Genomic DNA, 72089 nt, shown 5'->3' with positions numbered 1-72089 from the left:
TAAAATTTCTTTTCAGTCTAACTCTACTTTATCTGTGTCTGATGAATAAGTCCAAGGAGGACCATAAAATGCTTGTGGTGACTGGTGAGAAGTGTACCTGTCTTTCATGAAGGAAAATCTATTATCTCCATTTAAGGTTCAGTGAGAAGTAAAATTAACACTCAGTGGACCCCCAAAGGAGTGAGACCTTGAGCTTTCAATTTGTAAGGGAAAGAGTAATGTTAATTTCTAGAAGTTATAAAGGCTGTTGACCAAGGTATTCAGACCAAACCTAAAAGTCTATCAAAACAAGTATACTGTAGTTCACTATATTAAACAGTGGAAAGCAAAATAATTACTTATTACAGTTAGCAAACTGTGTAGTCAATAGAAAGCATTTTGTATATCAAAATATGCCTTACCTTTCCTGATGAATGTCATGGTATCCTGAGCGACCTATGCTAGAGCAAAAGACACCAAACACAATTAAGGGACTGGTGTTCTGCCACTTTACCCTGCAAAATCAAACTATGAATTCACTGCCCTCTAAAGACCCACAAAAATATCTTATTTTAGCTAAATCAGACTCCTTTGTGGTTGGGAAGCAATCTAATGGAGTGTTTACTGTATGGGGAAAATGGCTGACAGGACGAGCAACAAGAAATATTGACATCTGAATCATCTTAATATTATTCCAAGCTTTGCAAATGGAAACAGGGCTCTGCAGCTCAAATTGCATTTCTTCTGAGAAGAGGAAAGCCCCTTTGTCTGTATGTGTGTGTGTGTGTGTGTGTGTGTGTCTGTCTGTCTGTCTGTCTGTCTGTCTGTGTGTACAAGCTTTGTCAATATAAGCCATAGCCTCAAGTATGGCAAGTGGTGAGGGTGGTAGAGGTAGTTTTTATATCACCTTAAACCTGGTTCACACACAACTATAATCACCCACTCAGGATCAATTTTGGTCCATTTAGGTAGCGATTTTAGGTCTCTCAAGCAATATTGCTAATTTCTGGTGCTGTGAAAGACACTGAAATTGGACCATAAAATTAAGAAAGCACTTTTAGTAAATCTATGTTCCATGCATCATACTACTATCAACTCAATCTCTCTCTCTCACTCACTCTCTCTTTTTCTTTCTTCCTCTCTCTCCTGTTTCACTTGTCCACTCCTCTTTTCTTCCCTCTCTTTGTATTTTTCAGAAATTGCTGTCTATTGCTGGGAGATTTCTATCAGAACAGGTTTTGAACTGAGTGGGCACACAGCGTGTGTGTGGAATGACAATGAGGCCATGGCTTCAGCTCTAATATTAACTTATTGAAAGAGTCCCCAGGAATTGTCGTGCCATGCTTTCTTCTGAGCATCAGCACAGCTATTGTTCTCTTGATGGTTCTGCTATTAATAAAGGCCATCTAGAAAGGTTACTCCATCAGGGAAGGAGGAATGAATAGAATTCAAGAAGCTCTGATGTTTAAATTCTGTGGTGAATTTAAACATAATTTCCCTTCAGTTCTGTTTATTTTGCTGTCTTAAATATTCCATATGAGCATTCAGTTTGGTCATTTTGTAGTAGCCACTCTGACTTGGGACTTATGAACTTCATGAAAATACATGATTTAGTAGACAGACCATGAAGCAGACATTTTCCAAATGTCAAATCAACAAAGAAGAAAATGAGAAACATGGTCAATTTAAACGAAGGAGCCAAAAAACTCCCAGGCAAGGGTAGAGGGAGTGATAACTCAGGAACTGGTGTGTACCAAAAGGCACCTGGGCGGCTCTTTAGATGCACCATTCTCATTTTGCATAGACTTTTTCCCCCCAGTTGCAGAAATAAACCAGAATTGAAATAAACCCCGTGTTGCATAACATCAGACAAATAACTTGTGTGCTTTCTCTCTCCCTCTGCTTCCCTTTTGCCTCACACAACCCATTTGTTGTTCATGATGTTCTGTTAGTTTAGCAATTCATTTCCTTAACCAGGACGCAGGTGCCCTTACCGAGATTCAATTTTATTTCACTGATGAAAAGAATCCCTCAACAACAAGCAACCACAAGGATTAAATAGAATATTACTGTCCTTAGGGATATTTTTATTGAAGTAATGTAGTACAATCCATTAATAAATGTCAGTGTAGGTATTGTACACAGCACAGAGACTCTGCACTGTTCCACACCTGTCTCAGTCACAGATTACAGAGAAGAGATTTTAGCTCTTGACAACCTTTGCTGAAGATAATTGTATGGTTCATAAGGCAAACGTAGACCAAAGATGCATTTATGCAAACATTGAGTGATAGAACAGAAAAATCAGGATGGGTTGTGCTCATTAAATGTCATATAAAGTTTGTCCCCATTTGGCAAAATATGTTCATATTTATTCTGCATTGATGCCAAAGACTGTAAAGGGCTGGTAATGACTCGTTGATCTTGAGGGTGTCTCCTGCTGCTTTGAATGCCGTTCACTTTAGGACCTCTTCAGCGACCAACGGTGGAACGTAGAGGAAGAGTCTAAAAATGACCGTAATGAATGAGATGAAAGGTTTGTGACATTCCAGGTAGTGACAGAGTTTGCCAAGTATAGTAGCTGCCCGAGGCACACGGTAGCAGCAGGATATGGAACTGGGGAACATGACGTCAATGTGTGATCCCAATGGGAGCTTTTCTCTCTGGCTCTATTTTAATGACTTTTTGGATAACGAGAGAAAGAAATGCAGACGGACGGCTGGACGGACGGCCGGATGGACGAGTAGATGAGTAATGTAAGCGGTAATACTTGGAGACCTGCATATGGTCGCTTTGCTGTGGACCTCACTAGACCCCGTAATTGAGATTGGCGCTGCCCTGTTGTAAGCATCTTGTGATGGTTTATTCTAGTTCATTTCTGTTAGTGCGTGGTGAAACTGACAGGAGAAAAGGATTTGATTCCTTGCGCCAAGAAGGACTCCCTGCACCTGTCTCTTGTGCTCCACGACTTTTCTCTTGGACAATCCCCAGAGAGAGCAGGACAAGCATGTGGCTTGTCCTACATGTTACACTTTGCCAGGTTTGTCTTGTGTATGTCAATCAGACTAAATAAAAAAGGCCCAGGGAAGCCATTACCCTTATATTGTTTGAAAGGACGTAAAGAAATGGCTACATGAGACCTCCTGGAGGGACTGAGTTCTTCCAGCTCTGTATAAATTTACCGGTTGACAAAGCAGATGATGCACAGACATTGATATACTCTGTCTGGGGTTAGTCTTTAATCACATTACTACATATTAGCTTAAAAGTTACGATAAACCTTTGTTTTTTAGGGCTCTTTGAGATATTGTTCCACAAACATAATGTACTAGACATAGGTCTAAATATATAGTGCATATAGATATAGATAGATACTGTATATACTGGACGTAGAGGTTGTCAAAATTGCAGTGAAGTACACAAGGTTTCCAGAGAAACAGGATGTTTCAAATAGAGGTCCTTCATCAGCTGTGCAAGCAAAGTGCACTATCCAAAACGTCCTGTTTCTCTGGAACCTTCTGTACTCTGCAATTTTGACTTTTTGTGTTTTGTCTCTACATCTTTCACAACAACACGTTGCAGTTACTCAGCTGTAATCATCTTTAGTTTTATATATCTGAAACAGATTTAAATGTATAGATATAGATATATGCTTCTCTGGATTTTATTCAAGCATGGATTTTCTAATGGGTGCCAGGTAAAATTAGTGGAATCAGCACAATCCAGCCTGAGCAGAATCTTGGTGAGCAGTTTTACTTTCTGAACCTGGAATGTCCACCTCTGTGTGTGTGTGTGTGTGTGTGTGTGTGTGTGTGTGTGTGTGTGTGTCTGTGTCTGTGTGTGTGTCTGTGTGTGTGTCTGTGCGTGCATGCGTATAGATAGATAGATAGATAGATAGATAGATAGATAGATAGATAGATAGATAGATAGATCATCTCCAAAATGACGTCTTCGACTTTGACTCAAGACCTACAAGGATTGTCACTTACATGTGTTTCTGAAGCCTAAAAAGAGACCACAAACAAAAATAAACATGTCTCCCTAAGATGAATTACAGACCAAGGTCTTTTCTCCCAGAAAGCCCCCTGAGACATCTGTTGTTGACAGTATAAAAGAAAGGTTTGGCTGCTTATTCTCATCGTTATGTCTATTTCATGAGAAGTTTTTTTTGTTACTTTTACCTACAAAATTGCAAGTGTGATGTAAAACATTCACAGCAGTTTTCTACTGGTTCCCCCCACTTCGATACCTGTGGTGGAGATTAAACATGTACCCATAAAGCTTTGAGGTTCAAAGTAGTTCCAACACCATTTGGTTAGTGTGAAAAAAGATCACCATTTCCCACTGGCCAAATGCAACGTCTTGCATGATGTAAGCATGACATTCTGCTCATTAGTCACTGTTATTCTGACTGTTAATAATTTGACTGTTTGGGTCTTGTGAAAATGTCATTTGTTTTACTTGAGGTTTATCCAAGCCGGCTGCAGCAAATATATTTGCCTTTCCTGACAAATAGTCAATGATCTGTCTACACAAAAGTTGACGTTCTATAAGAATAATGTTTACTCTTACATTTAAATCCTCACATCTATGAAAGAGCAGCGAATCTTCCATCAAAGCATTCGAAAATTATTGTGAACCATGGCTGATTCTGATTGGTTATCCACACAGACAATTGTGTTGACTCATAATTGATATGTTATTATTGACACAAGTGACATATTGATATGTTATTATATTATTGACCTGGTTCTCTCATAGTATTGAGGACCCTTGTGAATTTCTTCCGTGTGGTTCGACCTGCCGTAGCATGCCTGCTGTTTTCAACGGCCGAGTGTCTTTCTCTACTGGAAGATGAGATAAGGACACTATGACATTCTCTGTACATGCTCAGGAGGAATTTAAATCACCTCTGCACACTCAGCAAGTGCTGAATTATGAAAAGAGGAAGGGTGGGAACAAAGGAGATATTAAAACACAGGGGTCGACAAATCACTCTAATTAATCAGACACCGGTGACCCTCCCTGGGTTGTGTGATGCAGGGTCACTCACCCACTCTCTTACTACCCTTCCTACTCTGGACTGCTGAGGTTAGCTGAATGCAAACTGCTTTCAGATTTAGCCTTGCTTCCATCCCCCAGGCGTGTGGCATTTTCCCGTTTCAGATAACACATTTAATGCAATTTGTACCAGCTTAGAGGGAGAAGATCAAAAGGTGCTGTGGCAACTGGAAGAATGCATAAGTAAGGAGATAATTAAGAAAGCAAGCAGACTGCATTTGACATAATGACACAAGCTTCTGAGATAACCCTCCACAAAGCTGAGCATTCTGATGTCACAAACTGGGGGAAGTAGCTGTCTTGCAAAAAAAACGAAAAAAAAAAAATCACAGTGCTCTTTCTCTGTCTATATATAAATGGAGAGGAGAACACATAACAAAATGAGGACACTCACTAAAGCAGTTTAAGAGCAGATAGGATATAAGGAAACGCCTTGATGAATAAATGAATAGTGACTCTTCCAGGCACAGCTGCGTGAAATCCAAGCCCCTATCTTCGAGTGGACACACCATATGGTGTATCAGAGTGATGATGCCATGCTGCATCAGAGCGCGGGTCTTGCCATGCGGATTTAACCTTCCCCTCGTGATGCTCTTTCCCCTCAGGCACTGGAAGAGGAAGAGAAAGCGCGGCACTGACATGCGAAACCGTATCCGTGTCACGAAGCCTCTAGCCCTGCTCGGTTAGGATTTTGGACGGGCAGCGGAAGTGACTTCAGGGCGATTCTGGTCTTCATTGAAATTGCTCGTGCCTGACCCGCCCTGACTGAAATTAAAAGGAAGAGAATGGTGAGGAGGTATTGAAGCTGTCTGTGTTTGTTTGTTTTTTTAGGTTCACTTGCGGGAATGAATCAAAGTCAGGCGTTAGATGAAGGAACGCTAAACTGGCTTTGACAAGTAGCAGACATGCGAGGCAAATGCACTCGCCTCGAGATTCAACAATGTGCATGATACTATTGATGTCTCTGCCTCTCTGCATGAAGGGAAATTCAGTCAGATCTTCTAATAGTGGATCAAGTCATACACAGCACAGCATTTTGCGTGTATTCCACGAATATTCAACTTAAGTGTTATTATTCTACCATGTATGACTCAAATTTAACTGACACAGGGCTGTGAAATGAAAGTCTACATGGAAATTCTATATCTGTCGCCTAGAGTATTTGTGCATCATCCAAGGTATGTTTTGTAAATATGTATGGAACTTTTAGAATATTTTAGAATACACTTGAATTTATGATTGTATATGATATTGGTATAGGCATTTCCATTTTTCTACCATAAATCTAATATTTCATTCATCTATCCATCCATTTACATCTGCTTATCCGGGTCCAGGTTGCAGGGGCAGTAGCCTAAGCAAGAGGCCCAGGTTTCGCTCTCCCCTGCCTTCTCTTCCAGCTGTTCTGGGGGAATACCGAGGCGGTCCCTGGACAGTCGATAGATATAATCTCTCCTGTGTGTCCTGGGTCTTCCCCAGGGTCTCACTGCACCCTTGTGGAGTGTACCATGGTCTCCCTTTCAGGTGCATACAGACTTTGCAGCTCAAATATTTTCACAGCTTTCATACCTCATAAATGATTAAAGAATGGCTCTTCAAGTGGTTCTTCTTCATCCCCAAGCAAGCAGACCGACATCTCCAGCACAGCATTTGTTAAGTCCAACATGATCTACAGAACTACAGAAGCTACAGACTACAGAAGGCAAGAAACAACAGTATCCCATCAGCCCTGTATGTCTTGTGTACAGAAAGCATATGTGAGAGTTAGCAGAAACATATGTCCTGACAGAATTTGGACAGCTTCATTAGAGTGAAACAACTTTTCACTGCTACACCCCTCCAACAGTTTCCAACTGACACTTACTGCCCACTTTAATAGGAACCCTATACCTATAGTAAGTGTATATACAGTATATATATATATATATATATATATATATATATATATATATATATATATGACTTTTTAGACCCATTAACTGCCAAAGAGTTTCATTACACTCTTTGTTTTTATAATTTGTTTGTTTGCTTGTTGTTCTACTCAGATGAGCTGTGGCATTTAAATGAATGCTCAGTTAGCATTAATCTGTGTCCCCATCATTAAACCATGACCACTGACCTGAAATGTTGACAGTAAGGCAGGTTGAGTCAATTTAAGCTCTCTGCACCAAATTATGAATCTACCATCTGCATGTAGCAGCATAAATGAAGATTCCTCAGTCCAGACAACATTTGTGTGATCTTCAGCTGACCAGTTTCAGTAAACCTGTTCCCACTGTAGCCTATCAAGATTCTTGGCTGACAGAAGTGGAACCCAATGTGTTATCCTGTTTCCCTCAAGGATCGGCATATTGTGTGTTCTCTGATGTTTTTCTGTTCAGCGAAGTTGTAAAAGAGTAGTTACTGGAGTTAGCCTAGCATTCCTGTCAGTTCAAATCTTCTCTGACCTCTCAATCAACAAGGCATATTTGCCCATAGAACTGCTGCTACTCACTGGATGTTTGTTTCTTTTTCACATCTTCCTGTGTAAAACTCGAAACTGGTGTGCATGAAAACCTCAGATGAACGTCCGTTTCTGAAGTTCCAGCCCTTCAAACAAGATTGCCACAGTTAATGTTGATCAGGTCACATCTTTCCCCATTCTGATGTTCAATGTGAACCTGAAGCATTTGACCCGTGACTGCATTGCACAACTGCTCTATGACTTGCTGACAAGCTGCATGACTGAATGGGTGTACAGGTGTTGCTATTAGCTTGGCTGAGGAGTGCATATTCACAGTGCTCATCTTCCAAAAACTGAATTTGGTCAAGGGCCTTTTCAATGAAATCAACATTAAATTAAGTACCTAATTGAATTACCCTGTGGCAAAGTATTAGACTTAAAATATGTTAAATTACAAATACATAGTATGTCTATTTGTGCTTTTAATTTGGTCTCTCTTATTTTATTAACCATTAGTAATAAGTTGCTGACCAATGCTATTGTGTTTAAACTGAATTAGAGTGTCAGTGATAGTAAATGCACGTTGGCTGCACTTCATAATTTACAGGGCATTCTTGATATCCCAAATGGTGGGCTATTGCCTCCCCATAATGACTTAGGAGGGAATCTTGTGGAAGTGTTTTGACAACCACGCCCAAATGGAAAATTATGTCTGGTTTTACATTTAACTGTATTGACAAACTGTTCAGTCTGTTATGTTGTTCAGCTAAGTAAAAGCATCCTGACAGGCCAAATGGTGGCATAATGCATATCCATGTTAACCCTGAACAACACACACTATTTTCAGCCAAATCTTAATGGAAGCATTTGTTCAGACAAATGATGTGACAGAAAATAACTTTACTGCTGCATTGACTCAAGCAATTGAAAGCCAACACAAAAGCCACTGTAGGTGCCCTTAATTTCAGTGAACAAGTATCAAACAAAAAACCCATTTACATGCCTGTCTCCACTCACAGACCCCCTACTAACTCACTTTGCCATCAAAAGTTAGGTTAGCAGGACTGAACATTCTGTATTAATAGAAGGGAAGTTAAATGAATAATATCTTAAACCCCAGGGACAATGAGGATTCAACCCAAGATAAAACAAAGACATTTTTTAATTGAACAAATTCCCTACCTAGCATATGACCCAGGTTACATTTAAGTGACCGAGTGACTGATGGGGATGAATCATTCTCCTCACTTACACACCCATGATTCATCTGGGTGTAGTCTCAGGAATGACTGTGCTAGGGACACACCTGTCAGAAAGAAAACAAAGTCAGAAAAACAGTACGACATGACCTCGGATTGGCTTTGTCACAATCTCGTGGATTTAGTTTAATAAGTTCAGGGACCAGATTATCGTTTTGTAATATCAGGGTCATGAACGCATGGGGAAGAAAAGCATCAAGATATTCCAAATGTGAAGATCTGTGTGAGGACATTTTTAAGGGAAGGGTCAGCCAGCCATTACAGAGGCAGCGCATGGCAGCAACGCAATTAAGAAATCTTAATCAGTGGGGATGATGTCATCAAAATGCTCCCAGCAGGGGAATGTCACTCTCATTATTCATCATGGTAAAAGCATGTCACTCACAGACATACATCAAAGCATTAGTGAGACCTTATTATGCTCTCCACCGGCCCTCTCTTTTAATTACCAATTAATGAGAGAAATGCATTGTCAGATCTACTCAGGATCAAATTATGGTAAGGGTCACAGTGCATGGGTGACCATCCCAGACTGAATGATACCTGTTTAGCCTAATGTAGGCAGGCGGTGCTCCTTTCTGCCCTCCTGCCTGGCTCCCTGAGTGAATTAGCCAGCAGACAAGAACCCAGAATTAGCCCTCTGCATCACTCTATCAGCCTGGAATGAATTCATTACCATCATTGAAACGCTGAAGAATTAAGAAGCAAAAGACAACGATGCTTAAATGAGCAAATGTCACCCAAGGGAGTTATGTTGATAATATAATTAGATTGGGTGAAGGAATGAAAAAGGTGTGAGGGTTTGTGGATGGATGGATGGATGGATGGATGGATGGATGGAGGAATGGATGGATGCATAGATGGATGGATGGATGATAAATATCTCTGAATTACTATTTTAAAATTGAAAATGCCCCAGTAATTACAACCCGGCATGCCTTAGGCTATTATTTACCATAACCGTTGCATTGAAAAATTGCTATTGTCACAGAAACAGCAGCTTTCTCCTGTATCTGAGCTTTCCCAAAGAGGCAGACAGCTTAATCTGCATAGCCAGCCTGGAGACCAGGGGCATCACTGTGATGTCGATTCCTTGACAGCAGCCACAACCCATTACTGTTCATTTCACCGGGCCTTTATCCTTGCAGGAAGCCCTTCTTTAATCTGTCTATCTCCGTGCTCTATCAATGCCTGGACGACTGAGGAGGGGCCAGAGGGACGGGGGCAAAGCGAACTCTTTTGAGACTGTGCGATTTGCTAGAGATCCTGCAGAACAGCTGTAGGATCTGATACCGAGATTCACCCCCAGACTGCGGCAGCCCGCGCTTGCGACTTCAGGCTGCCTCGTAACACAATTGTCGTCGAAAAGACAAAAGGCGCTTGTCACGGCGCTGAGATGCGGCCGCAGTGTAATTCAGTCACAGAGGAACAACAGGCTTCCCAGTCAGACCTGAAGCGGCTCTGCCTTTCTCTTCACACCGGTGCCCTTGAAGATAACATGTCTTCTAGCTCTCTGCCTCCCTTCCCTCTGTCTCCTTCTCCCATCTTTCTCTTCCTCCCCTCTCTCTCTCTCTTGCCTCCCTTTCTCTCCCCCCTGTTTTTTTTACCCTCCTGTTCTCCTTCATTCTCTATGGAGTCAGTGTTCCTTTTCCTTCCAGTTCTCATTTGGCTCAGTAATAGCTGAATTTGCTAATCTGACTTACAGGTGATACCAACCCTTTTACATTTTTCCATTATATAAACTAGGACAAAAGAAAAGAATCAAGATGTAATATCACAAAGTGAAAGCATCTTTAATGAAGTAGGCCAGTACTGAATCGCAGGCATTAAGCCAAAGCGGGTCACGTGACATGACATAATACTCCTCCACCTTGCTTTTTTTCATGTGGATAGATATATTAATATGTAAAAATTAATTAAGCAAACAGCCTGCAAATAGTAAAAAAGGTCTCGGAAAGGCTTTTAGCAATTCTGCATATCCACAAATTCATTCTTCACCAGAGACCCTGTAGGAGCTATTTAGGATGCACTTTCTCCCTTTTTGTGCCATGTACAATACGCCAACCGCACTCATCGTCAGCAACTCATCTGTCACAGATGAACTGGGCCTGTGCGACACTGACAGAAATTTCATTTTCTCCATTTGTATCTTGACTCGAGTGCCCAGCGAGGGCTACTTTGGTCACTGATTTAGAGTGTGCGCCGATCGTTTCCGTTATGGGAGCACAGAGGCAGGCTCGCAGTTATTGGGACATATGTAAGGCTGTAAGGCAGACGGCTATTTGACCGGGACTCGCGAACTGGAATAGCTCGTCAAATAGTATGGAAGGATTAGGGCTTACTCTGGCACAGTCTAAATGGCATGCTATAGCAAACGGTCTTTAAATCAAAGCAGGGCCTATTTTGTGCCAGCTTAATTACATTTCAATTAAATATTATGTGTGTTGAAGTTTAAAGCACATTTCGTGTGTTGGCTTGAGCAATTAATATTAAATTTTGCTTTAGCATAATTTTTTATCATTATGTAATATAGTTAAGTCCATAGGTAGACAAACTTTGAAAATGATTTTTTTAATTATATCAATGTATTTGGGTTAAAGATCACACTGTCATGTTCCCATGCACTTAATGCAATAAGCATGAACTCGCCATGTTGATTTATTCAGATGTCATAGGCCTGTGACCGAATCTCTCCTTCAGAAAAAGCTCGTATTTATCCATTATTCAGTGATTTGTGGCCTGCTCTTTGATGCTCTGCTTGTCAAACTAAAGGTCTTAAATATCTTATATGATCTGGTCTTTGAGCCATTTGTCAGCCAAAATATGAAACAGTGGTATTTAAAGACACTCACAGTATTAAGGCTATGGTGTTTGTCTTGATAAGTAGTTAGATAACTGCCAGACTCCATGGCGATTTTTTTAAACCCACAAATCAGTTCAGGCTGTATACAGTTCTAGCCTATAGATCAGATACATAAGTACATGTTAGCTAAGTGCTATGTTGACACAGCTACACCACAGCCTCATGCATATTCTGAAACTTGTTCTGTCATTTTTTTTATACTATCAATGTACTTTATATGGTGAATACTGCCTAAGCAGAGAATATATTATACATAATACATATATTGCTTGTGTACTGTATATTGTGGATCTGTGTATTATAATGTAGACTGAAACTGGGGAATATCCTTAACAGTATATATGTATCAGGAAAGTCTACATGCAGATAATGTACGTCTCTAATCTACACCGTCTGTAGAACAGTGTGATAGGTGGAGCAGTTATGGAGTATATGAATGGCTATAGTGTGCCTTCATATTGTATGAATTGATTTTTTTTTCTGCAAATGGGAATACCTTTTAATACTATTGTATTTGGAGTTTGTACTTGAGCCATGTGGCAAATGAACCATGAAACCCTGACTTAAGTTCAGGATGAATAGCTTCCCTGAGGCTTGGTGGTTATTATTCTGGTTTTAACTGAATCTTTTAAGTGCATTGCCTCATGAGCGAAACTTTTCTCATTTCTTATCTTATATATAAGCATGCGCTCCACAGCTGTATTCCTGCACATGTTTATTAAGTGCATAAGCTAAATTGAGTGTTGATAGAGGAAATAAAATGGCCATGTCCATAATACCACGCAGAGGATTCCTGAGTTTCTGTCTGAACTGACTGAACCCATTTGCTACACAGAACTGGTAATGGGAAATGAGTTGAGATGGAACAAATATATTGCATATTGCTTATGAGCCACGCATTGTGCAGAATATGGTTTCTGTGGGGGCAATTCACGGAAATCGTGAGATTTATTTTTTTCTCCCACTCCTTTTACCAAGATGGTTTTATAGAGCAGGCGTCTCCTCAGTTCTCAGCAGCCACAGGAGGAGAGAGTAGGACAGTTGGTCCCCACTCAGTAGGGCTTATTCAGAGCAGGGTCCTCCCAAGCTCCCTGCCCTGACACGCCGCCCGCCGTGAAACACACATCTCCCTTACTAAGGTGGCATCAAGGTCACAACCACACTCGTGTTCATGGAGGCCACGGTTGAGGAGAGCGGTTTCCTGCCTCCCCCCCAACAGCCATGAAACCCAGTTCAGGCAGTGGCCCATCTCAGTCCTCCCTGCCACCCTGAGGGAGGTCGCCACATGCCTGCCAGAACCTGTTCTTTTGACAGGTTAAAAGAGGCTAAGTAGAGGTTCCAGTGCTAAACAGAAGCACCAGAGCCTGCCCTTAAAAAGGGACGTCCGTCTGTTTTCATGCTTGTCTCGCACTTGTATGACAAGAGAAGGTGAGCTTTTCGGGTAAAGGGGGTCATATTTGTTTTCTTTTTTTTTTCCCAAATAATCCGAAGAGATGCTGCCTTTAGCTTTTAACCGTATAGGAAGCTTACGGGAGCGTGCGAGTGCTGTTAGAACCCGAGCCATGTCTCCCACGTCTCCCCCAGTGGCACGTGCGCTCACGTCCCACCCCGCTGCTACTGGCAAGCCCTCACAAAAGACATAACCACATTCATGTTTTCATGCACTTATCATCTTGGCTCCTCACGCCTTGGCTAACATCTGTGAGCAGCATGGAGGCGGGCTGTCGGAGCAGGCAGGCGGGCGAGGAGGGAGGGCCCTGCCTCAGCATGACTCCGCCATTCCTAAAGGCTGCCTGTCACTCACCTGCCATGCTGTCTCAGGGGGCTGGGGAAGGGCATGTTACCCCCTCCCCCCAAAACCCACAGACGTGCACGCTCTCTCTCTCTCTCTCTCTCTAGCCCTTACTAAAAACAAAGCACCTGAAAAATGCGTTTTACGTTTAATGGTATGCAGTTCACAGACACTGGCAACAGAAGTGGTATAATGGAGGACTTGAATGGAATCTTAAACACTCTTAACTGGTGAATAATTTTTTTTTCTGACTGCTTTAGATTCTTCGGCTTTGTTGGAAATAAGTCTTGAGATTTGGGAATAGATGAAATCACACTGCAGGGATATTTGATAATACCCGTAAACTGTTGTTCCACCCAGGTAACAAAACACAATTATGTGACAATATTCAGAATGGGCCCTGGTAGCTGGCATTTTCTACTGACCTACCTTTGACTTTCCTTAACAAACTCATCCGGTATAATTCACCGGGATTCAAAGGTTGGGGGTAAGATCATGACAAATTTGTTTTGGCCCAGTGTCTGCATATTTAAGAAGAGGCATGAGTAAAAGCTTTGTTGAAAATGTTCCAGCATTTCAAACAGTAATGGAAAAGTTTTTATAAATCTAGTCTTAATACAGATTCGTTTCGATCACAACAGTAACTTCTTACCGAGGCTGATCTGAATCAAATGCAGCGTTTGAGTGTGTGTCCAGGAGAAGACACACAGTGGACCAGCTTTTAGCTTCAGCTCAGAGGCCTGTCATCTGACCTGGTTTAGTTGTGTTGGGTCTGAGCACCTCTGTCATCTCACTGCTGCCATATGATGGCCATATGTTGCATGCTTTCAACTGCAAATCCAACAACCCTAGAGGATCCCTCACATTCCAGGGCAGAGGAGATAATATTTGTTCTTTTCCCTGGCCTTATTCTCACTCTTTAAATGCATTAAGGAATGTGATTGATTCGGGAATTAACGCTTTTCCTCTGAGATTCATCAGGATCTTGATTCACTGTTGCGTGTCTAATTTATGCTTCAGAACATTTGGTGCTGCTCATCACATGACAAGACACTTGGTTGGGAAATAAAGTGGGATCCATCTGTACGTGACGTTTGTGTCTTAAAATGACACACTGGTATGTGTGGCTGTTTGTGTGTGTGCATGAGCGACTCAACATTCAGGATCATAGCTGTTGTTAATGATGACATATCACAAAAAATTCTTCTCGCGGGGGAAAGAAAGAGGGTAAACTTGAGCAGTATAAAACAACAACTTGCTTCAGTGCAGCGTCAGGCCATCCTGCAGAAATCAGTATCTTTTCTGAGGGATTGTGCTTTTCCTTACGACAAGGAAATCTTACTGCTGAGAAGTTCAGGGTCTGTTATTTGCCTGTCTATATTTGCTCTTTGTTGAATGTGCGACATTGTCAGATGTATTGCAGTCTTCCAGTGAATCTCCATTGTGAGAAATGAACACGCTCCGGGCGTTTCTCCGTCTCTCTCAGCCGACGGATGGAAGAGATGCAATGACAGATAGCTACGGCTCACAGCAGACAAGACGCTAAATGGATTTATAGAAGTCCACAGATGTCAGGTTAGGGTGGATTGCTGAATGGTATGATTGTGCCATTTTTGTTGGTAATTTAATTGCTCACACTGTGATTTAATGGCCGATACAGACCGTTGTTGTTTCCAATAAACAGCTAAAGCCAGTCTTGAGCGCTGGCTTTAGCGGAAGCTAATTTGCCAAAGTTTGAAGTCATTAGACTTTTTTTCATGTTATCTGTGATAACAACGGCATTGCTTAGGTACATGTTCAAGGGTACAAAACTGCACACTTACAGTAAGGAACAACAAACAACATAAGTACGCAGCGCCCTAAAAATGTGTCTGAATCACTCTCAGCATTTTGGCCAAGAACATTAATTCAGCTGTTCGCTGGTGAGCAGTCCTGTGATTCTTCTGCTTCCGATTCTATGGCCACCTCATGCTAAATATGAAATCCAATTTCCATAATGGCAGCCACTTGTGATGTGTAGGAAGGTGACCGTGATGCTTTGTGACACCTTCCTCATTGTGGAGAATGCGCAGGAGAGTGAGCTGAGAAGCATTCATCCCTTATAGTCACTGTTTCAGCCTGGAGATCTCACCTCCTGCTGGGCTTTCTGCTGTGTTTGTGAATTAGCAGAGTGAGGTGTTTCTACTCCGAGGACGCTAGCGATGCCTCTGAGCTACACAAAGCTCACGGAGTCTACCACAAAAAGCCAAATGAAAAACCACAGGGGATACTATAAGATAATGTGTTTGTTTGTGTGCGTGCGTGTGTGTGTGTGTGTGTGTTATTCAATACTGCATAGACGCCCTTTATACATACACACATCATTGGCTCACACTATTTGACTTTGTGTAAATACATAATTAGGATGTGTATAATAGTTAAATGCTGTCCTTTTCTGCAGAAACGTATAACCCCAAGTATCATCATTAAACGGTAGAGCAAGTATCTCACTGAACACGCTCTCATTTCGGATGATCTCAACACTAATGTTTATGGGAAATGGGCCTCTGGTTCGTCCACTCCACATTACTTGAAAACACTGAAAGCAAATTTCACAGTACAAGAAGGATGCCACAGCTTGGGACGCAACCTACCAAATATCAAAGAGAACGCCAAGGACAGTAGCACGCTGGGATTGGACGGAGTGCAAGAGGCACTGGAACGGTACTTGTGGAGGGTTTGTAATGAGGAGCCAGAGACTAGCTCGACTAAATGGGACCATGAATTTCCTACAGCTCATTTTGCAAGCCCTTTTCCTTTAGCCTGTATCTTGAGGTGCCCACTTAGTATAATAAAATAATATAGCTCCTTTGTGTATTTTTGAATTACTGCCTCATTTTCTCAGTACTTGCAACCATAATGTTCCCTGAGCTGCACTTAATCAACTCATGGGAAACACTTCCTAGCTTTTCTGGTGCAGTGTCAAATTACATTTTATGGGTCACAGGTCTGTACAGGTGTAAAGAAAGTGATACAACACAGACAGTCTGTGAAGACAGAATCTCTCTTGAACACAATTTATGCTTTGAGCTGTATCCTCCAGTATTGTTTAATTATTACAAAAGCTCACTTAAGTTGGTTTTCTTCTCTTCATGATCCCCAACAATTTATCAAAATGATCATTGTGCTTAAAATTATTTCTTCGCCATTTCATACCCATCCCAAGGAATCTTGTTTGATTAAATCTACAAATTGCACTTGGACAACTTATGTCATTCCATTTTAAATTTACAATGCTGACGCAATAGAAATTGATCTAATTGATGAAGGTGTCCTCTCTCCCTGTATCTCCGTGGGTTGTCCTTCCCTGTCCAGACTGAGAGGAAGTGGAAGAGGACGCCTGTGTCTTGATTTAGGCATGACGTTGGTGGGAGGACCTGACTCTGGCTCAGAGCTCTTGAGGAGGCCATGGAAGAGACCATCCATCATGCAACTCGGAGCCCAGCCAGGGAACCGCTCCCCGGTCTCTCCTTCTTGTGATGGATGACCATATCACATGGGCTTCTTATTATTTCAAAAGAGGCCAAAGGAAAGTGGTGAGGGAGTTCAAACACTGGACAGTCACTCTTGCTGGTAGAGCCCATGTTCTTCTATCAGAACCTAATCCATTTTAAAGAGTGGCTGGATAGCGGCAGCACAGCAGCGGTTGAACGGCAGTATTTTGCTTCGATGGGGTGTTCTCTGGAGATGGAACCAGCCACACGCAAGAGCTATAGCTCTCTCAGCATTGGAGCCTTGCTAGGAATTCAAAGCATGCCATAACCTCCTAGAGCAAAACGTGCGATCATTTCTAGCAGCAAAACATTTTACAGAAATATTGAAAACGTTTATGAAAATTACATCCGAGCGAATCGAGGGAATAAGCAAGATTAATTTGAAATTTAAAAATTTTACTGCACGTGCACAACATTGTTGGATGTAATATTAGACAGACTGTTCCAGTCTGAATAATATTATGGATAATAAACGTAAGCTTCAGAATATAACACCTGGAACCCATAAAATGTTCCAGTTTAAGAAGGATATGCTCGCTCTTGGTTCGATCACATAATTCTTAGTATTCACTGCAGAGGCTTGTCTTAGAAGCTGAAAGCATTAGTTGTCTTTGAGAGATACGGACCGTGGAGTCGATTTGTAGTCTAGACTGGTCTCCTCACGTGTGCCAAAGAGAGAGGGAGTGAGAGGGAGAGAAGGAGCAGGGGGTGGGCGGTGGAGGAGAGAGAGGGGAAAGGATGCGGGACAGAACGGAATCTAATGCAGCGCGGTGTCATTTATCGGAGAGGCGAGTGCCACACGCAGACAGCTATGATGTTTCCTAGTGGTGTATTCCTCGAATTCATCAAGCAAAAGAGGGGAGCACGCCACACTTCAAACAGCAGGTCACATGCAGGGAATATAGCTCACTCTACCTTCCTTCTCACCTCTTATTCTCCTTAAGCCCAAACTGGGAATATCTGAGGACAAGTGTGTGTCTCGGTGACAGGAGTTCTTGTTAGCTCCAGTTGCAAAGCTGAGTCACCAGAGGACTGCTTATGGGGGTGAAGCATTGTTTGATTCTGGCCGCCATCTGGTATGCCTTCATTGCCTGGGGATATGACTGATAAAAGACAGGCCGTCGTGGAAGAAAGCTTCATGGGCTGCTGTGTCTGGATTGTTGTGAAAAAGGAGAAAGAGAGAAGTGTCTGGAGAAGTAAGGATTTCAATGATTTATTGCACTCATTTTTAGTTGATTGGGCAGGCCTGATGAATTTCCATTCAGATTTTGTTGTTGTTGATGTTATATCGTTGCTTTTCCCCAGTGTTGAAATATGAAATTATTGTAACAAGTGAAGGAACTATGCACAGAAATGTTCTAAAAATTAATTTATATAGACATGAGATGTCCACAGAGATGTCCATAGAGATGTCCATATTGGATGATATATGCTCTTGGTCCTGCATGTTACCATTAATCATAGTTTAACCAATTTAAAGAGATGCAGATATTATCAGAAAATACAGATCATTTAGGTGCTTGAAATAACTGCTAATTGCAAATTAATGAAATGGTTCTTCTGGTTGACGTAATGAAATCTGTCTAAGGCCCTGAAAATCCAATCTTCATGGGCATTCACCTTCATCAGAATGACTCAATAGGGAATGAATGCCATAATCAAGCTAATCAACTCATCTACTCCACAATTCTGAGATGGTTGGTAATTTCAAGTGGACCACTAACAGGACCAGTACTTGGAGACCTAACATCAGGGGGACCAAAAATCATGCTGAGGTCTAAGAGACTGATTGCATCATGTGAAATACATTTACGTGGTGCTAAGACCAAGATAGGATATGACTGTATAGTTTATTCCTACAAGCTGTATCTCAGCTTCCCAGAGGCCTTTGGAAGGCTTCAGAGAGGCCTTTGTTTAAATGTAATGCAAGCTTACTGCTTGAACTGGTAAGATAATTTGTCAATGTTGTATTTTCCATCCCTAAACCGACAGACTGAGACCTCTCTTCCAAAGTAGGGGGTTCATCTTCACTCTCTATTATTTTAAACTCACTTTTTCGTTTACGAAGGTAAACCAGAAATGTGCAGCACAAGAAAAAGAAAATACAGCAATAGTGTTTGAAGCGAGCGGGCACAAAGTACATTCCATCTACTTCTGTGGGTTCCTTTTGATTTCATTTGGCTTCCTTCGCCCCTCGTCCCCACGCTACATGAGAGAGGTCACCGGGTCGTTCTGCTGTAATGAAGGCTGACAGATCAGACAAGCCTGGGAGAGGTCTCAAAGCCCAGCTGAGGGAAGGCGTCTCGGGAAGTGTCAGGCATGATTGAGACCTGCCGTGGCACAAAACCAACAGCGGGCCCATGGTTTGCCCTTCAGTTGTCTCTTTACCATCACATGTCTCTGCTTTGTTCAGTGAACCTGTAAAAAAAAAAATCTGAATCTATAATGCATTATACACACTGACTTCGTCCTGGTTTAGAGGTGCAAAGCTAAGGAAGCCAACTGACCATGAACGTCAGGATTCATCACTATTCATGACTATTGTCTGTGTTCTGTTTTACCCATTGTTATTTGATAGTTGGTGTGAAAAACCAAAAAAATGGCCTGTTTGTGAGAGTTCTTATGCAAGGGAAGCTGGTGTTGCCAATATGGATTATTACTACAAAATTATCCATTTGGTTTTCACTAGACAGTGGAATGAATCAACCCTGGTCTTGAGTTTATACACACATTAATGAGATATTCACCAGGCAAGACCTTCTGATCGGTATGTAACATTGAACAACTAAGCACACATGTAGGAATCTGGACTTTCTTTATATGTGTCTCTACTGTTTATCTTGCTGTGAGTTATGGATGTCCACATACCCAGTTTGTAAACTGCAATCTTACTTATTCTCTGATATTAGTGAAGTGATATATCCATGTCACATTTAATCATTAATCAAATTTAATTACCCATCACATCATCCAAATCAGCCACAGCACTGTAAACGTAGAGCCAGTGCTGTGTTTTGCAGGACATAAAACCCTTTTTTCTCATTTTAACTCAAAGAAAATATATTTTGTTTTATTTTAATCATAATGAAATAAAATTTTTAAAAGAACGTTTAAAAAAAATTGAATTATATCTAACTTGAGTACATTTCATAGATTATGGGAGTCATGCACCAAACATGCACAACTTTAAAGACATCCGTTCAGCAAATTGAACTTCTTACACAGCGAGGCCCTCCGGGGCCAACTCTCTGTTTCATCCACTATACCACAAGGACTTGTTTAGAGGAAGCTGCTCTGTACTTAAAATTCCAAACTGGCTTCACTTTGAAAGTTCTTTTGGTTTTAATCAGGCTGTTAAATATTTGCAGTGATATGAGAGATCCTTGGTACATGCTTCCCCCCCCCCCCCCCTTCCCCTCTAGCATTGAAGTTTATCCTGAAGTTCTTGAGGATGATCTGTTCTGCCTTCAAATGCATTATGGATGAGTTGTTTGGCTCCACCACTTTGCCCTGCCCCTCAGTGTTAATCTGCTCCATGTAGACAGTGTTTTAATTTCTTTCAGTGTGCCGTTTCCTGCTCTCTTAAACCTGGACAACATATCAAAAGGAGAAAATGGGTAGTTCCCTTTGCTTCTTCCATGAGTCCGTTATCTGTGGTCTTGGACTTGTACTTGGAATAAAATGGCACTGATACCACAAAATAATGATCTGTAAACAAGTTTTCTATACATGTACTGAACTTGATGAGCTATTGTTGTAAAATAACACCCATGCTTTAAAACCTTTTGGTAATTGCATCGGCTTTCCAAACAAGGGTAAAAGAAAATCTAGATAGAGGGGTATTTCTTTGTTAATGCATGCCCTGTTCTTAATATTTATGTAATGCATATGAAAGAATTTGGCAAAGCAAATGAGTGAATCTGTGACTACATTTAAGTGAGTGGAGTTGGAGTGAAAAGCCCACATGGTGAGAAAACGGTCTTAAGCATGAAAGGCGTGAAGTAGGAGAGGAAAGACCACTTTCCACTTCGCTAGAAAACCTTCGAGCTCTTCAGAGTGAATGTACTTCCTGCTAAACATTTCTACAATTTAAAATAATTAGCTACAGGGAGACAAAACAATCCTTCAGCTAAAACGCTCAGCTTTGTTCTAAGTGTAAATGAAAGAAAAAGATCATTCCTAATCTGATTATATTATGTGATAATCATTTTCTTTCAAAAATAGCCTATATTAAATCAAAGTGAAATACACTAATGATCTTACTAAGAAAAATGGTTATAACAGAAATCAGTACCCTGGTTCATACACTAGAACTTACACTTGAGCATTCTTCACTTATCTTTACTGACTTTCCCTCTGGGATTAATAAAGTTCAATCTAATCTAATCTTATCTTGACTACATTTGTGCTATGTAACACAAAATATAACCCATATTAAAACAATGTACTCTGCAGTGCACTACCCTAGACATGGGCAAGATACACGAGACACACAATATGTGCTTCGTTCCTGGTGCTTGCTCTAGAAGACCCCTCCTCAGTGGGACCTGTAAAGATCACCATTCACCCGTCAGTCCACCAACTCACATTCAAATCGTGGGACGCCAGCTTCCTTAGTCGGTTTGTTGCTAATGAACATGTTTTCCAAGCAAGTGGGCACATCTGCTCTGTACAGTGTGTGTTTGCTTTGACTATTTCTGCTGATAGTACTCCTGTTCAATGGTAGAAGTATTTACAGAAACAACAGAGTAACCCTGTTATGTCACAACAAATCATTTCTCCCCCCACTTTTTTTTTCAATATAAAAACAGTGCTCACCTCTAACAGACTCACCTCTAAAAAGATCTCTCCATGTTCCTGCTCTTCTACAAATACTGCTACACTGCTAGATAGCTTATACATTCGAGTAGCCATACACTGTCACTCATAACACATGATATCCTTCCATTACTGACACTGATGTCAGCTGATGATACTAATTAAAAACGCTCGTGGATTCTTCTCTGTGTATGTGACCACAAACCCAGACTCAAGGAGTGACTGTGCCCCCCATGCTGTTTTCTCCCTGGTGGTGAATGTATTACATAAATGATTTTTTATGTTGCCTCTGTTGCCCAATCAATATCTTTGATTTTCAGAACACATTATTGTCTGCATCTAGTGTGGCATCATGCTGGCACTGACCCAGCCCTCTTGAAGTAAATGCATTGTTTAATCTCTAGGTGAACTCACATGTTCTGTGGGATTCACCAATTACATATTAATGAGGATTTCGATGAATAAACAGTTAGCCTGCAGTTGATCCAGGTATATCTATCTAATGTAAAACACCCTGAATGAAGACTAGACATTCAGGATTAATGTAAAGGGGAGATTACTTGAAACAAAAAAATGGCTCTCATACACAAGGAACTTATCAGTAGATGACAGAATTGTCTATGAAACTCAAAAACAAATTATTCAATTTTCATCTTCATATATTTTGGAAAGGATTCTGCATAACAAAATCAGAATTAAGGTAAAAAAATTTTTTTTACTTAAAGTTAGTCAGCAAAAAAAAAAAAAAAACTGGATGGCACCTAAAAAGCAGACGTGCTGGCTGGCTAGACGACTGGCTTGATGGGTGTGTGGATGAACGATACTTAAGCTAGTCATCCATCCCTGGACTCTCCAGAGGCCCTGACTGAGCTGCATGTGATGTGGCTTCCTGTGTGATGGTCCTTGACGGTCCCAGTCTCGGCCGGCGCCTGCCTGGCACCACACTGGCCCGCGTGAGCACCGCACTGGCCTGCGTGAGCACTGCTTCGGCCATTCACTACACGTTTCACCCACTCTGCAGGTCTGAAGCCCCTGGCTTGCCTAGAAAAACCTGACAACTTTTTAGGGGCAAACTTTAAGAGTTGAAAAGAAAAGCAGTAGCTGACAGTTTCTAAAACTGCTAGGACTGTCTTTCAATTATTAACACAGCTGTCCCACTGGTCTTGTTTTTTCCCCTGTATGCTTAAATATTAAATGGCTCCCCCAAAAGAAAAAAAAATCCATAAGATCAGGCCCACGCTGAGAGCAAAGACTGAGCTGCATGTGTGAACTCAACAAGACCTATCCCACAGAGAACACAATGCCTTTCAACACAACTCCAACTCGTGTGAGGAAACACTCCTCCTGCAACCAGTCTACATTCTGAAGCACAGAAATGTTCCAGAAGCTTTTCCTCAGTATTCTTTAACTATGTAGGCCATGCGTTACGCTTAATCAGCCAAAGTATGATCCAAGAAATGTCCTCTGCCTGATTATGAAACTTTTTTTGCTGTTTCATTCCTACCACATATTCCTTTAAGCATGTGAAGAATGTTCCCTTAGTAAATAATGGAGAAAGCACGGTCAGCGTTTTGTTTTCCACTGGAAATAAAGTGTTCACTATATCCAGTGAACAAAGTGCCCTACTTTTGCTGAATGAACTGGTGCACGTTCAGTCTAATAGGGTCGTCACACAAAATATTTTTGTTCACTGGTGTAAACAAGCTGACATGAGCTGTTTAATTTTCATTGCCATCTGTATGCTGATATTTCCTTGAGATTTTCAAAAAAGATCAGTGCCTCTTTGCCTATGCTGTTGCAGTGTTACCATCACACTATACATTACCCTGTGGAGGCTTTGAGGCTAAACAAGTTACCAAAAACATTTTTCCTTTACACATGTAAATCAGTAAAGTAAGTAAGGTGATGTACAGTGCTTCTGTTCTGCACCCAAAGACATCTGTGATTGTAATTCTGTTTAAGCAGATTGTAGAATAACGGTGGCAATGCCGGTAGGTGGCAATCCTACATCATTGTGTCCATCTTATTAAGTGTAAAAAAAGAGGAAAGATGCCCATTAGCGCGCGCGCGCGCACACACACACACACACACACACACGCGCGCGCGCGCGCAGCAATTAATAAAGTTAGCTTAAATGTATACATTTCACCTATGCAAGACCTTTCGTCTTGACAGGAAAGGTCAGCAGGAAAGGTTTGCAGAACTTATTTCGCCTGATTTCACAGAACCCGTGCCAAACAAATGTGCAGTATGTGGTCTGATTTTTGAGCCAGAATGTAGCCTACCAAACCGGGAGCAGAAATACCGCTTGTGGCTTCAAGAAATACCGCAGATGTTAAGACCTAAACTATAGCCTGTCTCCGACTGTCTGCGCTGGGTTCTTCTCCGTTTCAACGTGCGGCTGCATTGCGATTTCACCGTCGTCTTCATTTATCTTTAGTGGTATTTTTAAGCTACAGCTAGCCGACGTGTTCTGCGCAGGCTAGTAGAAGTAGGTAGTCTTTGGTGTGGGTGGGAGAAGCTCCAGCGCCAAATGATCTCAGTTTGAATGTAGCCACTGATGTTTGGAGATGAGTCGGTGCGGTTCTGGATCAGCACCGGCGAAGTTGGAGTCGTGAGCGTCGCGTTATTTCGCCTACGCTGCTTCTTCAGCTCAAGGAAACGTGCGTAATTATCGGGATTTTTACATTTTCTATTCAGTGAAAGCAAATAATCTGCGAATAATCTGCAGTCAACATTTTTTTAAGAAATGGCTCATAGTCTTCATAGCCTGCAGTGTTGAAGGAGCGAGTTACGGCATGATAAAAAGTCTTTACTGGAGCTGCGAGGCGACGCTGTAAGACACTGAACATCGACGAGATCACCACCTTATATTTCATTTATGGATTGCCGTCACGGTTGAGAAACGGTGCATCGGTTTTTAAAGCTTCTATTTTCCCGATTTTCTGATACAATGGGACCTTTCAAATAACTGCTGGATGTTTTTTTCCATCGGAATAACGGCACAGCGAGGCTGTTGAGAACACCGGTGGTGTCTTTGGATGTGGCTGCCAGGCTGCGTTACGTTTTCAGCAAGACGGTGACAGATTTATTCAACATTTATTATTGGGATTTCTTTACACCTGCTTGCTTATCAAAGGCTGTCCGACTGTTGTAAAAAAGCGGCTGCCCCGACATCTCGGTAAATCGTGCATGGATTTTACATTAACTTCAGGTTGACGAGGCTGCAGCGGATCATCCATGTATAGCGCCGTCGTTTGCAGCTCTCATTAAAAATGTGTAAGTAGCTGTTTTCGAACCGTCGTACATTAGTCTCACCGTTATCCCACCGATGTTGTATATATATTTTTTGTTAATTCTGAGTTTCATTCAAATGCATCCGTGCTTCATCCGTCCGTCCGTCATCCATCCATCCATCCATCCATCCATCCATCCATCTATCTATCTATCTATCTATCTATCTATCTATCTATCTATCTATCTATCTATCTATCTATCTATCTATCTAAATCAGTGTAAACACGAAGACATGGAGGTTGATTGACATTCGTAGTGCGACAGTGTGCTTGTAGAATTTGGACCCCACCACCTCCACCCTCCTCCTCTGTTGCTCCACTTAGCGTTACTTTTGCTAGAATATGGCGTTGGGTCATTCATATTCTGCTCACATGTGTAGGCTTTTGCGAAGACGCAGGAGGAAAAGAGGCACTGTGTGTGTGTGTTGTACTCTTGACACCTCATCCTTACCGCATGCAAACAGTAAATGATATAAAAGGCATGCGGAGTGCAGCCTGTGCTGAGTTTGTTACTCATACAGCCGCACCGTGGATCACATCCCTGGGCACGTTATCCCATCTCCTCTACATTTGTGACTCTGAAAAAAAACCCAGCAATGGGTGGCAGCTCACACGGCGCTGTGCAGTGTTTCTTCATCGTTTAACCCTCTGAGGCCCCCGGAACTATCTGGAGTGTAGCCAGGTGACAGGGTGAGCTCTGTGTATTATTTGCATTCCTGACACACAACGCGAAAGTCTAGGCTGCACACTGGCACTTGAGGAAGATTGTGTAATTTGAGGGGATGATTCATGGTAGTGGGTTGTTGCTTTCCTAATACTGTTTGGGCATGAACAGTTTGACAGGAGCTGTCTTTCCTGAAAAGGTACTGAAAACACTGGCTTCCGCATGTTAGACCATTAGACAAGATGGACATCACAAGACAGTTAGATCCACATTAAGCCTAGAGATTGACTAAATAAATGGGGATTCTTCCTTTAAAATCCATGTAAGTCATGATTAGGGTTTAATACGTGTCTGGAAAACACCGTTTATTTCATTGCCTGCTTGTAGGGATATCAAGCGAATAGAGTCAGCTGAGATAATTGCATTTAATTGGTACTGTTCTTGTCTATTCCAGGTTCTGAAATGATGTGCTAAATATATACATCATCTCTCCCAGAACAGATCTGTTACTATCATAATGTAAAAAGATCTGTTACTGTCACAATACACAAAGATCTGTTACTAGCACAATCTGAAATGCTACAATGCATTCACCTGCATTTAAACACTGTGATATAGATGGTTCTGCCTTAATTCAAGCGCTATAATTTCTGAATTGTAAACATTTTCTGTATTTACATATTCAAAGCGTATAATAGGGCCAACATGTTGTTTTAATTATAATTTTACACTTGTCCATATGATTCTAGAGACAACCAAGCAAGTGCATTTATGGAAGGATCCAAAGCCCATGGCTTAGTCTGTCCTAAATGTGATTATCTAAGCATGATTCTACATACCCCTTAATATGAGGTGTAGAATGATTAAGTGCTAAAATCATAGTTTTTACAGACAGAAAGACTATCTCTTATTATCTTATTAATGCCAGAGCCATTGTGCTTTTCACAGAAATTGCTTGACAGCTGCTCTGTTTAGTTCTTTGCATTCTGGTCCATAATCATCTTATCCAGCTTAAATGAATGGGGCAAATATCAGAATTTGGATAAGAGAAAAGCAATACACAAAAAATTTAAAGCGTAATCACATTTAGACAATACATTCACTCACATGGATCAGCTTTGCTGCATAGCTATGGGGTGTGGAGGTTTAAATTACACTCCAGTATGACACAGTAAATGGTAAATTGGGGTGTGGGATGATAATTTCCTGTATTGTGTTTGCCTTTGGGTCATGATTGCTATGGTACAGATGTGGTACTACACAATTCAGTTCATATTAATTGTCCTTGTAGCCATAGCCTTTGCTTATAGAATTTAAACCATGCATTGTGGTTGATATAACACTTTCATTATCATCTTCACCACTGTTAAATCACATCACCAATAAAGATGGTTCTGTCCTACCTAGACCAGAGCAAAATCACCCTGTCCTAATTCTTCACCGACAGTCCTTTTCAGGACTGCAGCTGTAATCTGTGTTAGCAAAACTGTTGCTAAAATAATAACACTGAGCAATTTATGGAGGTTTGGTTAATATTGATAGTCAAAAACATTTCAGAGGAACACGCTCCATTTTCTTTCAGTCAGATGATCACCTGAGTTCAGTCCTCAACTATTGGCAGTGAACTACAAACCTTTACCACAGTACGTTTTTGATTGACAGCATTCCCTCCGAAACCACTCCGAAGAATGAGGTTTAGCAGAGGTCCACGGCAACGATGGGCCCTAATGTGCTAAATTAAGTTCCCCCAAAGCAAGGAGGGTGTGTCTCTGAACATTTAGCCAATATTGCACCCATTAACCTAAGTAATGCCTGCCATTTAAATGAAAGTGGAGCAGTGAAACGGTCCTACTTGACCTGATGCTACATGAAGTCCTTTTCTAATGTGGGTCAGGTATGGAGTTCTCACACTGCATGGACACATTACAGTTGTACAGAAACAGACCTTGTGGTTATTGTGTACAAAGACTTAATAGAAATGCAAAAATGTGAGTACGAATGGGGTTGTTTCATTTTACAAATTCACTGCTGCAATTTCCTGCGGTGCAGAATATATGTAAATATTTACAACCTCCAGGTAGCTTATTCTTCAGCTCAGCAAGGGTAATGCCATAGACGGAGAGAAAGTAAACCCGGCAGTGGATTCAAGAGTCTGCCGATCGACCAGCCTAGCTCTCTGTTCATTGCATTAAAAAAAAGTGATGGTCCTTTATTAATCTTGTAGTTTCCATATCCCCCACTCCCCACCGGAATATAAAGCAACAGCAGCATGCCAGAGGAATTTTAAGTGGCAGAAAAAGCCTGTGTTCCTCTCCAGGTAAAATACTTGACTTGTGAACCATGAGTGCCGAATCCACAACGCCTCGTCCTTGCTGGATGCAGCCATGCTTGTGTCAGCTGTTGTGAAGCATAATGAAACATTGAATTCTGGTCTCTTGCGCTTGTTGGCCATTTTGGGATTCTTTCGTTTTGGTCGAGGTGATGTGAAATCACTACAGCCATCACCATTGATGGCGATGCACAGCTATTGTGTGTCTCTGGCTATTGAAGACAAATTGTTTGTCCTGAGCAACATATGAACAGTATTATGTGTGATAAGAAGACACTTAACAATAAGCTATAGCTTAAGCACAACAGCATTAAAAAACCAAAATAGCTTATTCAGAAAAGAAAGCTTGTCTAAATGTATAGACGGCATCAAGAAACTCTTATTGTAAGAGCTAATTCAAAACTGATAACTGGACTGAGGAAAAATTAGAACTCTGGATAAGAAAAAAACGTGACAAAAAAACAGAACTAAAAAAAAAAAACCTGAACTAACGCTTGTGAACAGTCGGCACATAAAAGGGTCTGATTTTAGCCAAAATGGGTGATGCAAATTGCTGATATTTGTCACGAGGTTTTTATCAAGGGAGTGCAGTAGAGTCCCACGTGAGGGTGTTGCTGCTTTTGGCTTTTGCTTTTGGTAATCAGCCATTCTTACCTCTGATCTACTGCCCAGGATGATTTAATCGCAGGTACCACAGGGCCTCCACTCTGTGTCTAGGTTTGTTAGTTGTAAATACTGTTGGTAGTCTAGATACTTTCTGTGTGGTATTATTCATGGTTTTATTTCACTCATTAATGTAACAATACACCATGCTTTCCCCCCCAAATACCCTCAGTAATAATGACAAAGATTACGTCTGGATTCTGCACCAGATACCCATCTGATCGATGTGGCTCTTCATAACTCTTATGTTCTGCCTGTGGTTTTCACTTCTCTATCTCTGTAATGCTAGTCTGATTCACTACATCTTTTCCTGGATCTGGATCAATGATATTAATCTCCAAATGCGTTTTTCTTGTGTAATTTCACTGAGAAGATCACCTAATGTGCAGTACATTAGCAAATGGCGACCGGCACAGACCAAGCGGGAACTTTTGAGCATTGGGGGGATGGGATGGCGCCCAAATGATGGCAGATGAGCGAAAGTCTGAACAGGCTGCAGTAGTTGAAGTCCCAGAGCAGATGTCCGACGGCATGCGTGGATGCTCTGGAAAACCCTGTCTGAGGGGCATATGGCATGCTGGAGGATGTCCAAAGTATTTCACACACGCACAAGCATACAGGCGAAAACTGGCGAAAGTTCATCTGTTTAGAAGGCTCCCAAACTTAGACACGTGTGCCTTCTCACAGCGGCTTATTAGGCAAACGTCTCATTTTGACAACAAATGGTTATTGGCTGTGTTGCTCCACTGGGCCTTGGTGACCGTAATAAATGTATCTGCGGTTTCGGAACACGCTGCTCTCACATTTTAATCAGAGTTACGGCCCATGTCGCCTTGAAACTCTGAAGTGATACACTGTCTGTTGATTGTTAATTTAGGAAGCTTCAATCATCACCATATCCCACTAATGACCCAAACAGTGTAAATTGTAATATTTGTCAAGATTAGTCTTCAAAGACGGAGAGGGAGTTGTTCACGTCTAAGCCCGGATCGTGAATATTGATTTGCCATGATTGCGCTACGTATTTGTCATTGCAGGCACAGCGCATGCAGTATAAATCTGGGTTGCTCATTATTTTGGAACCCCTCTCCAAACCCCTCCCGTGGACATCAGTCCCTTCTCTCTCAGCATATTTCTGAGATTGGAGGGAAACTGGAGGGCAGGTGGCTTTTTCAAGCTTCTAAGATCAGTTGGCCTGAATTCTCAAACAGAAGGGTGTCAAAGCGACGCGTGCTTTAGAGGCTCTTATATCAGAGGGTGCCTGGAATACATGCTGCTGCTCAAGACAATGATGAGGGTTGTACTTAATCCACAATACCAAAGGGAGCCATCGTCATTTTTCCTACATCTGAGTAACGCAGGATGCAAACAACAAACTCCAGCCCCTAATATTCCAGTGGAGAGCCATAAAGCCATTGTCGTCCATAGACCGTCACGGAGCAGTTACTACTACATGCTCTTGTTAATTTATTTCCTGAAATACATATATATTCCCAGAAAATATGTGATTTTGTCAGTGGTGGAGGAAAAAAGGCAGTAATTTAGAATATGCAAAGTCCGTGCAAGCAGGGTGAATAAATGTGATGCACTGCCCTCCACAGAGAGCTGGTCTGAGGCCCCATACACACTGGATTTATGTGTGCTACTCTGTCAGCTGCAGAGTACTTCAATTGGCCTGGCTTCATGCAGAGTCAATACTAATGACTGAGGAGACTATATGGCCACAGCGAGATTATAGCTCTGAGGCCACAACTGCTCCTATTGTCATCGTAAGCATAGAAAAGTGATGGTTACCGCGGTCTGCCTCTTTTCGTCTCTTCGTTGAATTGTCTGTGCTATACAGTCATTAAGGCTAATGACTAGCCAGACATATTTGTTTTGAACTGTGAAAAATACCCGCAGCCCCCAGCAACACGTGGGCGTGGCGAATATCGGCGCGGAGGCGAGAAAATGAAAAAAAAAAAAAAAAAACACACACAACGGAACAGAATGAGTTTGTGCTGTTTTGCCATCGGAGCAAAACATCGGCGAGGCGAGACGGTATCAGGCTCCTTCAGCACGTCGCTGGGCGGGAGTGTAATCGCTTAGCGCTGGTAAAACAAGAGGCTTGCGTTTTAATTCGTGTTTTGCTTTGTTTCGCGTGTCGCACACGTGGCGTGAACGATCGGCCCGCGAGTGGAGCTACATCTCGGTCCTACAGATCAGCTTCCGGTCGGATAAAAGCTTAAGCCCACGCCTGGGTGGACCCGTCGGAGGGCCCGGTGTGCACCCAATACCGGGCCCTCTCCGCAGGACCGCTCGATGTACTGACAAGCTGGCGCGATAACGAGTAGCGATCACAAACGCGGTCTCCGATTAAACAGATCGTGGTGCCTGATGAGTAAAATAGCCTGTCCTGCATTAATTGCCCTTAAGGGGGTACTTGGCTGGGCTCGAAGCTGGCTGCCTCCACGCCACCGAAGCGTGTCAGTACCTTTGAACAGCGGAGAATCTCTGGGAATCTGTATGCGGGCCTGAGCGTGACGGCGCTGCGCCACGCTGGTGGTGGCTCCCTGATTTGCGCATGCGCAGGAGGGTCGGGCCATCCCTCTGTCCCACCTTTCCATTCTCCTGGTGGCGCTGGGCTCTTCATTATTGTAGACGAAACCCATACACAGCTACACAAAGTTCTCATGGCAACCCGTTGCTTGTCAGCGCTGCTTATAATGGTGTGGACATTGTGACATTTTTTTATATAGATGTCATATGTTTTTTTTTTTTTCTGTGCCTAAATCATGCTCGCCCCTGTTCAATTCCATAGGTCTTCTTTGTGAATCTAACGAGAATATGCTACAGCGGCTCAATAGTCATCTACAGAAGTAATTTCTGTTTTAGATTTTGCGCTTAATTACTATGCATAGTGACTTACCTAATGAATAATGAATGCAGCTCCACACACTCATGCGCTCTGACTTTTAATGCAGTGCTTTCAGTCTTTCAGTCCTGCCCTCTTTCCAGAGCTAACGTTACCTTGACTGAAATCTAGCAGCTTAAGTAGAACCGAGTAAATATACTTCAGTGTTTGTTTTCATGCTTTGTCAGAGACGGACCTAATGGTAAAAAAAAAAAACCTTAGACGGCACTGCTCAGTTTGACATGGAGACATTGGAGATCTGCAAAGGAATGGAAGGTCAGATGTGCTCTGTGTGTGTGTGTGTGTGTGTGTGTGTGTGTTTGTTTGTGTGCAGGCTTGCTCACATGGACACGAGGGACTTGAGTGTGTCCATGAGAAAGTGGAGCGTTGTGCGCTTTAAGCATTCTTCCCTTTGATGTATTGGAAATGGGACTGTTCGTGCAGGTTCACTATAACACCATAGTTTGGTTGCCAGAGCAACCTATGATTGCCTGGCTCAGTGTGATTAAAAAAATACATTTGGTTTTAATTTTAAAATGCGCTTAGTTGTATACTGCCGTTATTAAAACATGCTTATTTTTAATGCCGATATCATAAATGTCGTCTGTATCAATTTGCTTTTGCAAGCATTTAAATGTGGCTACAGTGGCTCTTGTGCAAAACCATGAATTATTCCTAAGCAAGCTGTCTGTATGCGCCCGCGCATGTGTGTATGTATGTGTTGGGGAGGATTGTGGTTTGGGGGGGGGGGGGGGGGGGGGGGGGTAGTAGGGGGTTAGTGCGTGTATATAGAGTACTGAGTCACCACTGCTGTGCAACAGTCTGGACACAATGTGGGGTCCATTTGCAGAATTAGAAACACAGCAACTTGAAAGGGCAAGGCCTTCTCTTTCACAGCAGCAGCCAATGGCGTGGGTTTTTACGATAACGCTTAAGCACAGCTCACTTTGCGATGTCCCTCCCCAACTCATCATGCAGGCACCAAGCAGATGCTGAAGCTATTGACGGTGCTGTCCGTATGTCTGAGCTGTTTATGGGGACCACCTTTAGGGGATTTTATTCAAGTCTCCTTGCTGCACTTGCAAATGAACCAAGCGGGTAATAAAGGATTGGGGAGCTGTGTTCACAGTGATCAATGTTCTAATCTTTGTTGGCTGCAAACGGGATCCAATTGAAAATTCAGCATTGCAATATGCCGTAGATAGCCGTGATTCGCTTCTGATAAATGTTCATTACTGCTTTGTCTCTGCGTGCTGCTGGAACCATGTGGTGAATCTGTACAGTTTTCTTCTAAGGTTTTGTGAATGAAAACACAGCGCATAATTCATAACCATTTTACAGATGCAACACTTTATCTAAAATGTAAAAGTCACATGGCATGGTGCCTTCGCACCATGTTGTCTTTGAAGTCTTTTATTTTGAATTGTGTATTTGCTGTAGACATAGAACTCTGGTGGCTCCGGGCCCGCGCCAGGCTGAATTAAGCCTGCTCCAAGCTTTAAGATGGCTGTGTCCTTTTGTGGTCTGTTAGCCTGGTCAGCACTCGGGTCAGCATCCGAAGATGGAAGTGTGCTGAAGGAAACCGAGCCAGGGAGTGATCACTCTTTACTCAGATAGTCTAGATGAAGAGCCTGTCGTGCTCTGCCACTCCTGGAGATGAGATGTGCCTTGGCTTTGTGACTATTTCCACTGGGAAGGAGGAGGGGAAACAATAAGTGTTTTAACCGCACGCGCCTGGTCTGTCGCCGTTCTGCCCCAGCGGTGATTTGTTGTGCCGGGGAATAATGTTTTCCGGCTCCTTTGTGTTGGCCGGTCCTACAAATAATGGCGGGTGTGAATGCGTTGCTAAAAATTCAACCATGGTACAAGAAGAACATGCTAGAATCCCCCGCCCAGGCCGTGTAGGACTGGAAAGGTGGGCTGTTGGCTATGCAGTCGCTGCAGCACTTCTGTCTAGTAATTGTATTCTTCCTCAACTCCTTTCCCCATTACGGTATAGATTTTCTCCCTAGGTTGTGTTAGAGGAGCAGCCCATCGTGCTGACAAACACTTCCCCATGGACAGATTATCTGCTACAATGGTGTTAAGGTCCATTGTTATGAAGATGACTAATGGCGTTATATGAGTGGCAAATCTGATGAAGTCCTTGCCTTTCCCAACACGCTGTGCTCAGAATAACTTGATGGGAATTTCAATGTGCGGCAACCGCACCAGCATTCATTTGGAGATGGGAGCTTTCAACCGCCGTGTTTACCGCTTCCATACTGCTGTACGTGCGCGTGTTTAATTTCACTCCGTTACTGCCTCTCCAGGATGCGCAGGACAGAGCAGGAGATTGAACGCTCGCTAATCCACATTTTATCCTCACCTGCCGCAGTGCTGTGGGCTGCGGTTTTGGCAGAGGTGCCGACAGTTTAAAAGTGCACCAATATTTTCGCTAACAAGGGCTTCACACAGTCCCGAAACACGGGGGCACGCCAACCCACCGCCAATAAATTACCCCAGCACTGGCATCTTTCCCCACACTTTGTCTGACTCTGAAATGAGCGTGGGGTTAACGTGGGGATACAGCAGCGTTCCCCCACACTTCCTCTTGACCGAGATGTCTGTGGGCTGGGCGTGATGGCTCAGTGACTGGTCTCAGGTCAGTCTTAGTCAGTACTGCCCCTCAGCAGGATCTGATTATTTAATGATTACGCATAAAATATTTAATGTGGGGTGGTCTAATATGGGCAGACTTGATCATATGTGTCTCATTTTGACAGTAGCAACCACTAGGTATTGTGCTCTAACAATAAATGAATGTATGAATGTTTTTGTATCATAATTGTATCATTTGGCCTTCTTGCTCGTTAGAAAGAGGTGGCTAAATTAATTAAGTAGATTCAGCCAGTGTTGTTAACATTATCGTTATTTAATCATCTTAAAGAAAGTAACAATGAATTAACCAGATGTAGGAGATCTGTATTTATGTCTTTGGATGCTGAAAGCCACTCTGCAGTGGATTGGACACAGCTGTACTAATGAAAATTAGAGACCCAATAAACGTGCAGCCAATTTTTGTTTTAGAGCTAAACTACATTAAAGTGTATTAATGCAAGTATTACTGCCTAGGTAACTGGAGATTAATAGCTGTTTCAAAATTTGATGAAGTACATTATCAAATCCACACAAAAAAATGAAGCATAAAAGGCCCCCATTTAATTTGCCACAACTCGTTTCTCTTAAAGGCAGTTTTCATGTCTCTTATACTTATCAAGTCACATGACATCATTTGAATAATTTAATATGCTATGTTGTTTTGTCCAGCTGAAGGGTGCACGTCACAGTATAAAAATGTCACATTACATTATCGATGTGGTTTGTGATGCTGCTTTTATATAATTATCAAAATGATTCTGTAACCAGATGCTGGCAAACATGAACACAACAATGCAATGAATCGGATTGACTGGCTTGATCGATTTGCGTTTCTGATGCAGTTGGCGATCCCAAATCCTTTACACAGACAGCACCTGCCATAATCAGCATCCCTTGTGTTTGAATTGTGCGTTCACCTGAGGCTCTGCCGAACTCGCACAGTTACTGCATATTGATAAGCACAGGCAGCACTTGGTTTTCAGCAGAAACATTAGGACAGGGCAACTGGCTCTCCCTGAAATCTAATCCACCCACGCCACCAGACACAGCCAAACCAGGGGGGAGTGGAGCTGCATGATTGTGCCAACTTAATTAAGTTATTTATCAGTGTCATTATGATAATGTAGGCAGCATAAGTTAGTTTAGGACAATCTGATGACTGTGCTGATTAGTTTGAGCTTCACACTCAACTAGTTTATGGGACAGTTCTACTTCCTGCACAGGAAAAGTGTTCAGTGGCTTTGGGAATTTGGATTTCTCTTGTGATTTGTACCCATTTCCCCTAACTAAACAGCCTGAAGAGTGTTTCTAAAAGACAAACTATTGACTTTTACATATATGGAATGGTAGCCCAGACATTTTGTGAGTTGCTCATCTTTGTATATGTTGTAGGCCTATGTATCAAAAAAAATATATGACATAATTTCTCATCCCAGAGCTGAGTAAGGGAAATCAGGGCCATCTCATTTGTTTGAAAGAAAACTGCAAGTCAGGCAATTCACCTTTGCCCTCTTCACAACCTGGATTTAGAATGAATTTCATGATTTGTCTGTTAATAATCATGGATCACAAACATTCTTTGGATTACAAAACATCATTTTGGTTGTATACGGATTTCCTGGAATCAAAATAAATCCTTTCACTTGGAATTGTCATTTTTTGAAACCAATGGTTGTGTTTGACACTGATATACTACTGACTACAACCATTTCTCGTAAATGAGACATTTCCACCATGAAATGGCCCTTTAAGCCCTTTGTTTAATGTTACTGTCTACTCAAGGTGAACATGCCATGGACTTATACAGCGTTTCAGCCTTTGTAAATTCTAATGAGGTCTTCCATTTGTAAAGCCTCGTCTTTGGCTGACGCACACTCCCCCCATTTAAGTAAAGACCTTGGCACACTGCCTATGAGCCAAACCTCTCTGTATGCCATTGTTTCTAGGCCCCGAGGAGCCAGCGGAACGTCTCCCGAGAACTCACTGTTGTATGTTGTTTGTCCTTTTGTAGTTCTAGGGCAGGAAAAAAAGGCAATCACACTTCAGGGCTGTGTACGTTGAGCTCGGTTTAGTCAATGTGTCTATGAAATGTTGTTCCTCTAAAGCCCTCAACGTTTAGGCTATTGCTTTGTCTGAAGAGAATCCATATCATATCAACACATTTCTATAGTCTGTTTTTGAGTCCTTATATAGAGGTTAATGTTTACATTATAAAGCCAGTTTAGTGAGGGTTTTAACCTGTTGTCTCTTGTTGCCTTCATGTGATACAACCTTACAGGACACGAGTCCGTGATATATTCATTCTAATAAAATTGTTCATTTGTTCATAGAATGTCTGATTTTGTATCTAATGATTTTTTTCAAAGATGCTTTGCAGTCAAAGTAATTTTTACCTAAATTTGGGTGGCCAGACATTGACTAGGCATTTAATGTGTCACAAAGGCTAAGGTGTAGTAAAATAGTCATGACCTTGTCTCTGGTGATCTATCTATTTGTAGCTAGATAGCCTGTGGTCCTTGCAAAGTTGTCTTCATGTCCTCCACAGAAGGGATAAAATCACCTGGGAGATTACACATTTCTTAACTGGGGGGCACACAGTGTAGCATAAAATTACTTTCAGAGATAAATGATCTGCTATTGTGGATATTTAATGCAGGATTTACCAGTGAATATTTTAACTTCCCAGAGGGAAGAAGTCCCAGTTAATCACGAGAATCATTTTTTGAGCTTGTTTTTGCTTGAACAGCTTTACGAACTAATTATACAATAACTAAATGCAACTCCTTCCAAATTATATTAGCGATCCCAGCATCAAACATAAGCAGAGTGGCAGTGTTCCTTCAGTGCAGAGGCTGCACAACTCCAGTGCATCCAGAGAGGGTTTCCACCACTGTTCTGTTGTCCTAATGGAGAGAGTAGATGTTAAGAGAACATTGCCTTGCCTTCCCATAAAAAAAATGACACATTTTCTGATGCCTGGGAGCTCATTGGAAAGAACCTGTTGGCCATCGATTGAGAAGTTAAATGTGGTGGATGATTGATATGGAGGTATGGCCATTTTATCAGAGACTCTGTCTTCCACAGCCACTCCTATGCCCGATCAATAGGGCTTTTTACTGTCAGATATTCTTAGGTAATTGGATGAATGAACCGGTCAGGTTTTGGCATCGGTACCAGGCAGCAACAGCTCTCGCACACACGCCCACCTTTATTTATATATATATATATATATATATATATATATATATATATATATATATATATATATATATATATATATATATATATATATATATATTATAGGCTGTCCCTGACACACTTGTAGTCTCATATGCTTACATATACAGCACCCACTAGCATGTCACTGCCACTGCTGTGTTGAAAATGATCCACCACCCAACTGATTATCCAGTCAGCCATGGACCAATGATCTGACCAGCAACGAATGGGGCACAGGTGGTTGACCGACTACTGTGCACTTGATGGGTTTCAGGTTGTGACAGTACACCTGTAAAATGCACCTATAACTGCAAAGTAGGTCTTTCTAATCATGTGGGTGATGAGTGTGTTTTTTTATAGAAGCCTGCTTTATTAAAAACACTCCAAGCCCTGTTTCATTTAGTTATTTTGAATAAGGGCTTTCAAAAATGCCACAAGCTCAGAGTGACATTCATCTCTCCTCTCCTAATTAAATGCGTAAGTGCTGATCGCGCAGATGGGATCCACTGTGCCTGTATCATGCGCCGACTAAGGAGTTCAAATGAACTTATGGTATATCCTAATCTCAAATTACTTTAACTTAGCTATTTAACATTTGCATCACTACCTAATTTGCGACAACATGAATAACCACTGCCGGTGTGAATAGAATTTCCGTTCTATTGGGAAACTATATATGATTAAAGCTCTACACAAATCCTTTTGTCAAAGGTTCTTTGTATTGTCATTTATATGGCAACAAAAACAATAATTTGGTTTCTGTGAAACTAGTTCACCTGTTACATAGTCTAAAACACTGCAATAATGTGCAAATGGAGTTTTATGGATACCAATGTGCCATAGCTCCTTCAGATAGCTATGAGGGTAAAGCAGCAGGAGACGTCTCACACTCTATATCAAGCGGCCGTGGGTGGACTTGGATGCTTTGAAAAGCACCATTCTGTAGTTGTGCCGTGTTTCTGTTTCCAATGCTCCTCTGATGTGTATATATTTACTGTTTACAAGAATGCATACAAGGAAAATAAACCTTACAGTAAATTAACATTCACTGCACTTATTGTTCATGCCTCTTGTTTAGCATATAGCCTCTTGTTTAGCAACTAATCATTGCGCCTAAGAATACTTCATCTTCCTCATAAATTCACTGGTTATTTTTGGTTTAAGTAAACAGGCTTCTACTAGGACGTGGCCCGATTATGTCGCCGCCTCATTAAGAGTGTGTCCCTCTGAAGACCCCTTAGCATCTTGCAGCAGAGTCAGTTATGCTGTTGCTAAGTAGCATTTCCTGCTGAATGCAGAGATTAATCATCTAAGTCTCCCTGTGACTAATTCACTTACATTTTAGAGTTCTCCTAGATTATCAGATAATGTGCAAATCGTAAGTCGGTACTTTTTCAGATGCAGTTTCTCAAAGAAATTTTGATACAACTTCAAATGAACTTTTTTGGTCAGCTAGATGTTCAAGAGTTTGTGAATGTGTGTCATAATGTGTCATAAGGCTTACGGGGAAGCAGGTTTAAAAATGATCGATTTTATATTAGTGAGGACATATTTCTTAAAAGGATGATAGTAAACACTTTCTATCACCAGTTTAAACATGATCCTAAGAATACAAAGTTGGGGGGGGGGGGGGGGGGGGGGATTCACTCCAGGCTATTATTCCACTGTAGGCCCAGTGTAGTGATACACATCAAATGTGTGGATCACACGGGACCAGGTGGAATTCTGGGGCTCATGCAACTGCCACATTGCTTTGGGCCTGCTATTCTAGGCAACAGTGTTACTGATGTTACACTGATGAGAAGCCTGTTGGGGGGGAAAAACCACTAGCACAGACTCTGTTCTTCATTTATGCCCCGAGGTCCTCAGGTTTTCTCTGTAATGGAGCAGCCATTCTGTTGATCGCATATGCATAAATGCAGCATTTGGAATGCAGTGCAAATTATACCGTTGTTTTCTGCATTTTTATTCAAACCAGTGATTAACATTATTCTCGGTTTTGTTTAGCACCATGGAGTGTGTTTGGGTCAGTCACTTATGTGCCAGATGTCCAAATGTTTTCGCCATGGTCAGCATCTCTTCCTCTCTGTACCTCTCTTTCTGTCTCTCTCTGTCTCTCACACAGATATCGGCACACTATATTTTTAGAGTGGAATAGTGACATTAGCACATTCTCATGTGACGGATAATAACCTGATCATCCATAAGGCCCCTCTTGAGAATGAAGACCTAGCTGTTCTTACATGTATATACTTTAGCACTGGTACATTTCCAGTGGGTTTGAATGGTGCTCTGCGTCTGTAGCATCTTGTGTAGTGCAAACACTGAAACCCAGTGGAAAAGATGTCGCTTATCCAGCACAGCCCTACAGGGACCTGTCTGCTACCTCGTCCACGTTTCTGGAGGCCTGTTGTGTCTGGATTTCCATATGTCTCATTTTTGCGCAGTTGAGTCAGAATTCAGTGATTTAGAATGCAGCTATTTTTGCATTTGACACCTTATTACGTATTGTCTTTGCTAAAAGACACGCTGCTCATTTTTTTAAGTTTGAAAAACTCATTTGCGCATTTCATGCCTTCACATTTCTGTCTGTACACGTGATATGTCTAGTGTAGGCCTGATTATCACATTAAAGTCCACTTCAGGGTTGTCATATAGACATTTGATTGTGTATAATATTGAAAACATACACATTCATAGATTTCAATAATGGCATATTTGGCTGAGCTAAGCTTGTGAGACTAAAATGTCATTCCAGCTACTTGTGATAGTCATTTTGGTATGTGGGAAATAATAGCTGAACTTTTGATTTTCTGTGTAACTGTCAATAATCTCAATGGCAGTCTTTCAAAGATTGTACCCAGAGACTCTGCAACATGACACTGTTGTGCTAACAGACGTGTTTTCCTCTTCTGCAGGCTGCTTCATTACAACGTTTAGCGGAGAGAGAACCAGCGCACGGTGAATTATGAATGTTGAACAAGATGACCTCTTACCATCAGCACCAGATGATGAGAGGTCCTAGGTGGACGGGGGCCTGGTTCGACCCCTTATTCATCCTGCTGTTGGCACTGCAGTTGCTTGCTGTGGCCGGACTGGTACGGGCCCAGACCTGTCCCTCCGTGTGCTCCTGTAGCAACCAGTTTAGCAAGGTGATCTGCACGCGCAGGGGACTCAGGGAAGTCCCCGACGGCATCTCCACCAACACGCGCTATCTGAACCTTCAGGACAATCTTATCCAGGTCATCAAAGTGGACAGCTTCAAGCACCTACGCCATTTGGAGATCCTGCAGCTCAGCAAGAACCACATTCGCAACATCGAGATAGGCGCCTTTAACGGGCTGACCAGCCTCAACACCCTGGAGCTCTTCGACAATCGCCTCACCACCATCCCAAATGGAGCTTTTGAATATCTCTCTAAGCTCAAGGAGCTGTGGCTTAGGAACAACCCGATTGAAAGCATACCCGCCTATGCTTTCAACCGCCTGCCTTCCTTGCGGAGGCTGGACTTGGGCGAGCTTAAGCGCCTCACCTACATCTCGGATGGGGCCTTCGAGGGCTTGAGCAACCTCCGCTACCTGAACCTGGGAATGTGTAACCTCAAGGAGGTCCCAAACATTAAGCCCTTGGTGCGTTTGGACGAGCTGGAGATGTCAGGGAACCAACTGACCGTGATCCAACCTGGTTCCTTTAAGGGTCTCACTCATCTCCAGAAGCTATGGATGATGCATGCCCAGATCCAGACTATAGAGAGGAACTCTTTTGATGACCTGCACTCATTAGGTGAGCTTAACCTGGCTCACAACAACCTCACCTATGTGCCCCATGACCTTTTCACCCCTCTGCGTCATCTGCAGAGAGTTCACCTGCACCACAATCCATGGAATTGCAACTGTGACATCCTGTGGTTAAGCTGGTGGCTCAGGGAGACTGTGCCCACTAACACCAGCTGCTGTGCCCGTTGTAACTCTCCTCCAAGCCTCAAGGGGCGCTACATCGGTGAGCTGGATCAGAGCTATTTTCAGTGTTATGCACCTGTTATTGTTGAGCCTCCCACTGACCTTAATGTGACTGAAGGAACATCAGCAGAGCTCAAATGTCGGACAAGTGCACTGACCTCAGTTAGCTGGCTAACACCAAATGGTTCTATAATGACTCATGGGGCGTCCAAGGCACACATCTCGGTGCAAAACGATGGAACATTGAACTTCACCAGTGTCTCCATGCATGACACAGGGACGTACACCTGCATGGCCAGCAACATGCTGGGGAACATTTCAGCGTCCGCTGTCCTCAATGTGACCTCCGTAGACAACAGCGGTGTCACCTACTTCACCACAGTCACTGTTGAGACTATAGAGTCCCCGGCCGACGGAGAGAGCAGGACCCCAGTGCAGCCTTCGTTCGCCTGGGTGTCCTCCTCAACCACAAGGGGAACCCCCATTTCCACGGAGAAAGCCTACACCATCCCTGTGACCGACATAGACGACGACGGGTCTCTAAACGGTCTGGAGGAGGTGATGAAGACCACCAAGATCATCATCGGCTGCTTCGTGGCCATCACGCTCATGGCTGCCGTCATGCTCATTATCTTCTACAAGATGCGCAAGCAGCATCACCAGCAGGACCACGACGGGCCAACGCGCACAATCGAGATTATCAACGTAGACGAGGAGCTGACGGGCGTCCCGGCGATGGAGAGCCACCTGACTCTTCCCCCGCTGGAGCACGACCATTACAATCACTACAACTCGTACAAGAGCGCGTACAACCACGCCACCACCTTCAGCTCCCTCCATGGTTCCGTGCATGAACCTTTACTGATCCAAGCCAGCTCGAAAGACAACGTGCAAGAGACACAAATCTGAATCGCTCGCTCTCGAACCACACGAGTTGATCTGTACTAACAATGTTGTAGGTTTTGGGTGCACACGTGTAGTGGCGGCCAAGATAGCGTGGAAGATGTGTCGACGAGAAATGGGATGTATGTATTATTTCAACAAGTGTCTTTACAAGCGAAGATTATTTATTTAAAGATATGTGTAGTGGCTGAATAAAAAAAAAAGAAGAAGAAGAAGTTCAAATCCTTTTTCCACTTGTATGTATTTTTCTTTGAATTTGGGGAATGAATGGTTTACTCAAAACAATGCGCTTATTTGTGGATTTAAGGTGAAACATGTTTTTGACTCATGTGAACAAAGTGTTACACTCATGATACTGACATATTTGTTGCATCCGTGGGCATGCTGCAACATTTCACTTCTACATGTCTTCAGAATCTAGTGAAATGCAAGCGGAAGCTGTGGTCCACTGAAGAGTAAAGACTGTAAATAGCGCAGTGCGAGTGGATGTGATAAACCAATAGGTTCAATGCAGAAGGTTCAGAGAAGAGAATCGATAGTTACAACTCCCTATAAAAGGATCTGATATTATGGTCTAGGGCCATATTCTAGATTTTCCTGCTGTGGCAGAGAATGGTACAGATTATGTTCATATTTGAAGTACCCAATATCCTAGGTATGAATATCTAATTGTAATTTTTAGACAAACACAAAAAGGTCGCTATGTTTTCAAAACTGGGAGGTGTTGCAAACTAAAATGTGACCTTCAATAGTATTCATATGGAAGAGATGTCTATTCAAACATTTATTCAAATGTTTTCTTTTTACTTTAATTACTTGATACAAATAATACTGTGAAAAGATCCTTTTTGTTTGTTTTCTAGTTGTTTCTATTTGTTTTTTGTTGGGTCTCTTTTTTGAGCTGATGCAATAGGAGAAATTTGTGGAATAACTGAAAAGCTCTACAGGTGAGTTATAGGTGAGATCTTCACATACAATCATTCAAAAGACTTTCATACATTTATAAATTGGTTTAAACACAAGTCATTAACTGACACATCAGATCTGACCGTTTTGAATATTTTCTTTTTAGTTGTGTTTATACTAAATCACTGGTCACATAACAGGATGATCAACTACATTCAAACACTCAATCTTTACTGAGTTTAGCTGCAGTTACAGCATTGGCATTCTTTGCAATCAAAAGCACAACTGCTTATATAATCTTACCTGTAGCTCCTTTGCATTTATATGGAGAATCTTTACCTTGCATATTTGCTATTGGGCTTCTGCCAAACACTGCAAAGGACACATATGTACACATACATACACATACACACACACACACACACACACACACATGCATACATACAGAAGTGTCAGTGTTGCTTGTTAGATGTGTTTGTGAGAGGGGGGAGTGCAATGTAATTATTTAGTATTTGAAAAATATAAGTTAATTATAATTAACAGTACTTTCTTGAATCTCACTAGATTTATCATAATTTTGAGATATTCTTCCTCAACATATTACTCACAGCTGACAATTAAATTGTAGGTGTTTAATTTTTCTGTTTGTTGTTGTTTGTTTGTTTTTTTTTTACTTTATTCAATTGTGAAAATGAGAATGTAATTTAATGGTAGCCTCAAAATGAGATACAAGTCTCAATAGCAAACCAATTACCAAGTACAATAACTAACCCATAAAGAATGCGAGTTGTGGTTGCCGATTTACAAAGGTGCGGACGCTCTAACCCATCAGACTCTGAACAGTGATGTTTGGAAAGTTCAGTGTGGTGTAGTGAAGACCTTGTGTTGGTCAGCAAAAATTCTGACACAAAGTCCCTGCTTAGAAAACCACAGATAGACTGATGACTGTCAATTTCCTTGATCCACCAACAAACAAAACATTTCCATAAAGAACAGAGGGGAAATCCAGGATGAGTAATGAATATACTGACAATTACTTAGAACCCACCATGTGTTGTGCGCCAGGAGGCCATCATGAGTCATCTAAACAGGCCGGAGAAGACAATAATTCTTTTTTATTTCCCCTTTGCTTTGATTTTTATTTCATTATTTTAAATAAATCTGATATTTGCCCTTGTTTAATTGACCATGCATTGCCACTCCTGTATGGAGTGTTGAACTGAGAAAAACCTTGCATGTGGTAGAAGTGTGCAGATACAGTTCCTAAGACTTGCTGCACATTCAGTGCTAGGGTTATACTTTTCACTCACAGTTCCATCAGAGATTAAATGGTTTTGGAAGCTTCATTAATGATTCATTTGTTGCACTAAAGGTAAACCATTGCTTCCCTAAAAGTATGGTAAACCATTGTGATATTGTTGTTTGTTATTTGGTTTCCTTGTGTTTTTTTTTTTTTTTTGCTTTGTTTGTTTGTTTGTTTTGTCTGATAAACATGAATGTGAGATCCTTGAGCGCAATCTTGGTATCGTACAGAATGAGTGAGGTCAATTAGAACTATAGATAAATGGTGCTGGATCATTCGGAAGACTGATGGACTGTTCGTTTCTCCACCTGCTACGAGTGTTTCCACATCCTACAGCATTTTCTACAGTTACTGCGGCTAGAGCACCAATGCACACAGAACTCCACCATGTATCTACACCATCAAACAGAAGCTTTCTTTTAATGTGGTTTATTTGTTATTGGTAACTCATTTTAGATTTCTATGATGAACTGAAGTGATGAATCCTGGTATTTTTCCCTTTTTTGAGAGAAAGAGAGAGAGAGAGAGAGAGAGAGAGAGAGAGAACATCTGCTTCTCTACAAACTGTTTAAGCATTAACAATAACATCTCTAAGTCCAATATCACAAATGCTGTTCAGTTGATGAAAATATCGAGATGTGCTTATTTGAAGGTTGACCATTAAAAAGATTTATTAATACCAGAGGATGTAGTTCATACAGTACATGCTATAAATGTAAATAAAATGTTGTTTTTTTCTAAATGGTTGGGTCATTGATTAATAATCTTAGGATACTAGTGAAATCTTAATTATTTGTGTCAATGTCCAGAGAAAATGTTCATTAAATTATGTCTGACATTTTATACCATTTAAAATAAAATTTGTGTCACTTTCATACTGAACACACATTTACCCCTACACAGGGCAGCATTGAGGCAACTTGAGGGCTGTAGCAGCTGTAGCAAAAACGTAAAATTATATCTTAGGATTGCTGGTTATTAACCTAACACCATATATTTTACCTTTATATTTCTATTTTATATTTTAACCTATATTTTAACATGTTTAATGAGATTCCCAGGAATGAGATTGCCTCATAAGGGAATTAACTGTGGTTGATTAGTGAGGAAAGTATGACAAAGATTCATGGTGATCATTGCATAAACTATATATTTTAGGCATATTGTATTTCAGATCTAACCTGCTTTAGTCTAGTACCTCACATAAAACTACTCTTAAAAAAAATGGGGAATTTTCTTTGATTCATGACTACAATTCAATTGAACCAATTAACATGTAATTAGAGTATGAGGCAGTTTAAGAGGAGACACACATTATAATCTGCTTTATGAACTGAGCAGCAACATGAATCATAATTCTTTATGCAATTCAAAGGTAATTCGGGGGAGCGATTAACCCCAAGGGTGTGAGCCGCTCAGCATCTGTTCCCTGAGCGTTTCTGTGAGCTTGTTTTAGACTGCTCGTCTCAAAGAATGGCAGGTAGAAAAAGTAAAAACCCCAGGAGACCTTGACAAGTCTAAAATGGGCTTAGGAAGGGCATCACAGTGCATCACTTCCATATAAACCCGAGTGTACTGCTATTATTATATACAGCTAATGCATTAGTAAAGAGTCGATGCAAGAACACAATGAAAAATATGATGCAGACCAGCTTTACTTCATGTGTATAATTAAGATTCGGTGTTTGGGCTTGTTTGGGGGTTCACTTCACTGTCAGTCCCTTGAATCTGTCTTTCTCTCAATGACAAGAAGTTTTTGACATGTTCTTTTCTTTTTTTTCATTTCATGTGTATGAGAGGAAAATGCTTTTGGCATATGTACAGTCATTTTGGACACCCAACTTGACTGATGTCACATGAGAGTGAACTGACCTCTAGATATGAGCGGACACATCTCAGTTAAAGATAGACTTGATTTTACGGCACCTTCTGTTGAGTTATGAGCTGCTTGACAACTAATCCATGAGGTGTAAGCTGAAGTCCCTGCAGAACCAGACACATTTGAGTAGAATTTATAGGCCTCCTGCATTGTCTCATTCCCCGTGTGATTAATTGTGTGGGAGCTCTGACAGACGGAAGTACATCAGTTAATTAATTTTGCCTGGACAATGCCATTAGCCACACCAGGCAGAGAGAAAGAGAGAGAACCCTGTACACTTGTGCCGTCAGACTGCGTGCCTATCTCAGTACTCAGACCGGCCAGTAATAATGAACCCGCTCGGTGATTCGCACAAGCTGTCACCAACATTTGTCACCTGTACAGGTAGCGCTATCTGCTGTCACTTAAATGACTGAATATGAAAGAAATCAATTAGAAAAGCATATCATTTGAAAGATGACTGATCCCAGTAAAAAAAAATCTCGGAGGTGTCAGTTATATATAGTTATTTTTCAATTAGTGTTCGGTTATAATCCGTTGTGAATAAGGAAGAGAGGAAATTACCTCCGCCAGGATGTCCACACAGTCCAGTCTTGGCTGAAGCATTTAGGACTCACATCAATCATTTACTCTTCATCCTCCCAGACTGTCAGAGGTGGAGCCAATCAAGGAGGAGTTTTACTACCGCCGCCATACCGTCGATTACCAATGTGAAATAACTGGGCGTCTCAAACTTAGGATAGATATTCATATATTCTTCTTACGTTTTCTCTAATAATTTGCAAATATCTGTGAGAGTATTCTGTATACTGTGATTGTTTTAAAAAATAATGTCTAACAACTACTCCTCCTGCACAATCTGACCTGATATTTCACTTTGGTTCAGTTTAAGTGCTTGTATATTTCATGTTAGGTAGAAATTTCAACCGCAAGACAAAAACAGCTTTCAGTGATGCAGCTCTGTTAAAATAAAGCCCTGTTTATCATGGCTTTGAGTATGGGACTGGCAAATTGCTGCAGCAATTTGATATGGATCATTTGTGCGAGTCCCTTGCTGAGCGTGTCTGGTTGGGTGTTTGTGGTTTGAAGGCAGGGGTCACCCTGAAACACCCACTGAGATTGCTCTTCAACCCAGGGGGCAGCCATCTTTGGCTAACTGATGTTTCACGCACTCTGCAGTCATAACATCCTTCTTCAAACAGCAGCCGTGATTGTAATGCATATCTTAAGTCTCTTCATCTTCGGCAAAGAGTAATTAACAGCTAGCATGAGGAGTCTGTCTGCTGCTAAACTGTAATTACAAGTCCCATTACTCCAAGGGGGTGTTCAAAGCAATTAGCATTCTTCACACCGACATCTGAAAAGTAAAATGAGAGCATTTAGTTCAGTTTTGATGCTGTAACATTTTCAAGAATGTCTAGTGAAAGAATCATCTACCAAATATTTATGCAAAGATTTCTCCTTTCAAGTTCAGTAGTTTCAATGCAAACTTAACTGCTTATAAATGCTCTATTCACACGAATGAAGAGTGATATCAAGTTGTTTTATGTATGCTTAGCAGAAGAGCAACACAGCCCTGACATAACCTTAAGCTGGTAGAGAGAGCATCACTTGGACAGTATCTCTAAGCAGTGAGATTATCTTACGGTTGTCAAGCTTTTGGGAAAGTCATCCCGCACCTCCCTCCTCTCAGCATATATTTAGCCACTTGGCTATTTGGGGACGTACTGTGTCAGGACCTGGATATGGAATGGTGCAGCATTAGCACTGATAGGGCTAGACCCACTTATGTAATATTGTTCAGACATTCATAGCTGAATAACCTCCCAGGGTCGCCCTTGTTATGCTACGCTACATCGCAAGAACCCTAAGGGATGCATATGGAAAAATCAGTACTAAAAATATGGGGACATTCAGGTAATCTCAAAGGCCGTTTAAGTCATCCAGTAGCTAATGTATTCTGTTTAGTTTTACAAAATACTGCACAGCATCCACATTCCTGTTTCCTGTGATAAGTTTTAACTTCAAAAACAGCTGCCAGTGGCTGTCGATTGTTGCTGGAAACATGAGCAACCAGCCAGGATGACCGTGCAGGGCTATAGCTGGGCCTTTTTCATTAGATGTGTTCATGCAGATCCACCGAGCGATTCTCACTCAGCCATGCTCACAAAGCTCCCTCCTTTTGAATCTCATATCCTAGCAAACAGGATCACTCGGTTTGAGCTAAGCATCCTTGTGCTGCATATGGTCATAGCTGCTTTCCCAGGAAACCAACAGAGGGCTTCTGTATATGCACCTCCTGACTGCTGTAATTCTCTCTCTCTCTCTCTCTCTCTCTCTCTCTCTCTCTCTCTCTCTCTCTCTCTCTCTCTCTCTCTCTCTCTCTCTCTGCTGATGTTTTCTGAGGCCGTTTTGCCATTTTCCAGCTGTGCATTCCACATAGATCTTTGCATCATTCTGCTACTCTAATCACATTTTAATTACTTCTTCTCTGTCACAGATGGCAAACATCAGCATAAAGCCTCAGTTCGGTTTGCACATGTAAATCTGCCCATGGATGGATGGGATATATGTGGCAGTCGGGTAGGATTGATGCATATCATTTTGCCCCACCGTCATTTTGGCACTCCAGGACTGCTAGCTGAAATGAGGAGTCTGTGGCTGCAGGACGAACCAGGGTGACGCAAGGATGTTGATGGCGCACATTTAGAAATCATTTCGAGCCCTTGATGATGCGCTGTCACCTAAATTGGTATTCTCTAAATTCCTTTTTTTTTCTGACTAGAAAAGGTTGGTGGTTGCTATCTGTGAAGGTGGAACACACCTGCTGTGCTCTTTGCATTATAGAGGAACTTTTGCATTATACCCATTTATAAATGTCAGGTATGAATACGGCATAATTTAAGTTTGCATTTTCCTTCTTGATTGCCTTGTCTTCTTTGTTAGGGAAATTACAGTGCAACCTTATCAAAGTTGTACCCACCTGTGTTTAATAGTGGGTTGTGCTGCATGTACAATCTTCCGTTCCAATAACACAATGAGTAAGTTATTTACTAAAATTGAAATTACAGTACAGGAGGTTAAAATAAGTGTTGAAATTGTGAAGATTGCAATTGTCTACTACAGAGTATACACATCCAAGGAGCAGGAAAAAAAGCAATGTGTTGTGTTGTGGAGAGATGTTTCTACTCTCCAGTTTAAGTGCAGGACAAAATGAAATTTAACCCATTGAGTAAATACACTTCACTTTACAAGATTGTGGAGTCTTTTGAACTACCTACGGATTAATGACCGTACACAAGACACCAGAACGCTTTTCACAGACCTGTCGCCAAACCAAAGGTCTCCTCTTGTCTGCTTCATGTGCTTCACCCATCTTCACGCCCAGAGAGGGTCACCAGGGCTTAAAGCTTCAATATGTAGAGTCTAACATCAGACTTCAGTGAAAGGGGAGGTAGTCTCCACCTAATGCAGAATTTTATTGAAAAGGCTTTGCTCACCACGTTCTGTGTTGGCCTGTGCATTTCTCTTGTCCTACCACTACAGTCCACCGCCCACACACTCAGGTCTTCTGTCTGACTCCAATCTGTCATCAACAGAATCTTCTGCTTTCCAATCTAGGCTCAGGACAAGTGAAGAATAGGTGTTAAAAAAAATAAAAATAAACTTTTATAAATAATTCATTCTATGCAACAAGGAGCGGTTCAGTCTCAAGAGGAAAACATTTAATTGTTTATGTTAATCTTAAATGCCAAAAAGGTTTTGCAGAAGGGGAATTGTTTCACTGTGTCTGATTGGCTTGCTAGAACTCTCTCTTGCTCACAGTTTCTCCTCATTGGCTACCAGTTGGTCAGCTAGCTCACGTAACTACAGCAGATAGGACTTGTGTATCAGGTCAGACTGACCTCAGTAATTTGAACACATTTCTCCCTTGTCAGCATTAAGGCATGTTGCTCTTAGAATGTGTACTGTGAGTTTGGTTTTAGCTTGGGCTCACTGGTTGCACTGATTTCACTGGGTCATTCTTGCATCTTAGAATATGTTTACCTCATTTCTAACGGATAGTAAATGGAGAGCACACTCAGCACACAAAGTCAGTTCCATGTTCCCTCTCAAGTCACATTGTGAAACGTTGAAATAGATTGCTATAAAAGTATGTATTATAAAAGTACAGAAGAATATATTCTGATTATTATTCCATAGCTGTAATTAAAAGTAAATGCTGATGTCAAATAGTCTAAAGTATTAACCATAACTATTAAAGTCATTTCAATCTAAATACTTTAAATGGATACATATACACAGATGTTTTGTTTTGTTTTTATTTTCATAACATTATACATGTATTACAGGTATTTTCATGAACTATTGGTATTGTTTTTAAATGTAGCATTCAGTCTAGGTTTTGTTATATTAGCATATGTGCCAGAAATGTTGTGTTGTGTATTATTTAGCCCTACAAGTACACTAATTGAAATTGGACTGAAACAACTCATGTCAGTATCTGTTAAATGTCTGGATTTCAGAATGGGTGTACCACAGGTATGCTCAGCATCAAACAAATGGACATTCCTTTTTTTTTTTAATGTATATTCGGCTGATTTAATCAGTATTATTGTACTTTTAGCATGTAGAGAACACTAGCAGGTAATTATGAAGTCATCTTTTGAACAAAACGCAACGCTAACATTTTCAAAGCTCAATAATTGCCACAACAAGGTAATAATTGTCCTTTGAATTTTAATCATTTTCTACAAAAAAAAAATGGAGTGAGTATTGTGATGGTTTGCCATGGTAATTTGTTTTCATTTATTGTCACTCATTTATGTATTCATTGCTTAAAAATGCATTTTGTGTGAGAGACTCACAATTAAGGGGCTAACATAATGTGCCTCATCAAATATGCCTCTAGCCTGTGGCCTATCATACAGCCTTTGAAGTACTGACCGTGCCGATGATCAAGAGGTCAGCTCCAGCAACGTGCACCGAAACAACGTCCATTTTAACAATAAAGTTCACCACGCAGATGGCAAGGAGAACGCCCTACACTGGCAGTCACATTATTTCAACGGCAACCTTAATACCTGACAGCCTACGTACCTAAAATAGGACAGAAGGTGGGGGGAGAAATCCAATTTGAACCCGTGGCGTGCCGGACCGGTCCGCCTCGGCATTCCGGCTCGGTTGAAAAGGAAAAGGGTCGGACACGAATACAATGGGGTCGCCGTCACGCTGGCATTTCTCCGGGTGAGAGTCCACGATGGGGGAGATGGATATGTGATATGGGCCGTGAGTAATGGGGGTCTGCGGCGGCGGCATTTGTCACCTGTGCGTGTGCGCGCAGCATACGAGCGCACAGATTGAGTAGGATATCACACACTACATGTCATTAATCTTCCTACAAACAACACCGCGCGTGTTTTCTACAGCAGCAAGACACTGCCACCTGCTCCTGGCATTTAGATATATGGTGAGTGTCGTGATGAATCACTGATAACTCTAAGCTTATGGGAATGCTTTATCCGTGACATCCTTGCATCCACTGCAGTGCAGATGCCACTTTTTTATAATTAGGCTTTTATAGCTGTTGACATGTTTTACTGAAAATTTCAAGGGTTTCTGCTGGACATGGAAAAATCAAACTCGAGACACATATGCAGCACTTTTGTTTCATGTACCTTTGGCTTCCAATCGAGCTCTCGTGGCATATAAGACTGCAAAGCCTGCCTAACAGCCAATAAAAACCCACAGTTGTAGAAAGTGCCTCTCCCATGTGTGAAAAACATCTTCAGGCTTCAGGACAAGCGCAGCAGTGATACCATCTCATTTACAGATGAGCCAACAACCCATAAGAAATGAACAGGGAAGAGGAGGCGAAAACACGGCCGCCGGCTACAGGTGGGTCATGGTCAGCGTTTCCTTCTTTAACATTTTGAAGTTATAGACAAAAGCAGTCTTAGCTTTTGGTGTAATAAATTATTCATGCACCCCCTTGTGAGTAGCTTCTTTGCACCAGCACTGAGAGCAGAGTTTTCTGTGCAGCCGCAACCACCTGTTGGGGGGGGGGGACACACCTGTTGGGAAAGGCATAATAAAACTGAGCCCTGAATCCAGTGCACCCATAATAAATCATTCCACTTTTTCCATGCCAACCCTTGCACACTCGAGCCTGATGTATAATGTGGAAAATTAGTCAACATTACTGATGATGACCAATAGCTCATTTGCATTTTTTATCTTTAACTGCATGATAACAAACCTGACCATGTACTTCTTTCCAGCCGAGTTGCTTAAGGAAAGAACCAGCAGGTTAACAAATAACAGTGCAGCTCTACAGTTAAAACAGCAGAAGTAAACTTTTCAAAGGCTTGAAAGGCTATGCCCTGTTCACAGCGCTGCAATCAATCTGTAAAGCTCACTTATCTCTTCAGTAGTGGACTACTGATGTTCAAATCCTTCTGGGGCAGGGGCTTGGGGAGCACGATTCAAAGTTTGCGGTGTGTCACATACAACAGTGGGTTAATGGGATCTGCCTTCCTCAAAGGATTCATTACTCCATTTACATAATTTCCAGGAGATATACGAGAGATTCTAATCAGTGTTGGGGCTCATACAATGCCGTGGATGCTGGAACAAATTGTCTCAGTTTTGGGGCATTTGCATGTAAATGCTGATACTCATGTTGATATCAGTAAATACATTTCAAACATGGTTTCAGGGTTGCAAACGTTTTTTTTTTAAGAATTAAAACTAAAGCAGGGGCAGAGCTAGGAACCATAGCTTCATTGGATTGAACTGAACCTGAACACAAATTCACATTATACATTCAGCGGCATGGGTGGAATATTACAGTAAAATCTTTAGAGTAGTTAGATGGCCCACTTCAGCAGGCTTTGTCAGAGCAGCATGGATGAAATCAGATGAGTTTAGTAGTGCACCATTTAACAATCTGAATTTGTGTTAAATAAGCATAATTTCATGTAAACGCTAAAAGCCTATTATCAATATCAGCTTAGCAAATCCTGCATATATACTGAACTGATAATCTTACAATAGATGCAGAAGTGCCATTGCAATTAAAGTCATTTATAATCCATATACATGAGAAACTATTTCTCATACAGCTTCTCTAACAACGCAGCTTGTCAGACAAGCCATACTGCACAACACCTGTTTCTTATTACACACATGATAAAGGCCAGATCTGCAGTAGCTTGGTTGGTCACCAACATGAACCAGCTGGTCGCTGACAACATCTAGAGTGCATGCCCTTCAAAAGCTTTCAGAATGAAGGTGACGGGCAGAAACCCTCGGCACCCTCTGTAGTCAAACAGCAATTTCCTTTGCGGGGACCCTTTCGTTGCTTTCATTTGGTCCCAGCACAGCTTCGCTGGGGCTTCTGATGTCGATGTGTGGACATCCACACAGATAGCCAAGTTACTGAGGCAGCGCTCTGCAGTCAGACCCGCTGGACTCGGGGAGAGTTCAAAAGCATCATGGGTACGGGGACTCCAGTATGTTGCAGGCTGATAAATGTACCGCATGCCACGCCTCAATATGTGGGACATGTGAGGGGACACTGCTGCTTTAATTTCATTTGAAAGAGAATGAGTGGCAGGAGCATCAAAGAGTGTTGAATATTAATGGGATGTTTACTCCAATTTCACCTAAACGTGGAGGCCTGTGAGGACTACGGGCTGCGTGTGAAAATAAATCTCTCTAAAAAAACAACAATGGTCTCAGAGAAATCAGCAGCTACTCCTCAAAGCTGAGTCAGTTTCCTATCCAATTTCCCCTCAGTGTCTATAAGAGCATTATGAGAATACATTTTTAAAGGGTTAGCAACAGGACTTTACCTTCTCCAAAAAAACAGAAGAAACGCATTTCAAAAATACAAAAGTAAATCATAGCAAGAGATGTTAAGGTCCATCATGTAGAAGAAAGCCTGCGAAGATGTTGCAGTTATTTAACAATCATGCATGTTAAAATAACATTCAAGGCCATTACACGTGTCCCCTGAATAACAGAAAGTCATTGTTTTGTGATAAAGGCAGAAACGTGCTGCTGCTTCTGATCATGGGTTCATAACAATATTACAAAATGGTATGATGGCCGACACGTTCTAGAGCGAGTCTGCCAGCCTCTTCTGAAGGCGGATCAGAAGCGGCCCTCCACGCTGGGGAAAACAACGGCCAGGAAGAAAAGCCTTTATCGAAACCTTAATCATTTCCTCCCTCCACATACTTCCAGGAGCAGGAGAGAGAATAAAGGGCCCGACCAAGCGCGCCATGTTGTCATTTGAAATGGATTCCTCGATTGTGAATTTCTGCAGTCTCATCGCTCCACGTGTGCACCAGCAGAAACGAGCGAGCGAAGATGGCGTCCTGTGGTACTTTGGCGATTCATAACCCGTTTCTGAACATTATTGCTTTCGTTTTAGATTTTACAAGACATACAGACTTCCAATTAGAAAACGTGCACTATTTTCATTTGATTGACATCTATTTCGTTAAAAGAAGCCATTATACGTTGATGTTGTAGTATTTGGTCACGGTAGTCCGAGGAGTTTTTTTTCTAGTCCGTATTTGAGGCCAGACAACTACTTGGCGTTAAAACAACAAAGGAAAAGCTTTTTGGTGTAACCGCAAGCCAATTAATTGTGAGTTGAAACTTGGTAGGAAAGAATGTTAACGTCAGCAAAAAAGATATCACCGGTGATAAGTATCGCAACAACCGTTAATGTTCAATACAAATCGTATTTTAGATAAATGAATTCTGTTCACACTTATGATTGTCAGCATACTGAGTCAAAATCCATCTTTAACAGAGCACACCAAGGTAGCCAATGGCTGTAAAAAAAAATAATAAAAATGAAATAAAAAAGCATAACTCAGTGATATTCCATTTGAGGCCTCTTTAAAATATCAACAAATGACACGAAACTCCCCAATGACATTACTGTGCGATTTAAGCTCACAGGCAAATTGAGTATTCCGCTATCTCTGCAAACATACTCTCCAACGCTTTGCACATCAAATTCAGAAGACGTGGAAGTGGAGAGGTTTCATTATGATAATACTACAAAGATGAAATCCCTAAGGGGCAAGAAATGGAGGAATATCCCCATGAGAAAATAGTATTTAAAATTGTTTATAAATGAATATATCTATGAGACTGTTACCATGTCTGTTATTCAAGATATAGTCATGCATTTTGTCATGCCAAAAGGCCTTTGAGAGAGAAAAAAATAAATTCAGGATTGTATTTGTGTGGAAGTTTACATTTAGTTTGTTTTAATTTCAAAATAGGAAAATAGTGTTCTTCACACAGACAATAGAAAACAGTCATGATAAAACAAAATTACAAAAGTACAGTTGATGTAACACAGAAGGAGTAAAAAAAACATTAGTGTGGCATTTGGGGTTTCATAGATATGAAAACTGCTTCACATTAAAAAGTCATATTAATAACCTTGAGAGTGACTATAAATTACACTGCAGTAGTGTTCATTCTTATACTCTTCACCTGAAATGTGTAACAAGGTGTTTTATGTGATTACCCAATGGTCTATTTCAGATTAAACCTTTAAGACTTCACATTTAGCAAGATAATTATACTCCTAAATGCCATTTTATACTTTTATCAGTTATCAACCAGCCTTGTAATAATTAATCACCCATTTGGCAATTGCAGTGGTTTAGTTTCCAATTGAAACTGTTTCAGGGCAGCCTGGTGGATATTAACTGGGGGATACCTATGACCTTCCAAGGCACTGTGAACTCCTTAATTTCCAACTAAAACAAAACGTCCATGTCCACGTGTCTCTGTTCATTGACCACAATAGGTAACATGCACCATATTCCTATGTGCCCTGTGCCATAGTGACCCCTGCTGGCTGGATGACACTACACTGACCACGCTCATACTTTGAAAAACAAACGAGGAAACCTTGAACAAAGGTTGTCCACAGCTATATAGCCACATACTCAAATGCTGAATCCAGCACAGCAGATATGTGGAAATTGTATATATCAGTAGCCCATCTTATTCTTCACCCATTTACCTTATCAAATGTGAAATGTCTGTGTGATCCATGAGAACCCATGTAGATTCCTTGATTATGAAGTGATAATATTAATAATGAACCACTTGACCCATCAAAGACATCACCCAGTCTTTCAGAATCAGTGATCCCCGACAGACAGGCCACAAGGTGTTAAAGACAGGCCAAACATGGCCACAAGACTCATTGCTGGATGAGCAATGTGTTTTGGTTCAGCACAGCTGACCATATTTGATTGTTCCTCCCAAAATAACGGCTTTCAGGCGAACGAAGGAGCATTACCCACTGCTAAGATGAAAGGTGCTAATTATGCTAGGAGTGAAGGACTAGCAGAGAGGAGGGAAAGAAAGGGGTTCCTACAGCCCTGACACCCTGCCATCTTCCTGAGGGTGTACCCTCCATTGTTCAGAGCTCCGTGCTCTGGGTTGACTGCTCTCCAACCTACAGCAACAAGGGCGTCCCTGTGTTCCTAATAAAAAAGAGGAAACAATGCTGGCAGCGCGAGACAAGAGCATGAAGTACAGTCACTTTGCATAGCCCCATATTTTACCCAACTCCCGAAATAATGGGCCCTTCCCATTCCCGTGGTGTTGCAGGGCGCTAATCCCTCAGCGGGCTGAAGCGAACCCGTTAACTGCTTGTGTCTTGTTCTGGAGGAGAGGCTGCTTCTTTTTCCTTGAATGAAGGAAAGTCTTTTGGAAAAATGTGACAGTTTAATAGAAACGTGTGAGGCGAGAGTCAGAAGGGACAGCAATTGGGTGGCAAGATGAGCAAAGAACACCCTGGGGTATGCGAGTCCTCCGGCCTGTTAACACTGTGATGAAACCAAGGAGCAGAAACACAGAGATATCTTGACCGGGGGTAGAAATTGGGCCCGTACTCATGTCATGGAGGCTGACATCTAATATTCACTTCATCTGGCCAAGTGCAGAACAAAACAGTGTATATGTGGCAAATACCAAATTAATTTGGAAATCTTCTTCTTATTACATGATTAAGTAAAAAAATACATATTGATATACAAGGATATACTTGTGTATGATGTGTGAACTCTTTCTTAATTATCTGTATGATCTACATTAATCAGGTTAAGTAGTAAAATGCATGAAGCCCCATGTCCCACGCCACCCCCAAAAAGTTTGTTAATCCTTTATAGTTCATTATTTTTTTTACACTCATAGACCTTTACATGAATAATTTTTAAAGCATGAATAATATCAGAGGAAGCTCTTGAGAGCTCATTATTCCCAGCTAAGCAAAGTGCACCAACTCATTTCCTATTTGTGCTTACATACAAAAGAAACAGTACTTATGCAGCTCCAGGTCCCTTTCTAATATTTTTAGAAATAGGGATGTCAAGTAGTAAAGGAAACTGTTCTTGTATTCTTTGTGTATTTATGTATTTATACTACTGACTCCTGTCTTTCACAGGGCTTTATCATGAGAGATGTAGCCTATTTGTGCTAGCAAGGAGATCTTGCATTACAGGAAAGCACTTCAGTATCATCTGCCAAATGCTGCTAATGTTTACTTTGTAGTCTAACATTGGAGACAAAAGTGGTTAAAGCTTCTGATTTAAATACAAAGAGTGTTCATCTTTGTATTCAACATGTCAGCAGAAAGCAAAGATTTAGAAATGTTGTTGTGACAATTCGACAGAGCCTGCAGTTAATGTCCGTCTAACTATCCTAAAGATTTTCCTGTAAGATCGTGCATCTTTTTTTTTTGCTTCCAACCATGTGTATAACTTTGTGTATTTACATTAAGATTTCTTTTTTCCCATGCACATATTAATTGATTGTTTTCTTTTTTTTGTATTGATCAAATCCATTTTTCTTTTTTTTTTTTCCTTGCCTTTTAATGGTGGGTCAGTGGCGTCATGTGCCGAAGGCGATGGACTTGCCTGAACTGTGGGTGTTAAATTGCCCTGTCGAGAGAAATCACAAACATTACACCCTTATGCTGAGGGGCAAGACGGGTGATTTGGAAGACTAATGCTGGTGTCAAAAGAGCTTTTCTTATTGCCTTTTCTCAGCATTGATATTGATGTACCTGGTGCGGCCTCAATTGCGCCAAGGTAAGAGGGCACCGGTAGCCAGTCTAATAGTAGCTGCCCCATACAGACACTTGTAGAGAGGTAGAGATACGTCTAAATGCAATCTGTGTGATTAAAGGCACAACATGGCATCCGTCAAACGGGACAATATTCTTAGAATAACCTTTCGGCACATTTTTTTTGGAACTCGGATAACCATGAAAACCAATGCATGTTCCTGCCTTACATCCTATACGTACGGTATAAATTCAAATTAGTTATGGAAAATTAAAGAGAATTCTACTGAGTGATTTCATAATAGTTCATGTATTATTCATAAGTGAACCTGTGTCTCTGTCATTCTCTTTTTAATACCCTAATCTCTATCCTCCTTGTATTTCTCTCTGACCTCCAAACAATTCTGCACTTGTTGCCATAGAAACATAATATTCCTCTCACTCGCAGGGCATAAAATGTAACTTCAGCGAGAGGAGGCTTAGACACTAGCATGCCCGTCACAAAGACACAGTGTATGGATCCGTAATCACTGCTGCCCTCGCGCTAGCAGATGTTAAAGGATTTACAATAAAGGCAGAGTATTTCTGAGTAATAAACAGTGACAGCTGGAAAGAAACTGAAAGAGAGAGACAAAGACGAGGATACTGTAGAGAGACAGACAGTAAAAAAAAGTGAGAGAAAGAGAGGGAGAGAGATGAGATAGAGCTGGAGCTGAGTGCCAAAGAGGAGAAGAGGAGAAGAGCCAGAGATGGAGGGCTAAAGGCAGATGGGTAGGAGGCTGAAGAGCTGGCAGCTAAAGAGTGTGTGTGTGTGTGTGTGTGTGTGTGTGTGTGTGTGTGTGTGTGTGTGTGTGTGTGTGTGTGTGTGTGTGTGTGTGTGTGTGTGTGTGTGTGCATTTGGCATATTAACAAACAGAACATTCAAATCAGATCTGCAGTCATGGCTGCGCAGTGCTACGGTGGTTATAGGCTTCACAGCCTTCTGAGAGTCTGTTTCCAGGTTGGTAGCACGGCAGGTTGATGGAGGCACATAGATACATGTAATACATTTGTACTTCATATCAAATCAGTGGTCAACAACCAGCCACTGAATAAAAAATTCAATATAGAATTTTAAAATTAATTTGCATTCATGACTCTTTTCTGCAGTTTGAGTACAAAGCACCTGTATTTGTAAATAGCAAAGCACTTAAGAGTTGGGAATATGCATTTTTTGTGTTCTACTGAATGACATCATTATATCATTTTGTGTTTATGCTAGTAAAAACAAACATCTATTAGATGCACATTGTATTTCTAAAAAATCTAAACATACATACATACAATCATCTAAATAATTAGAAGTATAATGTCCTAGGATAAACTTTTTTATTTCCAAGTGCTTTTCCAATTAGCCAAGTATTCTTCTAAAGGTTATTTTCATTTTCAGCCAAATAAGTTTCAAATTTAAATCAATAATGTTCTGGTCACAATTCAGGACTGCAACAGCATGGTGGTTGTTAGTGCGTAAAAGGATCCATCTTACTTGATCAATGTCTTCACAAGCTTGCTCTCATATTCGCTACTAAAGACATTCACAGGCAGGACTATAATTTGAGTTGATTTGATTTTCACCTTAGGGCATGACAAAGTTGATAAACAGTGAACAGCAGAGCTGTCGGGACACATTATAGGAAAGGCTAAATAAATATTCACTGAAGGTGAAATAAATCTGATGAAGTAAACAAAAATAATTAGAGATATCCTGCTGTTTTAAGGAGTCTGATATAACCTAATTAAATAATTGTCGCTGACAGTAATTTGATATATGCTCTAAAGTTACTATGACAAGCTGGTCATCCCATAACTCTATGTTAAGTGCCCATATCCATTTTGCACTAGAGTGATTGAGCTGCATTCTTGTAATATACAATTACATTTAAATTTCTCCTCCCCCCTATAATTACATATATTCTCGTCTCTAAACAGCTGAAGAGCTGCAAGTATGTTAAAGCAACTGCCATTTCGCTAGAAAACGTAGCCACTAATGATGGCCTGCTCCTCATACACAGAAATATGAGAGAATGTCATTTTATGTTCCCAGGCCATTCATTACCGAGTTACAAAGGGAATAGCAGGGTGTGAGTAACAAAAAGTGGAACAGTGTCTCGCGTTCGTTATATTGGTGACAGGAGCCTTGTCACAGCGAATGGCTTCGGAGGGACTCTCGTAGCTCTCATACCTGTAGCCACTCCCACTAACGGTAATGTTAAGGGAGAGAGGGGACGCGAGTCCGACTGGGAGCTCCGATTAGTTGTTTCCAGACAAAAGTGAACCTCTGACAGGCCATTATGATGTGGTCCATTCTCATGCATAGTAATGCTAGTGAGCTCTGTACCCTCTCCCTCACTCTCCTTATCTGACACTCTAATTATCAGGGCCAGAGAAAGGTCGTTTTGCCACTAAATTACCTGCTATGCATCTGATTATCTTGTCGTCTTAGCAGAAGAGAAGTCGTCCTTACACTTAATTTGAGAGGCAGTAGAAGCAAAGAGGCCATTGCGAAATACCAACTAATCCATGGTCCTTATCACAAATAATGTACTGTCCTCATATCTGCACAGGCGATGCTGTGGGAGATACTGAGAGTCTTAAGACCCTTTTGGGTCTCACATTCATGTGGATTTGTAATGTCAGATTATCACCTGGGTTTAAGTGTAATCCTTCACTGGAGTCTGGAAAAAAAAGGGTGCGGGTGAGGACAAAAAGTTAATCTTAACAGTTAATTTGTATTTCCATAAGTGATATTCATGCATTCTGCACTTTTGATTATACTTTTGTCAAATATAACTGTAAAAGAGGTACCTGCTAATGAGGTTCACCTTCTTCCGAGTTTAGCTGTTGGCAGTGAGTACTCTGCACCTGTTGTTCTAAATTAGATGCCTATGAAGAAAAAAAAAACATGAACAAAATTGAGGAGACATTGAGACTTTGTGCTTTAATCCCGCTCCCGGGGGGAAAGTACAGAGGAGATGAAAATGGTGGGGGTGGGTGGGTGGGGGGAGTGGAAAAAAACAACATTTTATGCCATCGGGTCATTTAAATTTTCACAAAAATAGTGAACTAATTACCTGTGTTTTGTGCTTGCTGGAGCAGTATGTTGAAGAGGCCTGGGTCAAAGGGCAGTGTAGTTCAATAGATGTATGCTGGGAACTGTCGACGTGGCACATTAGCATGCTTTGCATAAACAAGCGCATGCTCTGAATTTTTATATTGAAAGCAGCACAAACAAACAAGAGAGAGACATCCCATCAAAGCCAAAAGCACTCGCTCCCAGTTCAGAGCCAAATCTCCTCACATGTCCAATAAAACCTGGAACATAAACTACAAAACATTTTAAACCTGAGTTGCGCAGAAGAGCTAGAGTCATCAATTTAGAGTTCAAATCAAGTGAACTGCAGGGAACATTCCGGAAGAGTTATCTTCACGTAAAGGGCAAGATGAGAGGTATCTAAGGGGAGTAGCAAACAAATGGTTATAATAAATGACTTTTATTTTATTTATTACATCCATGTTGGATTGCTATTTGTATGGAACTCTCCAGTGCAGATTTAATCTAAGTCTATTAACTACTGGGTTTTGGAATTTAAACTGCACACCTTCTTCTGAAGTGTACTGAGCATATCATAAATGTTTTATTTAAGAATGCCATGCAACGCATTTGTAAAGAAATCCATTTTAACAAAAAAAAAAAAGAACTGTATGAATGGCATGAACTATTTTTGTAGGTTTTGTGTGGTTTCCTGGCCCTGTCTGCCAGGAGTGGAACACCACCTGTGGAAACTGATTTTCTAGTCTGACAGATGCTGCTTGACACTGCTTTTCACCCGCATTGCTTAGTCACTGCCATTATTAAACAGTTTAGTCACCACCAGCCTATTCTGGGATTTTCATGTCTGATGAAATTGATAAGCTTAATTACAATTCTGCAATTAGTCTCATGAAATGAACTGTTACAGCTCTGCTAAGTTGGAGGCTTACTGTGGAGATCCACACATTAAACGGGCGGTTGTAATACACCAGTGGCTCCACAGAAACGCATCCCAAGTAAAAGCCTGTGATTTTGGAGGGAGCTTCTACAGAATGTAGAGATAATCTGATTTTCATTCCCCTAAACTAGAACTTTAAGCTGCTTGTTCTTTTCGTAAAGATTCCGAGAACGTAATTCTGTGGTTCTTTGTAATTAGGTTAATCTTGATCTTCTGGGCATACAATGTACACATACAACTTGTTTTATGAATTCCATTCCAAGATGCAATAAATTACTAATTTAATTCACAAGGCTTTTTCCCCTTCTGCTGTGAAACGGGTGGTCCTTACGTTATGTAAGGCTTATGTAAGCTTTACGCTCAACGGTTCGTAGGCTGATGACCCCATACACTCTGCCTTCCTGCCTCCTTTCATGTCTTCTTCAAGTTAGCAAGTGAAAACTATTTAGCAAACAAAAGCCTTGCAGAATGTATAGTAGTAATTTGTATCTTTGGGGTGGTTATTCTAAGAGCACACTCATAGCTTTGCTATCAAACTGAAACATCGATTGTAATGTTTGTACATACGGATCAATATACTACAGTAATCATCTTGGAGTGACAGATTCTACACAGACATAAATTAGATTTTATAGAAAACACCGTCTCATACAAATCAGGGAATCCCAGTGACATCAAGATTGCATTTTGTTTGTGTGTGTAATGATGAGTTCATTCTAAACATGTCAAATATGTCTTTAGATCAGGCTGCACTGATATTAACTACAATAACTCAAGCTAGTGAATGCTTGGCTATCATTTTTGCAGTGAGGTCTGTTCAATGTTCATTGGTGATGGAGCTTGCCATTTAGATCCAAAGCTATAGTTTCTTTTTCAAAGCCTTCAAAAAAAGTTCAAAACCTACCATTACATCAGCAGCTATGAATGAGGCTTATCTGGTGCCTGCATTTTTTGCATCAGTATCCTGTATCCTCTTTGGTGGGTTTGTGTGTGCAGAGATACAGAGAGGCAGGCTGTGTGACAGTGGGTTGTCAGTCAGGTGTGCTTAGTGGAATATTAGGACCACGCCCAGACCATTATAAACTAGGACCAATGAACCAGTTTGGTTGGTTTTTGAACAATGTTGTAGCATATTTCTGTTCTATTTTTTTAACTAAATATTTTCTTAGTGTTTCATATAACACTCTGGTTTAGTGTCATACCGACATCTTTAATACCTCACCATGTGTTTACTTGGTTTTTCATGAACACAACTTGACTAACTATCACTCAAATGCACACCCCAAGAGGCATTGTGTGCAAATTTCATGGTTTTTTGTATGTGATTTTGCTGGTTTCTACTGCATTGGATCAGACTATGCAGAAAGCATCCCTCCATCACTCCAGTCATTTCCTGTTTGAGGTCCGTTGAGTGAGAGTTGGCTATAAATTACATTTGCATTCATTAGTACCCCTTGTCTGTACCGCTATCAAGTTAATGTGAGTGTGTCTGTGTTTGTGCGCGCCTGAATCAAAGGGGGGGGGGGGGTGTTGAGAGAGAGAGAGAGAGTGTTAAGGGGATGAATACACAAGAGAGAGAGGCTCTCCTGTTTAGGTAAAAATGGATTTGGGCTCCATTAGCTGATTAGGTGTGAAATGACATTACCTCCCACAATGTGAACTTAATGTCAGTAATTTGAAGATGGATAACACTTTGCTGAGACCTTTTCTTTTTGTCCGTCATCCCCATTATAAGATTTCAGTCTAGTAATATTCTACTGTTTTTGGCTAAACTTTTTACAAAACCCTTCTAAAGGTTCTCGAGACGAGATAGTCACTCGTGCAAAAAGTGAAACAAGCAAACATTTAGGAATGGATAATAAACTCTACATTAGAGCTTGTCACAGTCGTGTGTTTTAGTGTGATGGAGGATGACTAGTATTGTAAATGGGGTACTGCAATGCTCAATGTCTTTTCTTGTATTGCCTGAACCATCTATCTGTGATTAGAGCCTAGATTACCTCAGTGTGAGATGGGCTCAGCTAGTTGTAGGGAGAGGTACTTCATCAGTGTTTATGCATGTAGATTAATGTATTTCCTGTTTTGCTTCTTCCCCAGGGGTGTGAGGAAACTAATCACAAGAGGTCTTGTGATTTCATTACACACAGAATAACATGTCAACTGGGAACCCAGAGGATAATAACAGCAGCTAATGAAAAAGAGGTGCTGGTGGCTGTGTGCTGAATCATTGTGATTTTAGAGAGCATCTTCAGTGTACCGTCATAATGGTGATTTACACTTTATATTGGTGAGACTGAAAGATTGGGTATTTTAGTCTATATATAATGATATAAAATTATAATTATATATACTATATATATTTTATATAATTATGTCTGTGCTCGTGGGAAAACTTTATGATGAGCTATAGAGTGCAAAAGTTAAAGATCTCTTCTGCAAACTTACCAGCTATAGTTTTAGCAAAGTTGCTGAACTATGTAGGCTTTTATTTCTTCATATCATTATTGTATATTTGGTACCTAAATAGCATTTGGTATTGCTGTAATATCTCTGACTGCATAGTGAGTTTTTGATGTAGTATCATCTCTCTTTGTAAAATGATACCTACCTAAACTTTTACATTAAAAGAAGCATTATCTAAGAAAAAAATGTCATAATATTGTTAAACATGTAGCCAATAAACGCCCACCTCAGTAATGAAAGAGAGAGAGAGAGAGAGAGAGAGAGAGAGTGAGAGAGAGAGAGAGTGAGCTGAAAAGCCTCACTGGCTAATTTCCTGCTCTCTCTTCCTGCCTCTGATCATAATGTCTCTTATCACTTTTCCCATAGAGTCTCATCTCCCATCCCAAACATTACCATAGATTTCCTCACTCTGGCATCTAGAGATGAATAGTATAAAAGAAGAAGAAAAAAAATCACACCAAAACACATTTTCTTCGATATTGAAACATAAAAATGTGATAGTCATCTTGGCATATGACTGAAGATGTAGAACTGTAAAACAGTACAATGTGTGAGGATGAAGCTGTGTGCTCTTTTTTCTTTATTATGTGGGTGTGTTTATTCGTAACTTTCCACCAAGGTGTTAATTTCACAATGTGAATTAAATCGCTTTCTGTGCCAAAGCAGAAATCTATGTAGCGACCTCATCAGCTGTTAACTGTCCGTAGTTGAAGTCGACTGTTTCCCCTACAGCCTACAGGCAGCTTCCACACATTACTACACCCCAATACTGCATTAGTCATTCCATTTCATCACTCTTCATTACATCACATGGTAGTAGCCTACCTTACTAGCTCACACCTAACATGCTCCATAAAACCAGACGGACAAATACTGTTTCCAAAGGTTTCTAACCCCATTAGCTAGCCAAACACCTGTAACCTGCTCACGTACCCTTCAGTGTGTGATTTGTTCGGCATGATGACAGTTCTGATTCCTTCATATAGGAGAACAGTACATCACTTAAGCTATATCGATAGTCTATGAAATTTGACAGTGGTCAAGAACAGGCCCGTGGGATACTATTTGTATTGGAAATTGTCTTGTGGTCTTTTTTTTTTTTAATCGAACAAACGGAGTTGATTGCTTGGAGCCAGCGGAGTCCCTAGAGTAGGGAGCAATTATTGACTTTGCTAAGTCAACCTTTAATGTACAAATCACCGTAGAAACCCATGTCCTTGTCACGGAGCCCTTCTCTGTGTGGTGGGCAGCATTCTCCTCCCAGTCAAGTACACATTAATTCCTTTCAATCTTCACACTCAATTTATTCTGAAATGTCCCTGCCAATATGCTCGAGTCTCTGCATTAGAGAAGGTGTATAATATGAATGGGGTAAGAAAATGAGGGGTCTCCCACTGCATGTTCATGTATGGGGAGGCAGAGGTTGGAAGCCAAGTTTATCCCGCCTAAGGATACACGTGGTCAATGGAGGAACGCACACTAATTGAATCAACAATGCATACCAAAGAGCCAACATAATTAAACCCTTTAGCTATGCCCAGGCATTTCAAATGTGCGATTCTCTCATTCTTGTATAAATCGTCATTTTAAAGAATGGAACTCACTAATGCCAATTTAAAGAATACCCAGAAGTACACTCCTTTCTTAAAACTACTCTACTGTAAGGATTTGGGTCTTTTTTTTTTCTTTGCTCTTTCACAATAGATCATAAGTGCGCTGTACCACTGCTGTTCACTTTCACAGCCAGTCCATTTATCGAACCCATAAACTGGACACACCATTCATTTCATGAATGCACCTACTTATGAGCTTGTGCATGAAGTGTATTGATCCTTGAAAAACCTCTGTATAAATACTTCAAGTAATGATTGTAGCAGGTCGGGGCAGAGCCTGGGGTTCAAGGAAAGGGGGGGGGGGGGGGGGGGGTGAACTGACCCATAATAATGAACAGATTGTACTATGTATTGGAGCAAGGAGGAGATGAAAGCTATCCATCAAAATTACACATAGATTAGCCTCAGAAAGGCCATATGCGATTGAAGCTTTGTATATATTTTGGCAGCATGTCAAAAAGGGCTCCATTGATGTCACCACCATCAAAGTCTGTCACTGTGCTCTTCTGTGGACGGCCGGGTCTATTTTTACAGCTGCATCATTCGCCGCCAAGTAGCGTGGGTCACCACATTACCATTTCATACGGCTGGGAGCAGGGCAGGGAAATCTGAAGTCAACCCTCAGAGCGACCGAGGCGCTCACATTTTTCAGGCGAACAACAGGAGCTGATGCGAACATCTCCGGAAAGGTCTTCGTCATAGCAACACACGGACGAAAAGACTTGGGAGGAATGAGTCAGGGATTACGACAGGACAACAGTGACACCCACTGGAAGCGAAGAGTCCACGTGTGCGGGAAAAATACAAAAAGCCAGTTAGGGCAAAGCTTTGCTGCATTTCAGAGTAGGCTGTCACGTAGCAGTAAGACGAAATAAGCAATTTTGAATCTATGTTACAAGCATAGAGTTGGATCACTGCCATTAACAGGTTGTTGTAAAGCAGATTATTAATGCAGTCGCATAAGCAAAGATCTGCACTTTTCGATAGACCCCGTTTTATCAGTGCAATGCCATAACTTCCAGCTCACCTGCCCTGACTGGATAATTAAGCTCTTCTCGGAGTTGTGCAATGCTAAACTCTGACAATTGTCCATTTGTATCCTTACAGGTGCGTTTCGCGTGTGATCTCAGCCATAATGCAGCCATAATTCTTAACTGTTATTTAAATTGCAAATAGGATTTTTAAAAAACCGCACACATCAGATCCTCAAACATGCCTAATCTGCTGTGCTGGACTCTTGTTTAGTTCTGCGTGCAAACGTGACTGACATGGTTACGCAAAGCACCTTGAGTGCCCAGAAGTAAATCGATGAAGTGTGTGCTCGCTTAAGCCCAGAAACTCTACTACCGTCAATGAAACTACGCTTAGATTATGAAGTCTAGTCGTCGTTTAGCAAACAGTCGATTCATTGAGCCCCCGTGAGGCCGGAGGAATTTGTTCTGGCCCGGTGTGATATCATGTGACTTCATTAACGAGCTCTCCTTGACAAAAAGGAAACTTGATTACTGAAATCTTGTGTTAACGTCTCTAGTTAGAGCAAACACGCTCTGCTGCTTACGGGGTCGATGCGAGGACTGAGGCGGCGGAGATACATTCAAGAGATTTATTTTCTTCAGGAACTGTTTTGTTCGTGTTCCTGCTTTGAACGCTAAGGTTTTTCAGTATGTCACTAACACACTTTTATCTACTAGGAACTATCTGAGGGCTGAGAAATTGAAAGAATAGACAGACTGTTCAAGAGACTCGATGAAAAATCATATGACACGCTACGGACAAAGTTGTACAGGTACAAAGAAATGGCTGGTCAAGATGAGGGGGGGAAACAAATACATTATTTAGATATAAATTTATTTAAAGACGTCAAAATCTTACAAAAGGGTCCATAAATTTACATTTGTTTGTTTCGGCATGCCACTCAGTGTCACAAAACAAAATATAGGGACTTGTGTTGCTAATGCTAATATCATGAACCATGGCTGCGCTCTGTCTTCTGAGGCCCCAGCCGCACGCGGCACGTTTTTATACACCATAAGCAACACGCTACACGTTCAGCCATAATGTAATTAAAAGGATGTGCAATATTCATCAGTAACACTTTGCACAGACGTTATCATTCATGGATAAATAATAAATTATATTTATTACAAAAGTGCGATATATCCGCCAAGTAACACGCCATTCTGGGAGACGGTCAGTCTGGCTTCACTGTGAAGCAGCTACCCTGACCGTCCCCGGACGGTAGTCCCTCTGCAGAGAGCTTGAATCGCTCCACCCAGTTATATCAAATCCGAGTCGCTGGACTCGATGCTTCCCTGCGTTGAGATGCTAGCAGAGTCCTGGGACACGAGCCAGTGTCGTGCCTGTGTGCACCTACGCAGACTCTCCAGTGAGCGCTGGTAGAAGCGACGTGCCTGATCCTCGTCCAGGCCGGCTTCCTCACCCACCTCCTCTGCAATCTTGGCACAGGTGAAGCGGGTTTCGTGGGGGTACCTGGGCGGGGCCGTCTCGCAGCCGGGGGCCCGGGGGCGGCCCGCAGGGTGGGGGAACTCCTCTGTGGCCAAGGCTGCCAGGTGAGCGGGCAAAGCACCGAGGCGGGACATCTCCACTGTTGCCATGGGCACGGGAACGCAGGTGTGGCGACGGTCACAAGAGGTGTCGCTGCTTCTTGACGAATCGCTGAGGTGTTGCAGAGACTCCTGAACCGCGTTCGTTCGGACCAAAAGCCAGTCCCCTATGGGTTCTTCCAGGAAAACGGGAGTTCAAAATGATGGTTTCACGCACAGAAGCTTGAAAGTCCTTCCACCCTCCCCCTTAAAGGCAGGGCACGTGTGTATCGCACAGAAGAAATTCAGTCTAATGTTGTCCACGCTGTTACCGGCTGCTTCCTGCTTGGTGTCCGTGTTGAGCGTTTGCATCCAGGAGCTGTAGTGGTGCTTTATATAGAGCCATGCTTCCCACTCGCTGCTCTGTAAGAGCCCGTTCTCTTGCCCAGCCCCTCCTCCCCCAAAGCCCTTTCGCACTTCCGACTGCCATTTCCAATCCTCCGGATTCTCCCTCCGCCCCTCCCCGGAACCAGGCATGCATGCGGCGTGCGGTTGGCAGTGGGCGGCCCGGACACGTTTTCGGCATTTGGCAGTCGGAGATATCGCAGAGGGAGATTAAGTTAATCAATTGAGGAGAGATGGTGAGAGATAGATAAAGACAGAAAGAGAGGGGTGCTTTAAGAAAATGTACCATGCCTTTTATGACCATACTGTGTGAAACCTGAAGTCAAAATCAAGGTGTGGGGTAGAGGTTTACAAGGTCAGAAAAAGTGTAACAGCACAGTGTATTAGTGAGAACACTAATATGAGTGCTGAGTCAGGGGTAGAAGGTGACATACCACAGGCACACTAGTTGCTGTTCAGGGAGGGTCATAGGTGTAGCACTATGGACTATTATAGACTTTAAAAGCTACCTAATCCTTGGGACCAAACTTTTAACTCTTAGACTCTCAAATCCATTTGCTTTAGGTTTAGTTATAAGAATGAGATTAGAATTATTATTAAACTACTGTACATATCAAGCTTTCCAGTGTTTCGAATGGAGGCCCTCCATCAGCTCTGTAGGAAAAGTGCTTATAATGTTTGTAATATATCTGGACGAAAATATTTTAAACTTATTTTCATAATGCAGAATTCATTTCATTATTTCGATATATCATTATAAGATTATGGACTTATTTTATATATATTTCAGTCCAGAACATCCTGCTTATAGTCTTATATATCTATATCTATCTCAAGAGAGATATTCAAAATTGTAGTGAAGTAATCAGAGAAAGAGAATGTTTCCAACAGAAGGCCTTCATCAACTGCAAGCAAAGGGCTTCACCTTGTCTGGAAGCTTTGTGTACTACAGTACAATTTTGAATTTCTGTACATCTCTTACTATAATACATTGCAGTTACTCACCTGGAATCTCACTTGTCCTTCATAACTGTAGCAGTTCATCATGGCATAGATAGGTGTTGAAATAATTCTGTGGGAAACATGGCCCATGTAGACTGGATCGCTTATCTAATTTATCACAAATTAGACAGATACTGACAGGTTCTGAAGAACCCATTCACATATTCTACAGGAGATCTGTGTACCACAATAGCCAGCAAATCAAGAAACACGTGCCGCCCTGTTCCTGTTATAAGGCCCTTTTGACATGATGCATGTTCCTGCTGAAAGTGTCCTGCCACAGGCTAAACATCTACCATGAATTTACAAACTTGGTTGGCCACGATGCTTAGGAATATTTAGACCTTCTGTCCAATCCACAGGTACCAGAGGACCCAGGATGTGCCAAGAAAACATTCCCCACACCATTACCTCCACTAGCCTGAACTGTTGACACCCGACAGGATGGCCACATCGATTCATGCTGCCTGTGCCAATTTCTGACCCTGCCATCAGCTGACCAGATCCTGTTCTTTGTGCCCTTTTCCCGTTCTGCTTCCCTTGGACAGCGACAGCAATCGAGCTGGTTGCCTGCCGTTACGGCCCATCTGTGCAGAGGAGCGACAAGTTGTGTTCGGACACATTAGCTGGGGAACCAGCGTTGTATTTGGCTGCAACCTGCTTGTGCTACAATTCGGCCGTGCACTGCCAAATTCACCAGAGCAATTCTGGACATCTTTCTCTGAGCCCTTTCATCTAGGATGTCTGAAAGGATTCCCTTTCCCAGAGTCATGGTTGGTAGATCTTGGCACGCTGATCCCAGGTAACTCCGGTGACCGTGCCGTGTTCTCAAATCTCAGAACAAATCTCAGGGCATTGTCAACAGGATAGAATACTTTTAAATTGAAAAAATATAAATAGTGTAATAGTGTGTAATAGTGCAAAAATGTAATAGTGCAAAAATATGCAACGTTCCAGTGTAAATATAAATATATGCAATAAAAAAAAAAATTAAAAAAAAAAGTCACTCAAAAAAAAGTTCAAAGTCACTCTGATCGTTCAGTTTTCCCCATTCTAACATGGATTCACACTAAAACTGATCCATGGAAAATGTGGTTACCTGATTTTATGATGCATCTTTTTCATCTGGCTAATTTCAATACAGGGACACACCAATCATGAAAGGGCAGATGTCTCTTCAAAGTAGCCATTGTGTGTGTGTGTGTGTGTGTGTGTGTGAGTGAGAGGGAGAGCATATTTACAAAACTGCTTTTCTACTACCTATTACCCATTTCATTCTTTATTTATGAAAATGTTAAAATGAAATATCTATATTGGTGCAATAAATGTGATTGAACAAAGTGTCATGTTAGAATGTACATCAAATATGACAAGTGTGTGGTTACGGAGATGCGACAACCTTACCTACTTACCATATGCTTACTCACGGTTCACTTACTATTAAGTGCTGGAAAGCGTTTGTTCCTACATGGTGCCTCGATGAGGAGGAGGAACCTTCACTCAGGAGAAGCTTCAGAG

General features: G+C 41.5%; 1 protein-coding gene and 1 long non-coding RNA gene across 3 annotated transcripts; one reads left to right on the top strand and one right to left on the bottom strand.

The window, feature by feature from the left end:
- Window positions 1–23882: 23882 nt before the first annotated feature.
- lrrc4cb (leucine rich repeat containing 4C, genome duplicate b) lies at window positions 23883–45317 on the top strand. 2 transcript variants are annotated; one of them, XM_076997545.1, is made up of 2 exons: window positions 23883–25027; window positions 40371–45317. In XM_076997545.1, exon 2 carries the CDS (start codon window positions 40425–40427, stop codon window positions 42318–42320), a length of 1896 nt encoding a protein of 631 aa, XP_076853660.1. In that variant the 5' UTR covers window positions 23883–25027; window positions 40371–40424; the 3' UTR covers window positions 42321–45317. The 2 variants fall into 2 exon arrangements, with proteins under 2 accessions (XP_076853660.1, XP_076853661.1); XM_076997546.1 differs by lacking the exon at window positions 23883–25027 and adding an exon at window positions 39397–39520.
- Window positions 45318–49732: 4415 nt separating this feature from the next.
- Window positions 49733–51379, bottom strand: LOC143508985 (uncharacterized). The gene is made up of 3 exons (XR_013129567.1): window positions 51350–51379; window positions 49903–50019; window positions 49733–49812 (listed from the first exon to the last, which is right to left on the bottom strand). It is a non-coding gene; the product is annotated as an uncharacterized LOC143508985 (long non-coding RNA).
- Window positions 51380–72089: the final 20710 nt, after the last annotated feature.

The sequence above is a fragment of the Brachyhypopomus gauderio genome, chromosome 1 (assembly GCF_052324685.1).
Source record: "Brachyhypopomus gauderio isolate BG-103 chromosome 1, BGAUD_0.2, whole genome shotgun sequence".
Classification (NCBI taxonomy): Eukaryota; Metazoa; Chordata; class Actinopteri; order Gymnotiformes; family Hypopomidae; genus Brachyhypopomus; species Brachyhypopomus gauderio.
The sequence above is the reverse complement of the archived record's forward strand: the minus strand, read 5'-3'. Positions and strand labels throughout refer to the sequence as shown.

Excerpts from the sequence above, each read along its gene's own strand:
- lrrc4cb (XM_076997545.1), top strand. The coding sequence starts at position 40,425 with ATGTTGAACAAGATGACCTCTTACCATCAGCACCAGATGATGAGAGGT.